General features: G+C 33.0%; 1 long non-coding RNA gene across 3 annotated transcripts; it reads left to right on the top strand.

Moving 5' to 3' along the window:
* The first annotated feature begins 32,086 nt into the window (after nucleotides 1-32,086).
* LOC112689199 lies at nucleotides 32,087-38,776 on the top strand. Of its 3 annotated transcripts, none has more exons than XR_003149108.1 (3): nucleotides 32,087-32,261; nucleotides 33,082-33,462; nucleotides 37,647-38,776. It is a non-coding gene; the product is annotated as an uncharacterized LOC112689199 (long non-coding RNA). The 3 variants fall into 3 exon arrangements; XR_003149106.1 differs by having other exon boundaries at nucleotides 37,644-38,776; XR_003149107.1 differs by having other exon boundaries at nucleotides 32,087-32,350; nucleotides 37,644-38,776.
* The last annotated feature ends 33,313 nt before the right edge of the window (nucleotides 38,777-72,089 follow it).

The following is a 72,089-nucleotide window of genomic DNA, read 5'->3' as shown; positions in this document are numbered from 1 at the left end:
GTATACGGCGTGTACCCGCGTATACGTACCAATACACATCTGGGTAGACTTGAATCATTTAACATAAACTCCGTACACAAACGAACAAGAAAAACCCTTTTATTTGACAATTAATTATATTTGATAGTTAATTTAATATTTAGTTACTTAGTTTTTAACTTAGTTCAATTGTAAATTTTTTTTAGAAACTAATTCAATTTTGCAATTTTTTTTTTTTTATCTGCGAATTCGCAGATGTGTGTACAGCGAGTAACGACGGCGTGGAAATTATTGTCGTGAACTCAGTCTCAACAGCGTCTGTAATACGCGGATTATTCTCTCCGGTCGGCTTAGCCGCGGCCCCGTCCGTCCAACAAGTCAAAACATTACGTGTTACGATTGAACCCATCGGAGGTCAGTCGAAAATTCTTAAACGGTGTTTTCCTCGAAATAACTATTTACAGGTTCAATATTTTGCAGCCTTAAATCTATAATAATAAATATAGAAAACGCTATAACATATTTTCAATAAAAATAAAAATATTTCTATACATTTTTAAACAGTATTTATTTACGAGTAGCGGTTTTTTTTTTTTTAAGGGGTCTCAAAGGCAGTCTCAAAGTCTCCCCTGTTGAGCCGTACCCATGCCGTGACCGGCCGAGAAGTTTCTAAACAGTGTTCCGCCCGCGTTCGCAGTACCGCGAAGAGTGTTTTTCTCGGGTCGATGAGACCGTTTCGCTGCGACGTGCAGTTGCCAACGCCGGCGACCGTCGGCCGTGTTTTCGTCGGACAAACGGTAACAACGATTATGCTGACAAATGATATGCAATGCTTTTGTATGGCGCTACGTCGTCTGCCGGGGCCACAGGCAGAAACGGCGCCAAGGGGGGGGGGGGTAAGGGAGGGCTTTGACTCTACCAGAAAACAGTTCGAAAGTAAAAGTTTCTGACCCATAACGTTCATAGTGCGATCGAAGTTGGTGAAAACGTCCGTTTTGGTAACCCATACGCGTGTACCTGCTGTAACCGGACGATTTCAGCTCTCCGCCGCGCGACGAAACGTTTTCGTCGGGATCGCCGCCAGTGATTTATACGGACTAATGAAAGAAGCCGTTTTTTGCGAGGACGCGTTTCAATGGAGCCGATTATAACGGGGTGGATAAAAACGAGCGGAGAAAAAAATACACTAGTTTTCCGAGTCTAATATATGTGTATTCCGTACACGAACACGACTTAATACGCATTCTTTTGAACTCTGATCTTGGCAAATCAAAATGTTTACAAAACCTAAAGAGTATAAAATATATACACATTATATACTGTCTCGAATAGTATAATCTCTAATGTCTTCGGTTACAGATGACGACAAGGCATCCCTCGCTCCTATGGATAATAATTTTGGTGGCAATTTTTGCATTTATTTGCATTTTATATAGCAGTCTTGGAGGGCGACAAGGCGACTAATAAGGTGATACAAAATCGTTCTTCAGTTTTCAATTCGGTATCATTTTCGGTATCATAATTCGGTTAATCATGGTTGTAGGTCCATATCATAGAGTAATCAATGGTCCATACACAATTGTGTTTTTCACTATCCCCCCCCCCCCACAATGAGAAAAATGTCTGCGGACGGCCTTTGATAACTATTACATGTATAAATATAATATGTGCACATAAAGGTATTTACCGATGGAGTGAATCAAGCGGATAAATCACAATGTTATCATAGCCTCAAGCGTAATACGTGGTAAATAATAAAATATTTATGTGTGCGTCTGTGCGTATTGCGTACGTAAAGAAATCTACTCAGACCCAAGCTCGTAGATTTAGAAAAGATGAATTTGGTGCTGTTCGTGGCATCAACCAATAGTTAATCATTTTGTCAAATAGAAAATAAAAAAAGAACGGAAGAAAAAAAAACCACGTGTACATGTAGTAGCTGTATTGAACAAACGTGTGTGTAAATATATATATATATATATATATGTGTGTGTGTGTGTTCGAATACAATCCAAACAAAGAGCGGTGGGCGCTTTAAGGGATTTCAAGACCAACATTATCATACCCCTTACTGGGTTTGAAGTATAATATTATACGTCGCTATAATATGAACGGTATATATATATATAAAAATATGTGTGTGTACATGTTTATGGTTGAAAACCATTATTGTTTTTTTTTTAGTTAACTGTTCTTACCCGCAACAGTAGCCTAGCAACCGTTTAAGGTATAAAATTATCGGAGACGATTATAACCAAATGATTACACGTACATAAATAATAATTGAACACGACTTTATGCACATAAAATCTATAGATACTAATATGCTTTGTAGACGTCGAGACGATACAACGTAAAATACTCTTTGACGCCATTGTTTTTTTTACAGAAATATAAAACTATATGTGTCGAAAATGTATACGATTTAATGAAACTACAACATTTCAATTGGATTAAGCCGAACGATCGAAATATTTTACCTTACAATCGGTGGTGGGCATAGGGATTATCAATAAATGGAAACAGTAATGATGCTTATCAAATTTACCGGATATCAAAAAGAACTTTTTCTCTTATGAAAATAAAAATATAATAACAATATATATGTATTATTGATATATATATATATATATATTACATTACATTATATGTAATATGTGTATACAATACATTATATCCATTAAATAAGCCTTATCAAATTTGAATATTTTCTAAAATCTATAACCAAACAAGTATAAGTTTCTTCTGCTGTTTCTGAATTAAAACGCTGACCTGTACCATGTTTTTGTGTAATAGAACCTAGTGTATTTAAATAAAATCTAACGTTATAACAACACGAATTTCATAATTTTTAGTACCAATGTTACATTTTTTTTTATCTCAATAAATCATAGAAACATTTTGTTTTTACTTAATGTAAAAGATGGCTTACTGTTATATCGAATCGCGTGGAATTATAATAGATAACGCATAAAAATCAACAACAATCGTAATATAGAACTGCAATGAAAAAGTTATACTTTTGGTTTGAAGATGTTTTCATCCGTCTTTATAACTGATATTTTCTTTATCATTGTTTTTTTTTTTTTTTTTTTACTGATCATAAGCTATACCCGTTCTGTATCTATAAAATAAAGCCTAAAGACATCTAAAAATATATAAAAAAAGTGTACGATAAACGACTCAATGTACTGCTGATTAAATAAGCAAAAAATGGTAAACATTTTTTAGAATGTTTGGAAAATTAGATTTTACCAATCAATATGCGTAATCATCATTTAGTTTTAATATTAAAGTTGTTTTAACTTTAAAATATCCGTTCTGGCGCGTTCGATATATTTTCAAATGCATTATTTAACATCGACAAAGAGCTATTCCGTTTAACATTACGGTACATCAACGATCAATAGTCCCATAGCCACTTGTGGGTTGTATATATTTGTATAAATAATAACATTACGGATTTTATGTGTACTCCGAAAAGTAATCGTATTGGGTTTTGTGTTCAAATTTTCTAATACTTCCCACGGGCGTGTGGTGTACCGGTTGCGAAGACAGACATTTCGCTTTCTTATTTACACAACATAATATTGTCGTTAAATAAAACGATGAAAAGGATCATCAATCAAAGTCGTTTTAAACGAATAAAGTAGGTGGGTGTTCGGTGAAAAGTCGCATTTCCGTCATTTCATCGTCAAACATGTGTTTTGTATGAGCCGTGCGTTGTACGGTTTTCCAATTGTTTGTATTTTAAACCGACTGCGACACGATAATGACGAGGTAAATAGAATTTCGCGAATTTCCATTCAACGTTCACCGTGATAGCGATTGAAATATTATTATTATAATAAATGATTTATGAGCCATAAATAAACGGCTGGTTTCGATGAATGTCATAAATATCTTTGTTAGCAACCTTAACAAGTGGACTCAAACAAATGATTCTATACGTACATTCAAATAACATATAAAAACGCTTTTTAACTTTTATTGTTTTCGTGTGGGATGTATACACGTAATCAACTATATTGTTTAGTTTGCGCTGAACATTTTTTCGAGTTTGGGAGCAATAAATTAACTGCACATCTTTGTACGCGGTGTGCAACTATTTATTGAAAATCCATGTAATAAAATGTATTGCGCGATGCTTAAATTTATATGAGCTAAATTCTACCTGTAATTCGCAGTACCTAGTCTATATTTTATCATGATGTAATAATTAAAATTATTGCGTTACATTGTTTATTTTATCGCAATTATTATTAGAGCCCAAGATTAGCGAATATTTAAAACAATTTAAGTACCGAGTTCAATCATGTGTAAAAAATGCTCAACAAATAAGACGATATTGAAACTTATTATTCAGAGAGAGAAAGAGAGAGAGAGAGGACGTTAAAAAGAAATATCTACGCATTAATTAAAGAAGTAGTTAAGATTAAGTGGAAATTCGATTTCTTCGAAAAAAAGATTAAAATATATCAAGGATAATTTCTAGACCGTTTTTCATTAAGATTTTGACGTCGAATGTGGGATGACCCGAGATGAAAAAATAAAAATAAAGACATTCGAACATGTAACATGGTTATAAATGTACAAGCATAACATGTCTTGTACCTTGGATTGTAATTAAGACGTATTCTGTATGCATGGCTAGGAATTAACAAGAGAAGCTTTTGAAAAAGTTTTAAGAAAATGCTATGGTTGTAAAACTATTTATCAGAAATGGAAGATGAAATCAATTTTGAAGAAGTTTGTTAACTTTGTTACAGAACACTTGTAACACACAGACACATGTAAAACGGTCCTTCTCAGGACCAACAAACAAGAACAAATATCGACCAATCACTGGCCGTTATTAGAAAAACACTAAAAAACAACACCAAAGTACAACTTTTGGTGAAGGGGTGATATCAATGGACAGGGGAGGAAAATACCTATCCAGGGATATACCAAATTCGCCGAAGGAGAAGGATATTGCGACCAACAAAAGACGGAGGATATGAGACGGACCGAGGGAGAGGAAAGGAGGAAAAGAACGACGAGAACATATAATAACGAGATCGGGGATAGCACAATTAGACAGGGGATGAAAATACCTTTCAGTAAACACCACCCACGATCTAATCGAAACAAGGGGAGAGAAGTTACCACCGGAAACGTAGACGCGACCAGACACCGGATGAACTGATTACGCGAACAGTTCACTAGCCGGTACGACAATATGTTTATATATCGGCGCCCCGCGGCCGACAAGTTATGGCTTTCGCTCGCAACACAGCACATCCGCTCAACTCTCCAATATCATCAAAAATATAACCAACAACCTAAACTCAAGACACTAAACAGTCACTGTATTTCTGAATATCGAGAAGGCATTCGAGAAAGTATTGCACGACAGCTTATTATACAAGCTAATAAAAATGGAAGTTCCACATCAATTGATAAACATAATCAAATCATTCTTAACTCGCCGTACCTTCAAAGTTGAAATTGACGAAAAAAGCTCAACATCTAGATCAATCCAAGCAGGCGTTCCCCAAGGATCCTACTTATCGCCATACTTATTTTCGGTTTATATCAACGATATGCCTCAACATCCGAACTGAAAAACAGTCTTATTTGCGAACGACACCATATTTTACGCTTCCAGTATCTCAAACAACACCACAATAGAAAAACTACAAGATTAAATTAATACAGTCACGCCTTGGTTCAAAAAATGGAAAATTAACATCAACCCGTCAAAAACCACAGCAATACTATTCTCAAATAAATCAACTAAATTCTCAAATAAAATACAAATTCATAACACATTCATAGATTGGACACACACAGCCAAATACAAACTACACACGCAATCAACAAAGCAAAATGTGTGTTAAAAACTTACTCTTCCACCTCATCAACAACAAAAGCCCACTCCCATTTAAAATGAAACTACACCTATATACGGCCTACATCAATCCAACACTACTTTACGCGACACCGTGCTGGACTAAAAATCTACCAAAAAAACAGCTGGACAAAAATTGATGCGATCCAATCCTCAACACTCAGAACTCAACGGACAGTTCTCATGGGTTCATCAACAACAGGGCAATAAGGAAAAAATTAGACTTGGACACACTAAAAAACACCATAGAACACGATAGAATAAAATTAAGAAACACCCTTCAAAACTCTCATTACACACATCTGACTAACATAGTCAAAAATAACCACATGCTTTTTAAAAAGACTAATATAACCAAGTCAGTCTAAACTAATCTCAATACACTTCACTTTAAAACTTCATACATCTTGTAAGTGGTTACGCTAGAAACATGAATAAACACAAACCAGCAAAGCAAAGCATAGCCGACAAATTCAACTTCTTCAACTTCCACATCAACTCTCAAGATATCAATCGAACCATACAAAAGGATTGAATTGAATTTTGAGAAAGAAGACTTATGAAGATATCAGCAACTGCGACTACCTTACAAGTGGTCCTGTACAGTCAATCAGAGGCCCGTTCCCGCCGCCGCAGATGAAAGCCGCCCAACACACCGTCGCTACGATTACAAGCATTGTCCGTAATGTAAGCAGACAGTGCCCACCGACCACACGTCGACTACAATGAACTTGCACGGCCTGCCGCCGCCGCCGCCTGACAACCCATAACTGTATATAACGCATGACACACCCGATATCGTAATATTAGGGCTCGGCTAACACTCACAAGCACCACCGATTGTTCCGATCCACTTTTCCAAGTCTGGTCGGAACACGCAGACGCTTTACTAAGCCCTTTATATTGTACGTTTATTTATGTATTATACCAAAATAGAGGAATATGATTACCTATTACAACGTGCATTCATATTCTTTCACGATCCGGAACGTCACCTAGGGACGTTCCGTTTCAACTTCTTTGTGTTATCAAGTTATTACCGAAAACGTTAAGATTTATTAAATTTGAATTAATCGACAAAGTACGTAGAGTTAAATTAAAGTTTTTATTTCATCATGTACTATTGACATTATTTGTAGGTAAATTAAATTATCGTTTATTATATTATAATTAATACATTTAAGTAAAATATAAACGAAAATCTATTTAAATTGAATGATTTTTTTTTTATTCATTATAGAACACAAAATATAACAAACTATAGTTTTCAACAGTAAGGTGTTTAAAATAATAATTATTATTAGTCACAATTTGACAGATAAAACTAAACTGTTTGAACACTACAATTTTTCTCAATTCATCTAGTAATCGTTTTAAAATCCTTTAAATTTTAATCATTTCTCAAACGGAATATTTTAATCAGGATTCCTCGTCAACTATCTTAATATGAGGTCCTATATAATAATATTATATTTAAAATAATATTATTATTATGTCTCGTATTTAATGAAAATTATTTTTTTACTCAATTTTTAATGTATGCCTAATCATAGTAAAACGAAAATATAATTTTACTATATGTGTAAATATTAATAAGTAATAATTAAATATCTTTAAAAAAAAAAAAAAAATCTGTGGAGTAGGTGGAAACCCCTTCCTCCTGTAGTTATGCCATTGGTCGTAACAAGTGCGGTGCACGACCGAAATAATATTTTCTGGCTGTTGTAACGTCTGAGGTGACCGTAATTCAACGAGACGTCGTAAGAGTGAGAATCGTTAAAATAACATTTATTCGAAAAGAGTAAAACGATCACACGGAACTCGTGTACATTGTTCCCCGTTACTCGTAGTAGCAATCGGTACAGTATAATATTATTGTGTTGAAATCTGTGTAGAACGCACATCGAATCGCGAGATTTTCTAAGTTTTCGCGGCAATGTCGAAAGTTTCACCAAAACTCAAACAAAAATGCCATATGTATATATATATATATAACTAAAATATATAAATTGAGTAGAAGGATCGCGATGAGCTTTGCCAATGTTATGGTGACGCGTTATTCGACAAAAAGTCTCCGGAGAATAGTTACTGTCTGCATGCTAACGAGATTTTTGTCACTCGCTCGCTATTGCATCCAATTTTCTACCACTCGTGGCGACCGTTAATATGATATTCCGTAAAGCTATATCGCTGTATTCTATCTACATGCACACAACGTATTATTTATCAAATCATCCTGTATTTTATAAAATACTCGTAGGTGGATACATTTAATAATGCTTAATTGCTCGCATCCAAAACAATTTTGTTTCGTTTAAATTCCAAAAAACACCGGAGCATCTCGTACCATTCCCCCCCCTCCACGAAACGTCGAGATTTCATACTTGAAACTCGCATACGTATACAACGGAAATTGTGTACGCAAGACGGAACGTCATCAAGCTTGAGAGTACGTGGGGCGGGGGACTCGGTAAGAGACAAGTTCCCGGTAAGATGTCCACGATTTGATTAGTGGCGGAATAATCGATTAAATGTCCATGATAGAATACGAAAAGTTTCACAGTAATGCATGTTTAAGACGTATCGGCGGTACTACGAACGAAATCAATGAAATAATAATAAAATTATATAACGATAATATTTATTCATGGTTGGTTTTCGTCTATAGTATAAATCGCCATAGCAATCACCGAAAGGATTATTCGGAGTTTCAGATTAGTTCCGTTTAATATATTATGACGAATATATACATATATATTTACTGCAACGAATCGCTATAAGATTAAAACATTAATTCATTAGTCAATTGCGTCGTCACTGTAACCGCAGATTTTCGCGCGTTTAATAATTATGATTGTTTTGCACGTTCCGTTTGCGCACGTGCTGGTCTTTGCCGAGACGACAAAACTCGTCATAATTTTTTTTATAACGGATATATATTACTTAGTGTGAGATGACAATTTTATCGGTGTTTAGAACATGGGCGCATTTCGAGAGGGGGACGAAGGGGCGATCGATTTTCTTTTGGTTAAATGTTGTTTGAACAAACGCTAATGGTACGTCGTATGATTAACATATTTTACACATCTTTTGTATTCAAACTTCCTACAATTTTTCTATTTATAAATATTGTGATGAAATCATTTTTATCAATTGGCCTATCACGACATTAAATACGTTCAATTTTCAAACTCCGAGTTATTTAATCCTTTGTCATCGCATCCATTAGTAATGTCATGTTACAAGGCGTTATTTTTTATTTTATTTTAAAAATAGAAGATAGACGCATTAAATTAAAAACAAAAAATCTAAGTAATTTTATTTAACCATAATTACAGCAGCCCACCGGGGCATGCCCCGGTGTCCCGGTAGCCTAGTCCAATCCTGTCCGTGGCTAAATGTTGCTTTACTACCTACATATTACTATACAAAATTATTTATTTTCTAACATTATGTTAGATAAGCGAAAATTAAAAATTAAATTAAAAAAAAATTATATAGTAATAGTTATAACCATCTGTTTTGTACTTATTTTAAAACAAAGTGTGTTAAATATCAGAGGGGGTACTGCTACTCCTTATTTATTTCAGGAGGCAATTTCCCCTTCTTGCCCCCCCAGATTACGCCTATGCATGTAAGCTTTGAGCTTATTCATATAATTTTAAAGAGTGCTCACAATGAGTATACGCATTACATCGCGTATACGTTGAGAACGTGTATATACGTTACTGTTAAAACCCGAAATCCGTCAAAGCTAGTCTTAACTAGTCAAAACAAGTTGCCACAAATACTTTTAGTCGATTCCGGTTTTGACTAGTTAAAACTAGAATTAACCCCTGGTTTTAATAAATCAGTATAAACTAGTTCTAACTGAAACGAATGTATTTGATCTTGTACTACCTAAAACGCACGTGACCACAGACGATTTAGATATATTTCTTGATAAATTTTACCGGCCGACTATTAAATCACTTAAATACGATAACTCTGACAGAATATACCTAATAATCAAGATGTGCATTTATAGCAAGTGAAGAAAAATTTCTCAAAGATAATTAAGTTCCAAACAATCGTATTTACTTCCGTGCAGTTGCACTTTAAAAAATCCTGCGGAGAAAAATGCTGTTTACCTACAAACGCAATTCCAAACGGCTCGACAGTTTGTCCTGTCAATACAAATAACTAAATAAACGTATATAATGATTATCCTAATACGTATTTATATTTTTAGTTTTCCCTATAAAAAACTAGTTCAACATATCAACACAAACGTATAACAGATTATCACTAGACAATCCCAGTTGTCACCGATATATTTCAGACACAAAGTAGTTCTAACTAAGCAAAAATGATTGGGAACCGGTCTTGACGGCGAGGGTCTTGGTCGATTCTAGTTCCAACGAGTCAAAAACAGAATAGACCGAAGGGATTTGCGGAAACTAGTTTAGACGGATTTCGGGTTTTAACCGTAACGTATAGACGCGTATACACGGAAAGAGTGTGAACGTTTCCACCATTAAAAGAATGCGTCGACATCACGGCTGATCGAGGCAATAAAAATAATACCGCCGCCCGTCTGCCGAGCGCGTGTCTAGGATAGACGCGACAGATGCGTCACACCACGTACCGCGGGCAGCATTCGCGCCGGTCGATGAGTCACCGCGCGCGAGAGGACCTACAACAATAGCCGAGGGGTTGAGTCGTCCACCCACCCTCGTCGGCCTTGTGCGTTGTGACTAATCGGGCGCGCGCTCATCAGATCACCGGCCGTACGCGACCCGTACGTGTTTCGCGTCGAAACGGATCGCCCAAGCGTCCTTTGTGCTGCGGTCCCTGGAGAGAGCCGATCGAGGGATGGAAAAATCTCCCGAAATCGATCTAACGTGTCTCGCACGGGCGTGTATGCGTGCGCGCGCACGCTCGTTCGGTGTATTTTCTCTCGGTCACGCCTGGCTATCCGTGATTCTCGACAGGGGTGACTAGGACCGTCCTAAGGGGGTCATGTTATACTCCCCCCCATGAGTTTTTCAGTCAGCACATTGACACTGAGCATTACCGGCTCGGCACATCTGCCAAATCGACAATATTTAACATATTTATTGTTTGATTTTATAATTCCAGCCAATTATTAATATTTTTCATATTAATGTACAAAGAAAAACGAATGAAACACCATAAAAGAATAATATTGTAGTTGGTAGTTTTCTAAAATTACACCTTCAGCATATTTCACCTTCACCTTCAGCAGTCATAAGTCATAACTTATAATGCAAGATAAATTAGGTATAATAATAAATTACTTAACATCATAAGAATAATAACAATCAGTCTCATTCGTCCCGCGATAACGGAGCCGAATAGCTGTGCAAAAACGGTGCTGCACGTCAAAACGAGAGAAAATCAATGGATGTCTTTAAGTTGTGTGTTTCCCGAATGAAGTTTCTTACGCATAGAGTTCCTTTGCGAGATGTCATTCCACGTAAATGGTTTTGCTCCGCAGAGAAAAACGTAGACTGGTCCTGGGTGCAGCCTTGGCATATCCCTTAGCATTAGTCTTGTCTGGACCACGTCGCGCCGTAGTGCAATCGGGAACCACTGAACGGTGCGGCTCGCAGGGCAATAAGAGGTGTACGGTTTTGTCGGAGACCGCGTGCACGCGTGTACCACTGCCGGTACGTACCGGATTCGATCTGGGGCCAGTAGCGGTTTAACAGGGGGAGCGATAAGGTTCCTCCTTGAGCCATGTAGAAACTAAAAATACGATTGAGCAAACAGTTTACTAAAAAAAAAAAAAAAATCGTTTTAGCGATAGTTTTAAGTCGAAACTGTTTACTGTTCACAAAAACGTTTGCTCCTACAGAAGTTTGACACCGTTAATTTGTTTTATGTTTGAATAAAAAATGATTTTCGTTTTAATTTTTTTATTGATACCCATATTTTTATGCTATGACATGTGGTGTATAAAGTTTATAAAACATAAAATCACTTCTCGTATATCGAGCAATAGGAAAAATAAACGGGACGTGTATGCAAATTGTAAGTGTGTGCAAAATATTTTAACCTCCCCCCTTCCCCCTTATAGCTTCTAAAAAACCGCCACTGCCTGGGGCCAACGGTTTATAGGGGAAATACGCGTTCGCGAACAGGGGGCGGGCTCGACGTTTCGCACCGGAACATCACGTGCTTTTCTCCGCCCGATTCGAGGATGCCACACCCGCATGTATTGTCTCCGTCTGATATACGTAAAACATGGTAAGTTTGCGTTCAGTAGTTCAATTGTAATGAAGTTAACTTTAATATTAGAATAAACCAACTTATTATTAAACTTTAACGGAAGAACATTATCATTGTTTTATTGGTCGGTTTTTTCCGACGTCTGAATTTTGTCAGCGGGTTACGATATTTTTTTAATTGTTATATTTTACATACTTTTACATTTTTTACACACACCCTTGAAAATTAAAACATTGGAAAAACCGACCAACAAAATACAGACATTGTTCTTCCCTTAATATTAAATTAATATTAAAGGTACGAGATCACAACATTCGAATCGTTAAACGCAAATTTGCTGTATTGTACGGTATGTCAGACGGAGAAAACACATGCGGGTGTGATGTCTTCTTAATGTCCACAAGGACGTAAAGCTCCCCCGCCGGTAGTCTTTGTTGCCATGCGCCCGTGGAAACGACAATGGTTTCACAATCGGTCCACCCGACATCCGTCGTCTCTTGACCGTCTCACCCACCGTTCGGTGATGGAGAAAACGTTTCGCTTTTCCCACGACGCACCCCGCACGCACGTCCATTACGCGGAATACAGTGCGCGAGCGGCTGGGGCTGCACATCCCTAACGGAGTAACAGCAGTGACGCCGCAATGAATCACAAGTATAAGTGATGTAGTTGGTACGTCATTCCGGTGTTCCTAAATAGACGATTAGCCGGAATATGACGCACAAGAAACGAAGGTTAATAAAAGAGTAAATTTCGCATAAACATGTTTTCGCTATCGATAAGATAAACTGAATAATGAGCATGTTGCTAATGTCAACCGCACGATGACACCGGGGCTGGATTGTAGGCTATCCGTAGGCCCTAGGCATTGAAAAATAATTGAATTTCATAACGTTGGCACTTTTGAAAATATTGTTTAACTCTTGTACTATATAAATTACTATTTACTCATAAATACTAATTATTCAATTTTTTTTTAATTTGTTTCTGTAGCATATCACTTACAGTCATGCCTGGTTCATAAAAATTTAAAGAAGTTTTGGTACGAAAACAAGTTTGAACGCCAGAATAAATACCACTAATATTGCTGCTTGCAATATCGTATGATTGTGAAACGACAATTCATCATATCAATACCATTGTCTTTTAAAATGTTTCTTAAATATCAGAAAGGTATTGACCATCATGTTATTCAATAGGAATAAAGCCGAGGAACCCTTCTACAACTTTTCCTTTACTAAATACAGAATAAAGAATAACTATCGTCAGCTGGTCAATGTGACTTATATCAGGAATGGAATCGATACTGACTTCAAAATATTTTGCTTCTTTAATTTTTGTAACGATGTTTATAAATAAAAATGTCGATAAAAGTTCTAATAATTCATCACAAATTATTGATGATAAGTATGAAACATTTTTTCTATCCGTATTTCCATATGTTCGAGTATGCTCTGAAAGAAATGTATCATATTTAGCAAGAAGTTCTAAACACCCTAAGTAATTTTCATTATGTGGACATAGTCCACTGGATTGTCAAATTTTTCTATATTTCCCCTAAACATTAATCCTCTTTCTGATAAAAATGTTACAACTGAGATCATTCTTTGTAAAACTTGTGCCCAATAATATTTTTCTTTATTGAGTTGTTCAATTGATTCTCGATCCACTCTTGAACACTTTTGAATATCTAATATAGCCTTAATTGCATATAAAAGATTAACCGATCTTTCATGAATTCTAACGTTAGCATTTTTTCAATCATCATATCCGCTTTGAAATTGATTTTCAGTAAGTGATTGATTGATTATTGGATGAAAAAGTTTACAAACATAACCAAATAGTTTCTTTATAGAAATTGAAATTATTATTATTAAATTATAATTATCCAATCTCTTGACTTCACCATTTTCTAAAATTCTTAAAAAATATTCTTTACGTGCTTTGTTTCCCGCCAAAGTCTCTTTCAGAGCGTATAAAACCTTGGTTAATGTTTTGGTTGGAATTATTTTCAGATATATATTTCATGATTTCTGCATTAATTTCCCATAATGCAGAATCATTATTAAACAAGAACATGGATTTAATTCTACTATTTTCTGGTGGTGAGATAGGTGCATTAGTGTTTAAGAGCTCCAATTCTTTTATTTTTGAAATTTCATGAATATTTTCAATTGTAACGGAATAAATGGAATCTTTGAAATTTTTAGTTTGAGTAATATCCGTAGTTTTTGAAGACGATTGTTTTGGTGTGAAGTTATTTGAAATTTGTTTATTTGATGGCTTTACAAATATTAGCAATGAACCGGATAATCGATTTAAATATTAAACTTGGTTGCTACTTTCTCTTATGTTTTTCAGAACCGCTTTCATGTATTCTTTTATATCCATCAGACATTTAAGATAATATATTCAATAAATCTTATACTAAAAAAAAATAAATAAATAAAAAAATAATTCTAAAAAAATAAACTGTGCTTATGAGAGAGGTAAGCCCGCGTGGATGAAGTGAAACTTTTTTTGGATAACGTCAATTTTATTACGCGTTGACGTACATTCGTACACCGTTTCCTTTATATTTATATCATATTTAGAATATAATTTTGTTCCATCATTATGGGAGTATAATTAATTATGATTGACGATAGTGACAGAAAAATAATAGTCTCATAGATGATCTCGGAAAATATTGGTTACGGTATCGTGAGCATCAGAAATTCTAAATGTGTAATAATTATTGGTAAATTATAGGTTTCTCATATAAATGCAGCTCTTTGTTTTATGTACGAATGTAACTATGGATTAAACTTGAACCTTTTACAGTTATTGGCATATAATTAGCAATTAATTTTTTCAAATAATTGTTATCAAAGAAAATTGATATCATTTGTTATGATAAACAATATTATGAATATTAATTGTTAGCAAAAAAACATTTATAATAAAAATCACTAACGTATTTATACATTACATGCATTTATATGCATTTATAAATATTTTAAACATATTACATCGTACTAGCCTTATAACCATAATTGCACGGTGAAACGTAATTGTTTAAACTAAAAACTTTAAACCGAGAGCACGTTTTATCGGTATTATTTCGTTAAATAGAAAATATATTGAAAATCAGATCAGGTGTTGGCCAACTTTTATTGAATAAAAGTTCTTTAAATATTAAATATAATGGTAATAAAATTTATCTCTAAATATTCCATACAAAGTTAACCAAAAATCTTATGAATAATAATGATATACTTATTTAAATTTGATTAAATTTCACCGTAGAAAAGATGTATTTGTTAAATTATTAAGTTTAAGTGTTTTTTGAAGTATTAAAAAGTTTATCTTTTTTCGATTACATTTTAATGTTTCTTGCCAAGAATTTTAGTTTGAAGAATATTTCTAAAAAATAAATTAATAATTTTTCCTGCGATGAGCGGTTAAATAATGTTTTTTTTTTTTAGGATATAAAAAGTATAACAACCATTTAATTTTGAATATTCAAACATACACATTAAAATTTTAAAAAATTGACGATTTACAATTCATTAGTTATTGTGAGTTATGAATAATGAAATGCAAATGTCTTATAAACCCATAATTGTGAAGATTAAAATGTTCTCGGGAATTACTTATTTCACTATTACGATGTTTGATAATTTTTAGTATTTTTAATAAAGTTAACTGTATAACCTACAAATTACGAGTATGGGTGCGGTCTAACAATAGTATCATGTCTATTTTTAAAATAACACTCAGTATTGTTTCGCGATGTGTGAAGTCAATTGGACTGAAACCTTTGATTAACGATATTTATGTTAAAATGAATGAAATTGTGTAATTATCAATGTATTCTTGTATTAATTTTGAACATAGAATAACCTTTATAGAATAGTTTACCAAGATAATGTGTGTTTGAAGTTTTGAAAATTAATATTCAACTTCAATGTTATAAATAATATTAGATATTTGTTTGGAGAAACGATAAAATTTTGAAATGAGAAATAACCAATATATATAATTTGGCAATTTAATAATCAGTTTGATTAAATTAAATTACAACATTAAAATGTATAAATATTCAATTCCAAACAATAAACAACAAAATTAAATTTATACATTTTATTGATCATTATTTTTACACCGTGGAATTTTCAACAATATTCTATGTTTTATTGTATTTATCAAAATCACTGTTCATATATTATTATTTATATAAACACTTCTAATTTAATAAAACATGTAATTTTACAATAATTAAACTTAAACAAACTAAAATGAACGGAATAAATAAATAAAATACTAAAACAATAATAACTCAGTCTAATTTAGTACCCTTTAAAGAAACTAGGTTGATAAACATTATTTATAATGAGATCTTAATTTTAATTATATTAAAGGAATTAGAAAATGGAAGAAAATGACTATAGTATAACTTTTTTCGTGATTATTCAAGTAATACTATTCCAAGGAAAGAAGGAGTTTTTTTAATATTTTTCTTAACCACGGGACAGTGTAAAGGTCATTTTAATTTATTTTGGAATGGTAATTTTATTTATTCATTAAAAATACCATCAACATTTTTTCCTTTTTTATTATTTATCAGAATTGTTTATATTGAATATTCTATCATTAAATTTTGGAAAAGTAATAACATATTATGATGCTCGTAGACTTCTCAATATTATTGGCGAATCGAAAAAAAATTTTTTTCCCCTCGTATTTTTCTCCCTCACACAACGAAGTCGGCCATTTTGATTTTCAGTCCCTACATCAAAAGCGTTCTATACATACCCAATAACTTAGAACCATCTCTCGGGCGAGCACTACGTCAGAACCTTACCTCCTGCAGCAAAGGTTTTTCTCCTCCTCTAATCTATTTTATATATTTTCGACACTTTCGTCAGTGCCGTTTGTTCTTTTCCCGTTTTTCTAGCTGGTATATAAGTTCTGATTATTTTTTTATTTTTTCTTTTCCAACTATACTATTGTAAGTATTTTTATTTGATTTATGTTATATTGTGCCTTTTGATGTACAATCATACAATAGCTCAACCATAATTATAGTTATGTAACAATAACAAATAATAATAAATAATAATAATAATAAACAATAACAAACAACACAGGTATACATTTATATATAATTTAAAAACAGTTTGTCCGCAATAACTTCTATAAATTCAAATGAGGAGATCAGCCTCCGATATTTTTTTAATAAATTATTTTTTTTTTTTTTTTTAATAACGAGTTCTGAATTGGAGTCAAGAGTAGAAAAGAGATTGGTGGAAATGTTCAGGAATTGTTCAAGACAGACCATTCAAAAATAATGTGTGAGAGGTCACAGGGATTTTCTGTGAAATATTGAATGCAGAGAGTGGAGCGTTGTCCAGTTTTTAATTGTGGTAATGTAAAATTGCGTGTCCTATGGGCAATCTATTGAACTGGACTGCAGTAGAATCTGCGCGGAATTGAATAATAAGACATTATTGTTAACAATACTGTGTATTGATCATCCGACGTTTAAATATTTAATTTTTTGAAAACTTTTGATTGTCACTCTATAGAATAAAACAACTCACCAGACGGGTGCGTTACGATTGCGTATGATACAATTCCGTATGGACCTTTTTCAATATTACGATTGCGTACATTTTACCTACCAATACTTAGTGCAATGTTGCCGTTGTTCAAAATCGTTAAAATTTGTAATATAACTTATTTTAGAAAACGATTGCTTATATTTTATACATAGGCGCAATTTTAGTTTTTAACTTGGAGGAGCTTAACATATTTAAATGAAATAAACCCGTGGGGGGGCTCTGCCCTCCAGCCCCCCACTACAATCACTACCGATATAGCGTTATTATATTTTTCTCACCCACTTTCCTACATTTAATATATTATAATGCATTTATTAATAAAACTAAAAATATTTGTATGAAAAAAATAACAAAATTTAGGTAAATAAATGTAATATATTATATTTTTTTATTAAGTATATTATTATAATTGGAACCTTCGGATAGAAATTGCAAATTTATTTAATATTTTTTCGTTAGAAAATTCATTCGATAAATCTCGTTCTATAAAAATTATTGACAAATCTGTAAATCTATCTTGATTCATAGATGTTCGAAGCCAATTTTTAATCTTTTTCATTGCTGAAAATAATCTTTTACATGTTGCAGAGCTAATTGGAATTTTTTAAATATAATAATAACAGTTTATATAAATTAGGATAAAGCTCTCCATCCATGATTGATTTGATATCTTCTAAAGTGAAACTAGGGTTTCTATGGGTCACACAGTTTTTTACCACAAGTATTTCTGATTGAAGTGTATTTACATCCACATTTAATAGGTCCTAAAAAATGAAATCATAAAAATTGATTGATCTCGTTTGATGTATTATATAGATTAGATAACTAATGAAGGATTTAATACTTTAATTTAAATATAAATTTTTGGAGGGGCTAAGCCCCTCCAAGTCCCCCCCCCCCAAATTGCGCCTATAATTTTATACAACTTTTATAAACAATATATACAATATAAACAATATAATTTATACATTTTTATATAACAATTATATACAACCAAATTGTATATTTCCAACTAATATATGGGCTGAAGAACCTTCAATAAATAAAAGGTATCATAGTTTTATAAATTATAAGAAAAATTTGGAAGTATTCTTTTACAATATAACTTTAAAGTTTATGTTCTGATACATAAAAATAAAGTGTCATAAAATATTTAGATCAATATTAATTCCGTTATTTTTACTTATTTTAATGTCAGAACAACAAATGGTCCAGAGAGTTTCCACAGAACTTTTAACGTTCAATTCTATTACGTACATTCACAAATATACTTTGTGCTTGAGGTATTGAAAGAAATGCAGGCTAAAATCAATATAAAAATATCCAAAAAAAAATATGTCCAAAGCTATTCCATCTAAAGATATGCAAACAATTAATCATGTAATAAAACTATGCGACCAATTTAAAATAGATGGTAATGTATTATATTTTTTATCAGGGACTGATTATCGATTCCAAGGTTTTGATTTATAACTTATGTGTATTTTTATTGTACTTTTTATACCTAAATATCTTATATTGTTTTTAATTGACTATAATATTATAATAATGATTTTTTTAAATTATATTACTATTATTTTTAATTTAATTTAATTTAACAGTACATGTTGGCAACGTCGCATTCATTTTCGTACGCAAACGTAATGTTTTTAAGGCCTAAGTAGAGAAATCGTACGCAATCGTTTTATTAAAAGGGACAATCGTACGCAATCGTATATCACCGCACCAGATGACTCATCTACTTGTCGGCTTGACGTAGTCGCCGCCGATAAATATTATAAATTTATTTATTCGTTCGACGACGACCAGATATTAACTTAAAGCAAATTTCTCGGAGAATACTTACCGAACATTAATCAACAAACTTTACTCGGAAGCCTACCAGTGAGAACCCTTTGTCTCCGACCGTTCGGCACTGCAGTACAGTACAGTATACAGCTCGGGAATTTCAACGGTTTTCTGAACACAACAATACGGGACTGATTCGGTCCGCTTGTTACACCATGTGTTTTATCACCGTCCGGTATTACGTATAATTATCGCGGTGCGGCAGAGACTATTAGTGACGTTCTATAAATGGATTTAGCCGGATAGTGTAGCTGCTGCAATGACGTCCGTGCCGTGGCGGTTCGTAATGTTTCTTTGACACGATAACGAAAATTGTTGGAGAACGCGCTTTCGTCCAACAGTTTTTTTTTTTTAGTCGTGTTACTATAGAAGTTCTCGAACGATTTTGGAAACGACGAAAAATTATTTGTCGAACCGCGTAAACGATGACATTGTGTGATCGAGAACGGTCCATTCGTTTTGCAAAACGTATTGGAGCGATTTGCGCAGAGAAAAAAAATAATTAAAAATAATTATGGTAACGCGGGAACAGTCTGATTGCGCAACGATCGGCCGTTTGCAAATATTATGTTTAAACGTGTTCGTATTGTGTAGATTTATGTTGGACTAATTATTTCATCAGCGACCGTGCGTGGTGTACACATCGAAGGCTTAAGCACACCGTGGAAATAATTGGACAGCAAATTTTATCAGGACTTGCATTGTTCCGTTGTTATTTTTCAGAATTTATTATTACATAAATATGTATAATATTAAATTTTTATAATACATTGTTTTCGCGATGATTACCATGTACCAGGTTACGTGTGTACGTTGTTGTAACTTAGCGAATCATGATGACGTCTGTTAACATTTGATCAGTGAAACACAACAGAATAATCATTTATGATTTACTTCGTTTTCTTAAAGTGTATTCCATTGTTTTATTTTTCGATTTTACACGTAAACATTACAACACTGCGGTGCCGATCCCTACATGCAAGTATTGCGAATGAAATACTTGATTTATGTGGATGGACAGTAGAGCACTGGTACTACGGGATGTATACCAACTGTACCACAGTGTAAGTTTGTTGTTATTATGGTAGTCTGCGTAATAACGAGAGTTGAAGATCTCAGTCTGTGATAATACCGTCTGATCTGTTACCAAATGAAAATACCGTTGGGTGTACATGGAAAAAAATGTGATAGTTCTCACCTATCTCAGACTCCATTTTTATGCAATACCGTATAGAATTGACATCGGGGTCCCACTGTCATAATAAAGTAGGCATGATTATCGACAGATGATTCGTGAACGCGGTATCTAAAAATCGATTTATCGTTCGTAACTGTTCGCTGTTTGCAACGTACAACGCGGATAATCGTCGGCGGAACAATAAAATAAGAGGAACTATTTAATAATACGCGCGATGTGACGATTTCACGACGTATTTTAATAATATATTCATCGTTGGATTAATCGACCGGAGTTTGAACTTAACATAAATATTTAATTAAGATCCGGTCGTCGACGGGGCGATATTCATAAATTATTTTTTATGGACCCGTAAAAAACGAAAATATTCGTGGAACCCTCGCTAGTTGACCGATAACAAAGCCAAAAATGAAGTGATTAAAATATCTGTATTTTTTTTCTTTCTTTTTACACGGGGGCTCAGCACGTCGAATACAAATGCGCACGCATACTTATTTACGTGCGTATGTATATAACTTGAATGCGCAGCTAGTTAAACAAGACGTTTGCTAGTGGTGCACAGAACGCGCACTCGTTTTACGAGTCCCCTACGGGCGCGCACGCACGAACGATAATAGCTTTTGATTTTTTCCAATGGGAACGTTTATTTTTCAACACTCGAATTTGAATGGATTCGTTTGTATTGCGTTTTCGAGGCTGTGTGCTTAACGTACGTTTTTTTTTTTTTTTTATATACATTACCGTTAAAAAATTATTATTATTTTTTCGTGAAACAAAAACGCATAATATTTCATGATATTAAAAACACGTCGTCTGTACGCGCGATCTTGGAATTCACGCACGTGACGGTCGAAAAAGTGAACGCAAAATAATTTCCATTCCGATAACAAAAAAAAAAAAAAAAACCAAATCAAATATTTTCATTCGGTCTTCTAAAGTCTTATTAACTAATAATGTTTTAACAAGAGTCTCTTTTTTTTCACTCTTCTTCTCTTATTCCCGACAAATCAGCCGTCAAGTGGACATCCGCTCGAAACCCGGCTAGCGGTCGTATGTGTAACAACTGGTTCGGTACCACCGCGCGGTGTAATATAATATTACAAAATTACGCGGTGCGCGCGTAATTGAACACGACACGTCCGCAGGAACAAGGACAACAATAAGCTCGTCCGTCGCCGCCGCGTCCCGAAAAAAAGTACCGCACAGCAGAACGCGTTCCGTCCGACGCAAAGCGGACATCGGATACTCCGAGCGCTTTGCATTCGGTGTGCGTTAGAGAAAAATTGGTTTTAAAAGACCTTTCTAACGGAACCCGGGCGCTACCTAGAAACGAATCCTCGACGTGTCCTGGCACTGCAATAAACTACTCGTCGAACGCTCGTGAAAGAGTCTACATCTAAACACCGCAAGGCCAAAGCGTATATTGTACCCCCCCCCCCCCCCTAGTACCGCATCACTATGGGCGCGCGTGTATACAGCCTGTGATAAACCCGAGGTGAGGTTTTCTACGGTATAATATTTTTGTACACTTATTATTATTATTATTACTATTTTTAAACGTAAACCTATACCTACACACGCATATGGTCTGGATTTTAAACGATGCTCTTTGTGCCAGTGTTTTATCCCTATAATGACAGACATTACACACATACACACACACACACACACACACACACGCACACGCACACACATACTAACACACACACACACACGCGTGCGCGCGTGCAAGCACTGCATTCCGGTCTCTTATTATTATATACGATTATTAGTAACAACGGTATAATAACAGGAGTGAGTTTTCAATGCTCTGCGCGCGTACCATTTATCGTATTATGTTGGAGGAACCGATTGCGTTTAATCGACCTGTATACATCGGGGAAAAACGATCGGAGACGGAGAAAGAACAAAGAGAGTGAAACGGTCCTTTTTTGCCGTGGTTATAAACCAGAAGACAACATAATATTTTTAAAACTCTGGCTGTAATAAAATATACTTATAAGTAAAAATTATTGTATTTTATCGTAAAACGAAATTCAGTGTAATAGACCGAACAACATTTGATACTTTTGCGTCATATTACGTTACATCGAAATACCCTAAGTATAATTACTCGGAAACTGAATACACTTTTGAGAATGCAGCTATGGTCTCGGAAAGTTTTTCAATTATATCTGTCTTAATTTGTGTTTATAAAGTGTGCATAAAATAATTGGGTGATTTATTGTACTCGTGTGGAAAGTAAAAAGAAAAAAAAAACAAGTGCTTGGATCTCTGAATAATTTGTATTATTGATAAAATCTGACTAGGAACTAGTTGAAAGAAAAAAAGTTTTACGTATAAACTAATTTCAAGCTCAATGATTGAAATTCATTCTAAAAGTTTTTTTTAAATCTGGTCACTATTTATTTACTTTTTACTTTTATAACTACTTATAAATACTCCCATCCATAGATTTATAGCCAGACATCGCGTTTCAAATATTAATATAATTTTTATATTTGTTTAAAAACATCTAATACGATGCTTTGATATTCCAATAGGTTACGTTTACCGTGATCGAAAATTACATGTAAATAACTATTTATTATTCACAGTTCAATATCGAGTGTGTGTGTGTGTGTGTGTGTAGCTATAGGTTCAAGCGTGAGCGCATAAATAATTTATCGGTTCAAAAAATAATTGTATTTGTTTAACAATATAGTTAAAATATGTTTTTGATTCAATTAATACTAAACGTATCTTAAACTATACCATTTATATGTTACACTAATAAATCTTAAATACACAAAATTTTAAAACAGTTTCGTTCTAATACATGCATATCATTATACCGTGCTGAGCCCGTAACGAAGCAAACGTTAGAACGACGTTCGTCCACGTTGATTTTGCTTTTCGTTTTATTCGATCAGAGCCGATGTTCACGAAAGCGAAACAAGAATGTAATGCGTCGATAAAAAATCAGACGCTGCAGTTTCCCGTACCTTCGTCCATAAACAAATAGCCGAATGATCCGGAAGAATGATATAATTCTACACGGGCCACGCGTATGTAATGATATATAGAACTTCATATAGTTTTAGGGGTGGTTGAGGGCAAAACAAAAATTATCAGTGTCTCAGTGCGCGATAAGTTTGTGTCGAAAACTTTTAGAAATACCAAAGGCGACGTATCCGTGACGGAAACTCGAGGTATTTATATATATATATATATATATACATGAGTGATTAATCTCCGAAAAGTTTTTGGTGGGGTGCCCCGAGAGGATTCTCCGTCGGGGCAAGGTCGATTACGATCGTTGATGGACGTCGTCGTCGCCGTCGTCAGAAACGGAATTCGCACCACAAAATATACATCCACAATGGTAAACCGATGACGTACGGCAGCTGTATAACCCATTTTGTTTGTTCGTTTTACACGCATTACCGTACAAAGACGCTCATATTCATTATTGACTCTCTCGGCTAAATGTTTCCCATTGTGTTTTATACCTTGTCCCATTATCGTAAAATTGTCTCACCCCTTTGGCATCACCGCCGCGGCGGCGATGACTGTTTGACTTAATAAACATTTACCTCTCGCAATGTTACGGAATAATAACGAAAAAAAAAATCTATTAAACGGCCGACGACTCCCCGATATTTATTGGCCGTTTTCTTTATACGCAGCCATCGTTGCTGTAGCATTCGCGTGTATTGTAATAATTCTCGGGGCTGTCTCTCTCGCTCACTAGGAGGTGATTTTCTCAGGCTCTTCGAGAACGCGCGTTGAACTAAACCTACAACTATTATTATTATTATTATTATTATTATTGTAAACATAACAACGATAATGATGGGGCTTGATGTATTGTTAAAGTCTCCGTCAACGAAAACGTGTTGACGGATCATTAAAAAAAAAAAAAAATAATAATAAAAAAAAAATGGCGGGAAAAATATTCGCATACAATCGTTGTATTTTCTGTTTCATTATTTTCAAATGTTTCTAAATGGATTTCCCTCGTTTGTCACACCATGTGTACATCCGATGTAACTAACTAAACTAACTGTATAAAATGTATTATATATACATGTGTATGCGTGCGTGTGCGCGCGCGTGTGTGTACTGCCGACACGTTTCCAAAGTATCTCACCGCGTCTAAAGCGGATATATAAAAGACGGAAAAAATAGAGAAAGAGAAAGACGGAGAGCAAGAGTGCTCGAGGGCTAAAGTCATTTGTCTGCCGTAGCAACGACGTGTCGTTTCTTTATTTGGGAAATTTGATCCTAATCCCCGCCGTCGCTCTGTAACGCACTGTTACCGTTCCCGAGGGGTCGTGTTCTTTTTGAGTAATTTTCGAAATTATTCCCGAATCCTGGAACAAATACCGCTGCCATGGTCACCGCGCACGCGTACACTGCGGATGTTCGGTCCCCTCTCGACAACCGCACGACAATAACGTCGGGCGAAAACCATACACTCGCACGACGCACTCGAACGATGGTCAAATCGCACGACTACATCCTCATTCGAGTGTGAATAATATCATACAGGGTGATTCTCGTGGTACACAACTCGAACGATCGATCAGTTTTTCACCGACACAGGAGATCACGTGTTATTTAAAACGTAGACTTTTTATTGGAAATTATTTACGCGGCCAAACGAAAATCTCCGAGTAAAATGCGAGTATAACGTAAAGTACTTATATTTTTTTTTTTTTGAAACGCAGCTCGATCATTAGCTATTAGGAAACGAAACACTCTTCGTGGTCTGTTATCATGCGTATCATAATATATTATATTATACGATACTGTTGGATTCTGATTCTTACGTTTAACACGCAAACAAAGATATACCACCGCTTGCATTGCGCACAAACAGGAAATCGAAATATACGCACGGAAACGTTTTTCGGGTGCGACGTTTCCCACGGGAGCAGGTACACGAGACATCCGAAATGATTATCAGTGTTCAACTATAATGTACCGTACCACAACCGATGCCGTGTTATAAAATACAGCTGCAGCTATTATTATTCGTAAGTATTCGTGTAACTTGTTCAAGTTTTCAGTTTTCAACTCGGTCCCAAATAGAAAAGTGAACACTACCGTATGGTATCATTCATTATTCACTAGACATGTATTAATAATATGCAGAAGAACTTTATGTTCTCTTTTTTTTTTCTTTTGTTCTTCAAACAATTCATTGGACTTGTACACTATTTTGATCCATCCCAAGAGGACGTTGTAACTAATATGTATATATATTTTAAACAGTGCTAGGTTATATTATTGTGTTGCACATACAGCGCTCTTCGTAGCCATGAGCACTTCATATTATATTAAACGTATCAGATAACATTAAAATAAAAAAAAAGTTTTATTCCATACGAATGCATAACGATAAAGTATTCGTACGTATAGAGTTCCGAAGTTTTTACCATTGTTTTGTCAGAATCTCCGTCTATTTCTCTCTATAACCCAGGCGAATTGAAGTTTATTAATACGGACATTATACCGACACGGAAAAATACCAAAGAAATCAATGTTTCCTATTTTTTTTGTTTGAAAATAAAATATAATTTAATAAGAGTATGACGCATACACAATCGCATTATTTCTGATTTTAATACAATAATACGCAAAAGGTTCTGAAATTAAAGTATTAAAAATATATATTTCACTAGTACCTACATATGATTGAAAAAATAAAATAATAATAACTATAATAAAAATAATCTTTTTCCGTATCAAACGGTTTTTATTTATTATTATTTAGCCATACATTTTGTTTGTGAGTGCATAATTTATTCTTTTAGAGATATTATTAATAGAAACATTAATGCGTATATTTCGTCAACATTATGTACTTACCAATTTTTTTTTTTATCTGTCATCTGAAACAATAAGCAAATTGTAAGTACAAGAAATATAGTTCACATGAATATCTTATAGAGGAAGCAGTTCACTAATGATACCCAGAAATTAATTTAACTGTTCGTATTTGCTAGTTTTTTTAAATTAATGTTTTAATTTATTTCTAATGTGAGTAGATCTCTAGATAAAATACGTTTGAGAAGACGTTGGACACTTCCAAGGAGATAAACGGAAAACATATTATTGATGAGAAGATTTCGATGGCTTGATAATTTGATGAGGAATCTTTTAGAATTATTTTCGGTGAGTTCAGTGAGTGTCGGAAGTTGAAGGTCTTTGTTAGTAATATACCAGGGAGTTACCGTTATGATTTTGAGATTAATGGACTGAGAGGTCTGCAGTAAACGTAAGTTGAAATATTTAGCAGGACATCAGATTTGGATTTTATTGGACCAAACTGATCTTATGATATATCTTTAAATAAGCATTTTGAAGTTTAGATGTGTTTAGATTTTATGACTGTTTTTAGGTGATAAAGTTGAGTATTGGTCTGTTTATGTTAAACCTTATCCAAAAAAAAAAAAAGAAAAACACCTTCATTGTGTATAAATTATTTTATAATACAAACAATTTTCTAATAAAAGACCTGAATCCAAGTGTTCATTTTTTGGACAAGATGATTATATTATATATAAATAGATAATGCAGACATATAAGGTTGGAATACTTTTATACGTTAAACATTGTATTGGTTAAGAAATAAACTACTCAAATGATATTAGAGTAAATATGAAAAGTAATGATAAATCATCATTTCACTCGAAATATCATGCTAATTAAATATATGTAATTCGCAGTTATCTATTTTTCCTTGCAATATATATAAACGATAAGTTATCATAAAAAAGAAAAAAAAACTGTGAGACCTAATCGAAAAATATTTTTTATGTATTTGAAATATCATAGAAATAATCTATCGATGAAATTTAAAGTATAATACTTATTTTATTAAAAAAAAATAAATACATGTATAATAAAGACATAAAATACATTTTAAAATGATTTATATGATAAAAATGGAAAAAAACTTCAATTTTTAAAATCTTCTTTTAAACTAGCAATTTAATGAAATTTCCCAATAACAGATAACAAACGGGTCTAACATTTCTAGGTAAATTATACTATTATAGCGTTATTCGGCAAATATTTCTTTAAGAACTTCAGGATTGCGAGAAATAAGGGATGCACTATTATAAAGTCAATGCATTTCGAATCTAAAGAATTTTGTATAGTACGATTATTATGTATAAATCACGTGGGGTGGTGTGCATTGAACCACGTTTACAGCATGTACGCGTGTCCGACGGAGATCGCAATGATTGCAGAAACATTTAATTGCATGAGGTTTTATTTTTCCTTTCAAAATCACCATACGTCTTGGAAATTTCAAAAATTTTAACACCAAAACGTTTCACACACACAAAATACAGCTGCGCTGATTGTGTTTTACATAAATATACGTATCTTGCACTGTACGCGCGCGCGATTATATATTTTCTCTTGTATACGCTGCCGTTCTACTATCCTCACAAAACATTTAAACACCTGTTTATTTGTTAAGAAAAAAAAAATTAAATGAATGCGTTTGGACTCGCGAACGGGTCTTTGAAACGAATGTCCTTCGCTCGTTCCGTCGTGCACACGTATGTGTTTGATTTCTTGTTTCCAATGCAATAATAATAATAATCGTTTACACACATGTCATACGTACGCGTTACCCGGTACACATTTCTGAGGTCATAGTTACACGTACGGATATATTTTATAGTAGGATAAAGACAAAAAAACAATATGAATACACAGTGCTGTCGTACTGCTTCGGTTCGTCCATAGAAGAATAGCTAACGACCGCGTGCAATAGGTTACGGATACGAGTTTTTCGTTTTCCGAATTCGACCATGGTTTCGTCTGACGGAAACGCGATAATCACTCCCCGACGGCTCCTGCACAATCAATTCTTTGACTGTCGGACAAGAAAAGGTTGTGCACACGCGTCATGCAATGTAGTTTAATATATAATATTATGTGTAATGTTTAATGCTCATTGGAAACCGCGTCGTTATCGACGCGAAAACGATACGGACTCGGAAACGTATTCGGAAATAATTTCATACACGTGCGAGATTAGATTTTTTTCATGACGCCGTTACCGTAACGCTGTTAACGAATAAAACGTCGTGGTAAACCACCAACGGCAGCGTTTTCGGGCAATAAGTGTTCCTCCGTTTCGGTTTAGGTTATGTTTTTCATACAGAACACCGTTTCACGGTTAACATGTGATCGTCACTTTGCGTCTACCGTTCGTCTAGTCTCGCAACGGGGAAAAAGTACACGGTCAGCTGTTGAGCACGTATTGACGATAATAATATTTTAGGTTGGAAATAAAAATAACGTACGGGCCCCTGACGGTGTGCGAAAACAAACGCGCGCGTACGCTGCATAACAGAAACTCAGAAGCATATATGGCCGTATTATTATTTCACGAGTAGCTAATTTACATATGGTAGTGCTCCCAAATCTATGATTTGGACGATCCTGCCGGTATGTTCGCTTATTCATTATGCTAAGTGACGGATAATAAGAGAGATAATTATCTGAGGTACGACTGTTTAAGTGGACGTATGGGTTAACGGAATGAAATTGTACCCGGAGAACGGAGAATGTGGATCTCGTAAAACTACAAATTGTCGAAAAAAGGGAAAAAGGTCAATTTAAGGTGGTGTAGACGATGAAAAAAAAAGGTAGTGCAAACCCGGTTTGTACAATGTAGCCGTAGCAGGTACTGAGCTTGAATGTAAATTAAAATCGTGATTATATGAGATCACAGCAAAAGAGCAGAATATAAATTGTGGTGGTGAAAATATAGGATAAGAAGATAATTTGTGTGGATAATTATATTTTGTGTATATAAAGAAAAAAAAAACTGTATTTGATGACCAACGAGATTATGAGTAGTAATTAAAAATAATAATGTGGAGGAACAATTTTTTTTTATATTTATAGCCAAGTTGCTAAGTAATTTTACTTTTTTATAATCTGTTATACATATATCTCGTTTAATCCTAATTTTTATCATTAGTATAATATTATGCTAGAAGCTTTTTTTTTTTCAATTTTTATTATTCTATGGTATATTTAAACTTTTTACTCATGATTAAAACGATATATATATATTTATAATTTTGTCACAGAGGGGTCTTAGGTGCTAATACAAATATCGTTGTGGGACCGATGAAATAAATAATTTTATATTTTCAAAATATTCACATTTTACGTAATCAAACGGATATAAATATATTTATAATACACGTAACAATTAGAAACAAATGATTCATCATCATGTATTGAGTATAAATAAAAGTTTAGAAGAACTTTAAGAAAAACATTGCATAAATTAAAGTAATGCATTATTTTATCGGAGTATTTTCCAGCATATACGTTTAATCACTTAACGATTTATCAAATGTTAGCGCGTTCGTACGCGTTCTGACCTGGTTGTGGTAAATTTCGAAACACGCATACGAGAATCCGTAAAAATAATAATAATGAATTAAAAACAACGTTTTTTCCGTTTTTTTGAAGTTACACGAAAATGCGCAGAAAATGTGTAACGCGAACGAAATGCGAATGAACGTTTCACGGAAATGAACAAAGAATAGTAGTAGACACGACTGCATATTAATTAACAGTGAACGAATAAATTGGTAAAAAAAAAAGAAGAAAAAACGGCGTACGCGGGAAACCCTTTGTACGCAAAGGCGATGGACCGTATCGAAACGTTGGCAAGGGAAGGAAAACCAATTCGTTCGCGCGACGGCGTGCACACGGTTCACCGGGACGGAGTGCACGCGTTCGCGTTTATTGTAATCGCATTAATTATTCAGTACTGTTATCGTATGCGTGTCGTCAGCTTCGTTGCAATGCGTTCGGATATCGAGTCGCATGTACGCCAACACTATAAGTCAAACCTCCTCTCAAAATTAGGAAAATATGTATAAAAAATCAATAATTTTATGGATTAAGAAAAAAAATTTTTTTTTTTTTTTAAGTATGAGGGAAAGTATATAATTTGTATTTATATTCATACAAGAAATTAGTAGTCTTAGATTTAAATTAATGTATTACATTACTTACTATTATCTTAATTCATTATCAATCACTGACTGCGATGTTATAAAAAATATCTCAGGGGAAAACGTTTCGCAAAACCTCACTCAAAAAAAAATCCTGGAAACTGTCACTGGCTACATATATTTACACGCGTACGCTTGCACGTACATCGTTATGTGTATGTGTATTACGTTTTATAATAAATTAATGTATAAATAAATATCTGGATCGTTCAAAATATACTTTCCAACAAACAGTATTGTACAATCGACGGAAAAGACGTGTGAAAACATTCGTTTTCTACGTGCGATCGATCTATTAACAACCAGCGTCAAGATAGACGAATCGAAAATATGTCGACCTGTGCGCGTAGCATTACGTTCTTTCCAGTTGCTAAGTACCTATTAGCGATGTGAAATAAAACCTAATTAACCGTAAATCCGGATTTTTGGATTTTGAAATCCAAATTTTAGATCGTTAGACTTCAGAATCCCGATTTCGAGTTATATAATTCTAATGAGAGAATTACATTTTTTATTTAAAACCTAAACTATTTTACTATATACTAACTAATCTAGTTGACTTATTTTAGTTACATATTTTATTATATTTTATTTAAATACATATAATATTATCCTAATTTTAAAATTCGTCATCAAAATTTAAATAATTACACAAAGTTAATAAAATATATTATATATGACGTGATTAAGATATTTATTATTAATTGTTGTCAGTTTATTTATTATTATTTTGTCATTAGTTTAGGATTTTCGGATTTCAGAATCCGGAATCCGAGTTTACAATGAAATCCGGATATCGGCGAATCCGAATTTTTCCCATTACCTATACCGTCGGCGTACACATCAGAAATTCGGGCCGTGAGCCGAATCTCACGTTCAACACCGTCGAGCGCAGCTTTCGGGAGGGTTGTTGCTGCTGTGCTTCGTGCGCATCGCAAGCGAGTGGGTTTTTGTCGTGCGTAATACGTGGGGGGGAAAAAAAAGAAGAAAAAAAAGACTGCCGTAAAATCGAAAATCAAAGGGGCGGGTGGACGAGTCTTTTTGTTAAACGCGTACCGCAGTGATAACGAAATCGATGAAGCTCGGCGGAACGGGGGAAAAAAACGAAAACACCCGAAGCGCGCGGTGCGGTACGAGGGGTGGACCGAGAGGGGGACCGGTCCGGAATCGAACGGTGAAGGGGCGGCGCACCGTTGCCGAAAACCGGAAAGCCTAGGCCGCAGCTTCGGCGGGCGGGCGGGGTGCGCGCGTGCACCGCAGTCGAGCAGATGCCGAGCGCGCGGGCGCGCGTACGCGTACGGACTCTCCGGCGGACAGCTGATCACCAGCTGCCGTCGCGTGCCGATTACGTTTGCAGCTGCCGCGTCCCCTCACCAACGGCACAACTTGTGAGCTTCTCCTCGTCGACGCCCAAACGCGGTTCGGTAATAACGGTGAAAAAATTGTTGACGGTAAAAAAAGAAACGAAACGGAACGCGCGAAACTGGTTCCGGTGCTGACGGGCGCTGAACAAACGGACAAGCGGTTGTTTCTAACATCCGTACGTATTATCTCGTGCGAGGGTGTACGCACAGTGGCGTGGCAATGTGGTTGATATCGGTTTTTTGGGTAGGGGCGGTCGGGTATCGACAGTACCCTCTGGATCCAGGAAATTTGATGCCCGGGGCTAATAAAAATGCAGCGTCCTCGCCAAGATATGTGTGTTCGTGATTATTTTTTTGATTTTTCGTCAACTTAAGAGCGCTCTAATTGCGCCTAGCGTACCTACTTGCTGCCCCCTAGATCCGACATCGGGTGTATCGACAAAACGTACTTGCCCCTGGAAATCACCGAGTTCGCCACGCCACTGCGTGCGCTTTGCACATCCGGTGCGCGTACGAAACAATAGCGCTGCCGTGTGTCGCGCGTGCGATAATTTCCCCGGAACAACACAAAAGGTCGCGCAGGATTAAAAGCCCCACGTAAACAAACGCGTCGAACGCACGGGACAACGAGGGGGACACGTGTTTAGATAACGCACACTCGCGCGCGCCGCGTTCATACATTGTTTTGTGTGCACGCTCGTATTGATCGCGGTGAACACTTCAAAGGAGAAATCCATTAACGGTAGAAATCGAAACGACCGTCGCGGTGGTGGTTCCCTTTCGGATGTACGTGTGTACATATAACGTTATACGTGTACACGCCATCTGTCTGTCGCGCCGGGACGAGGACGTTGAAACGAGAGAAACCGCTAATTAGATTTTTTCGATTTTTTTTTTTTGTTTCCAGACCCCTCAAGCACGGTTATATGTGTACAGCTGTGAACAGACTTGCTCGGAACACACGCGCACGTACGAGTATCTCGTATGTATATGCACTGCAATGTAATTTTTGGTTTCGTACAAATCATGCGTAATCGCGCGTGAAAAATTGAAAAAAAATCTACTAGCAAACACTTCCCGCAACGTTCGCGACCAGGTACAAATCGGAAAATGTAAACGCGAATTAACGAACGAAAAACGGTCCCACACGAAATCTGATCGGGAACGATATAAATTGCTCCGTCGCGGTTTCTGGTCTCAGGTTCATCCGGCGCAACAGCGGAATCCCCGTGCCGCCGTACCCAAGAGACACATGGGTACTCCACTGCCCGCTGCATAAGTGCAAAGCGTAAGATTTCATGTGTTTATAATTTGGATTATTTGTACACGGCACGGTATTTGTCTCGTTTCCGTGCTTCTGTCTGCGTCGCAGTACGATAATGGCAGTACCGTACACTGAAATAATAAATGTAATCGTGTAAGAAAAATTAAAAACATTTTCGGCTTGATTTGTTCGGACAACGTTTCTTCTAGTATTGCCTAGAGAGGTATAAATCACAAAGTTTACTAACCATCCTGCAGTATATGAAATATTTGGTACAACGAAATCATAATTTATCACAAGAATAAATAGAATTTTCCTCCGATACAGGTTTCTCTGCACGACTCAGTGTCTGTTTTGCACAGGTTTCGCAGTGAACGGTTATGGGCGGAAATCATTCGCGTATGGAATTGTACACACGTGGTGTATCATTCATATGTGTCGTCATAAGATGCACTATGTAGGAAAAAGCAAAATATTAATTTTAGAGTACCAAATCTTGACATTTGTCTTAATTCAAGAAAACATTTTTTTTTTGCAAATGTGTCTGAACAATGTACTCGATTTATATTATTCCTTCACAAGTTCAATACAAGTTAAAATGATTAATTATTGATAAAAATATTGACCTATTCTTTATTCGCTAACGATAAAATCTAGTGTACATGGATAAATACAGCGACACAAATTTCAACTTTTTCAGTGGCTTTTAAAGACCTATCGATTCCTCAAAACGTCATCGGAACGTTCTGTGTTGTCGATTTATGTATAACATAACATAACATAACATAATATAACATGTTGTAAACATCATCATAAATCGAATGTGATTTTTCTGCATATTCTAATTTTTGGCATTAGACGTGACCCCGTAGTATGATCGTAGTTTCATCCACGAAGACGCATTATATTGTTTACATAAACGAGTATATATGACAATACGCAACAGTATTGCGCTACTTACGGTAAGAATAATATTATTATGTATCACCTGATGATATGTTGAGTGTTATATTTGTACATCGAGTTAATTTTATTAAGCACTATGTGATTACTCTACCTTTCGACCGTCAGTAAATGTGTTTGAATATTCATAAATCGAGTAATCGTTGGTGTTCATAATATCGGGTTCATACCACATGAAATGCATAGGTACAGCTATAGTTTATAGTGGTCTTATTGCAGCTTTATCACGTTTTTAGTTGTGAAATCTCTATATTGAAAAATATATTTTATTATTATTAACCAAATCTTCGGCCAAACCTTCAGGGCACGTGTATTTTACCAATAGCGTAACCAGGGGGTCTCCGGATCCGGACCTCCCCCCTCAAACCACGTGTATCTTTCTAAAATAATAAAAAAAAATTGCCAAAGTTGAATAATTGATTCGAAGACTGATTTGAGAAATTTCACATCAGAAAGAAGACTCAATGGATTGGCTGCTCTCAATGTCTACTACGAAGTGGTTGTTAGTACTCAGCATGTTTACAACTGTACAACATTTAAGCTATACAAAACATTGCTTAGATTTCAATTTATACTTTATGTGCATACCTTTTACCTTTGTTTTTTACATAATACATTTAAATATCATTCAATTTTACATTATAATTACAATATTTACATTAATCAAACAATAAAATAATAATTAAATTTGCTAGCTACTTTAAAATAATTATATTTTTGGACCCTCCCCCCCTTTAAAAAAAATCCTGGTTGCGCCACCGCCATACCGTACAGTACTATTTAAAATGAGTGTTACTAATGCATACCACAAAAGTGAGCGCTATCATTGCTACCCAAATCAAATCCCGATCACATCCTATATGATATTTATCGTAGAGTCTATTACGAACAGTAACCAAATAATGTACGTTCAAAGCTCTGTACGAAATCAATCATATTATAATATGACGCAATAAAATATGATTTTTATACAGTTAAAAATCAAACGCGTGAACTTCCATAATTACAATCGGGATTATCGAGTATTCTTCTTGTTAACCGTATGGACCACGCGTTACTCGCATTCCCTGCATTGCAACAGTAATATAATTGCTTACGTAATGCTCGAATGGAAACAACGCTGTGCACAAACGAATACTACTCTTATACTAAGAGTCAGGGCCGTATTGAGGTCTGGTGACATCCCTGGTGAATCATTGTATTTGCGATATCATTGTATCCACCCTAATGGGAAATTTGCATTTTTTTTACAAAAAATCATTTGAGATATATAAAGTATGTATACAAACATAGTACCTATACAAGGTAATAATTACCAATAAACTTTAATAACTATTTGTATTACTTTAAAATATAAACAATCAATACCTTATAAAAACATGTCATTTTCTTCAAATGTTTTTGTTTTACAATCGTGTCGGATTTATTTTAATACAATATTACAATGGTACTTTTTTTTGCTTTTATAGAGGCAAATTTATCAATATTATCAAATGAATATGTTTTTACCACATTTTTTTCATATTTCGTGAAAAATATTACATAAGTAGTGTTGAAATATGCACCCCTCTTAAAATTGCGCCCCTGGCCCATGCCCTTTTTCCCTGCACTGAATACGATCCTGCAAGAGTATACAGTACCTACGCGAAACACGTGTACCTGTACGCAAACTTAGTTATACGGCAAAGCTGTAACGCGCATTAATGTTATAACGTTCAAATAGCTGATGAACTACTTTTAACAGTACAGGTAATAGTTACACGCTAGTGCTCTGCATGGTCCGGTCTAGTACGGTCTTAACGTATAAAAATTATTAAATCGTCGGTTTGGTCCGGTTCAATAATTTTTAGGAGTAGTTCGATCCAGTTCTCAGATCAAATGCATTATTTTCAGTCCGGTCCGGTTTCAAAAAAATAAGAAATGAAAATCAGTCCAGTCAGGTCACAATCATGGTACTTAAAATGTAAATACAGATATTGTTATGTAAACAAATAAAACGAAAAAAAACCTACAACTTTAGTTATATATTTAATTATAAAGTCGGGAAGTCCGATACAGTGTAATACTAAGCGCATCATATAGTACGGTCTGGGCTAATACAGACTGAACTTTACGAACCGGTCCATAAACGATCCAAAATGTTTTAAGATCGGATCGGCAGTCCGGTCTACAGTTTACTTTATTAAATGTTATTTAATCACTGGTCCGGTCCGGTCTAAAAATAATATGAATCCGTCGGTTTGGTCCAATTTTGGTCTTTGATTAACTTTTAAGTGTGGTCCGGTCCGACTTCGGTCCCCTGGTAAATTTCATAGTTCGATCTGGTCTTTAAAATAACGAACCGCGCAAAGCACTAGTACACGCGTTTAATGCGTGACATGTTCGCTTGCAGTACGGGAGAAATTGTACAACTCAAGCGCTATCTGGTTCAATTGATCAAATTCATCTATAAAAATCATAGTTTGTTATCAATAGGTATGCAGTTAAGATGTTATGAAAATGTTTTCAACGGAAATTACTTCACACCCTTTTCGTCGTATACATAATAAAAACATTTTGTTGTAATGTTTCACAACAACAAACAATAACTTGACCGAACACATAAATCTTTAGGGTTTCGCTTTCTTATTTAAAATATGATTTTCATTTGATATTATCTGGTTTGGACATCAACGATAAAAAGAAAAAAAAAATGTAAATTTTATACCGCTCTTATAGCATAAATTAATTCCTCGATCACGAATGCGTTTCTATTTAATTTTTTAAATTTGTTAATGAGCCATTATTGACACATATTTTTATTATTTTTTTATTTTAAACTTATATATATAGAACACGTATACAGTTATTTTCATCCGAAAAGAAAAAAGGAACATTTTTAACATCACAATAATAATTTATTGATGTATGCATTCACGTGTTATATTAAAGTAAGTAGCTTTCAGTATTATGAATTAGAAATTGTTCTTGGATAGAAAAATAAAATAATTTAAGAACGTACATATAATACCTGAACATATCACGCGTGTGCTGTATACTGAATACAGTGTAGAAGTGTTGTCAAGGTTTTGAGTAAATAATGTATACATATTTTTAACTACACATAAATAATAAAAGGACTTGTAAATAATAAAACATGAAAAATCCAAAACAAATACAAATTTTTTTAGCAATTTTGTATAGAATATTTAAATATATTATTTAGGTCAAACATTTCCATTTTTTTTTTTTTTTTTTATTAGCAGATACTGTTCAATGTTTCAAGGATATACAAATCTGAACTCCATAATCGTAATACGACATAATACTTATCGTGATAATATCGTTAATATAAATATTAACTCGAATCCGTTTGGTTCGCAATGAATAGTTAGTGTTATTATATACATATTTATATAATATATAGTAATACTATATACATAGTATCTTCGCGAGTATCACCTAACTATTCAAACGATTTGAACAGTGCATAGACCGTAGTACCAGGCTTCTGGACGCAAGATCAATTCAGAATGGTCGTTTCAAGAAGTATTTTTTGTTGGGAAAATGAGGATTTTCTAGGAAAAATATGTAGGTATGATCAGACGGCATAATAAATGAATAAAAATTATGTGGATTTCATTGTCGTTTTATTTTGCGGTTACTAAAATCCATCTGGCTTTGAAGCTAAATTACAATAATACAAATGAATACGGTTACCTTGACAGACTACAGCAAATGGCTTAGCAAAATGTGTGACTGATATAATTATAAATAAAATATGACATCATAAAATCCTTGAACGCACATAGTGTCGAAGTCGAAAAGATACATACGATTCGTGCGCGAAATACTCTAATGTACTTACATCATGAACGTCTCGTTTACATTTCTAAGTTTGAGATTTTTTTAGCGGTTCCAAATTAACATTAGTGTATTACACAATTGATGGTGATATTATACACCAGTCGACGATGAGAGTATTTCGAACAAGTGTCATGTGCATACATATTATAATGTCACGGGCATACATTATATCACATAATGTTAAAAACATATATAAATACTGTATCGATTGCGTTACAATAACACAATGATTCCACTATGGCGGGCATGTATAGTAATTACACACTGTGGTATACAGTTAGGAATATAATAATCAGAATGCACTCTTAACCATAACATAAGGGTGTTACAATCAATGCATTTATTTTCAATACTTGGATACACATGAGTAACAAGGAATGAGAAACACAGGAGTGGACAATAGTAAATATATTAATATAATGACTAACCGAATGGACCAGTTAATGATGAGTATAAATCACGTATGATTATTATTTTATACATATTATATGCGACAAATAATCAGTAGTTACACGTATGAATTATTAAACATAGGCCACATCCTTATCTATCAAAGAAAACTCCATATATGGAATTCACATATCAGTAACCACATCCGGTGATGCACACGGGTAAGATGACCAAATGATTAGAGATTCCCATGAAATCGGGGTATAAAGGGGGTCCCGAATAGGCCCTAATTCAGATATGTTTTAGTCTTGTAAATGCACGCACCTTCAGGCCAGTTTTATAAATTAATTATTTGGACTTAGAATAATTTTACACATTAAATAAATTAGACTTAGAAATATTTCAATAAAGTTAATATTTTAAAGTCTTGAGTTATTTATTTCAACATCATTACCAGCACGCAACACAAGAATTGAAATTGAAATCGAAAAGAGAATGAAATGTGTACACATCATCATGTGAGCTGTCGATGCGTTTATTACTTTTTTTTTTTACAACAAATATACATGCTTTCTGGACGTTTGCAAATTTATCGTTAGTCGCAGCTGTGAATCTCACGCGTTACGTTGAACCCCCAAAACACCTTCAATGAGGCTACATTAAGGATAACTGCATTAAGAATTTCGTTTTCTAGTACCATATAGTAATAAAAAAAGAAAAATTATTATTTTTATTTCGAAAGCTTTGCACAACATTCTGACACATCACGCAGTCGGCATTCAATTGGTCTCGGCACTGGTTATTTTAATAGCACGAAACCAAAGGAAACAAACTTTTGGAATCACATCTGCACACATTTAAAACGATGATCACCTGACGATACGTCCGTCTGCCGGATGTATGACATAAGCTCCAAAGGTACAAAAATGACCTAACATTTGCGCCAAGATCTGTAGAACATAAGCGTCAAAATTAATATTTTATATAAGTAGATAGTTATTTAAAAATTACAATATCTTATAAAAATTATATTATATATTACATTAATATTATTAATATATACATGCAAATCAATATAAATATAATAAATTAATAAATCGATTTCTATTTTATAAAAAAAAATGTCGATAGTAAATTATAATATTATAATATATAAATTGGTTGATTTTTTAATGCCACTCTTTTCACGTATTCTGTACAATTTATTTCACCATTCTCGTATTTCTTCCATTGAACAATTATTTTTTCGTGAGATATCCTTAATTTATTAATAGGAGGAGAGTTCATAAATAATTATGTTTCGCTTTGTAATTTTAATAATACATCAATTACTATATGAACGGAACAACGAGCAACATGAAATTGGTCTTTTAAATGTCGATGAAATGATTCAGCTGCATTTGTAGTTCGTATAACCTCATTATCCAGATTTTCAGCCCAAATTAATATCTGTTATTTAACCGTGGCTCACAGGTACCTACGATTTTGGCGCCTTCGTACGATACGAATTTTTTTTTCTTATCTCATTTTGACGCTTATGTCTTTCACCGCGTCGGCCAATAGCAAGATCTTGTTTTCTGACCCGTCTTGGTAAAAATGTCCTGCGTTTGCGCACGCTCTACCGCAAGAACAATAGCGCGTCGTGCGTTCGTCATCGCAGTCATAGCAACGATATTCGTATGCTTCACGAAATATATTCTAGACGCGTTTAAAATCCGTTCCTAAACAGACGATATATTGTAGCAGAGTTGTTATACGTCACGTTGGTTGTATCATTTAAGGTGCGATGAGAGCGATTTGCGTTTTTGCGATTTTAACAAAAGTATACGTAGTAGTAGTAGTAGTAGCCCCACTGAGCGCGTGTAGATTTACACGTGCGATAATCGCTGAAGGAACAAAATAGTTTGATGTTGCAATGTCTTCCGCGTCGGTTGTGTCCGAACAAATAGCTGCCGTTTCGTACAGGAAACTATTTGGAATCCTAGACACCCAAACCACAGTAACAGGACCGAATTATATAAAAAGTAGTTTCACTCGTGCGACAGCACTCAAAAAACTTGACTGGATGATTTTTTGATTTACTGAAAAGCGTATAGAACTTCCCTTCAGATGCTTATTTATTTCGTGAACCCGTAAACGGTTTTTAACCAAATTTACTTTCATATCAAATAAAGCAGCACTTTCAGCCCGCTACTCTTTTCGGGACGTCGTTTTGGTCGACGATCGAACAAGCAAACGAAAAAATAAAACGAACACACGCGACCCAGAAAACGCGTATAAAACTAATGGACATTGCAGCCGTAAAATCACGTGAAACGCTCAAAATTCAGAAACGTAAAATATCGCTGCCGGCTTTACCGTTGAAAAACCGACCCCCGCGTGAAACGTTACGATGCGGTTTCGTCGTGCCGCACAGTGGTCGGAAACGTAATCTAGCTTGCCTAAATTAATATCTCTGAAGAAAATCAATATTTTTAAATGCTGTTTTTTTTTTTTTTTTTTTGTAATAATCTGTATACAGAGGTTAGGTAAATTTGAAAATAAAAAAACATCTTTATGGAATTTAACTTTTGGAAAATTTTGAATAATTTGTTCTTTTATTATTTATTTATTTTTTTTTATTTTTGTTGTCCAGATACTAGAACCGGGATTGTCAAGAGATGTCTCATTACCAATTCTCTACACCTTTTCAAACTATTTTATTACCTTATTTTTTTATTTAATTAAAAAATATATATTCAAATTATGGGAAATTTTCTAAGATATTCTATAGGATTTTAATAAAGGCTGTAGCTTTTTTTTTCTTCGTTCTTTCAGAACATTCACTAAATATTAATAGGACGATCAAACATTATCAGTTTTTATTTTAGACGAAAAATTAAAAACAGTTTTAAGCCATTGGTCTTCTTTTTGAACAAATTTGCTATAATTTCTGTAATATTTATTCCACTATTTATTTAAAATTATAGTGAAATTTAATAATTTATTTTTTATTTCTATTTCGTTATCTGTATTATGTCCCTTTACGTTGCATTGCTTGTTAATAAACTCATATAAATAAAGCCTGAACTCAACATTAGTAGGATTTGATAATCCTTTTTTTCCGCAACAATTCAAATAGATGGCTAAATTTCAAATTTATTATGCTACTCTCTCCATTACTAGTCCCTAGAAAGAAATACATTTAAGGTATAAATGCAAATAGACGCAATTTTTTTTTTTTTTGATCTGTGTAGCTCATTAAATAAACTATAATTTGTATATATTGTTAAATTGTAAAAACGAATACATTTTTAAAACTACCCTTTTAAATTTAAAAAATATTGAAAAATCGGAATTTTTCAAAGTTGTAAAATAAAAAATAATATAAAAACATTTTTAAAACTTCTAAAAATGTACTTACCTTGTTCAGCAGTATTCATAATGTATATCAAAAGAAAAAAAAAATGAAATCTAAAACGTGTGCACTTAGTACCACGTGATACAATAAAGAGAACACAATGATAACACTATACCTTCAAATTTATATATTTTATACGCTTATCTGGGAATTCAAAAAGGTTAGAAATATCTAAATTTATCATAAGCTTCATTTTATCTCTAATAAATATAAAGTCGATAATGATTTTATGTCGTAAATGGTATATGACATAATCTTAAATTTTCATTTAGACAAGCTAGATTACGTTTCCGACCACTGTGTGCCGCGTCGATCGTCGATCGTAACGCATTCGCAAGTTAAATAGATCACTGCTTCTCAACCTTTTTTATTATAGGGCTCCTTAAATTTAATGTAAAACTGTCAAGGCCCCTCTCAATCAATATCATTAATTATTTATAGTTAATGATATACTAAATTTACAAGCACTATTTCACATAAATAAATGATTAAAATGTAAAGAAATTAAATGTTTTTTAGTATATTTGTGAAATATAATCTTATAATTTTACAAAACTTAAAACGTATATAAACAAAAAGTAATTGGTAATAACTATAAAGCAATTAAAAAATATTCAGTAATAACGTTGATTTAGTTTCAAACAAAGACTAGGTTAATAATAATAATAATAAAATATTATAATTACGAGTATTAATGTGACGGTTGGGCTTGCATATTTTCGCATAACACATTTATGTCAGGTGTGATGTTTGAAACTGAAATATGCGAATTTGCTTCTAGAGACTGTTGTGAAATGCATGATCTACGTTTGTTTTTTATAATTTGAAGTTGTGAAAATGCAGTTTCACAAAGACACGTCGATGGAAAAGGTATTTGTATATATACAAATCACTACAAATTATTATACTACAAATTATTAAAAATTACTTATAAGTAAAGCAGCTTTCGAAATTACAGGATACTCTTGCTATCGTCTTTACCAATATTCAGTAAGTTCTTTTTCATCAGATTCGGTTTCAAGAGTTTTAAATGAAATAAATATTTCACGGTCCCCGGTTGTACTACCATGGTAATCCGGGTCGAGATGCATTGAAATAGATCACAGCATGCTGTACGTACGTTTGAATTTTGTGCTAGTGCAATGCGCATCTCACGTACTAAAGTCGATCGATCGGAATATTAACGATCAATTGTCTGATTGCGTTTCACGTGTAAACTTGTCGAGAACTTCGGTGTAAGTTACTCCGCGTGCACAAAATCCCCGTGGTCGGAAGAATAGTCGATTATGGTTATGTCAAAAATCACTAATCGCGTCCGAATTCATCGACGCGCCTACAAAACGCGTGTGATTTTCAAACCGATATCTGTTACGAATCGGTTTACCGTTCGGGTATTTCGCCCAGGTCTGTTCGAGTGACACGACGGCCGCGCAAACACATTTCCCGGCCGAACGATGTGTTCGGTCAGCAACAGGTGTTTATCGTCGCGCGCCAATAGAAGAAGTTGTGCTTGTCCACGGTTTCCGTCGACTATCCGCCTTAAACCGGTCGCCGATTTGGAACGGTACGGTAATGGTTTAGCTGGTTTTTGCTACCATGTGTTTTCCGTTGAGTTTCTAACCACGTCTTAAAAACAACATGGAAACGATACTTCGAAAATTTGCTGGTTCGATTTTTCGGACGGTATTTATTCGGGTTCAAATACGTTACAATTCGAAATCGTGATCAACGGTTTATCACGTTTAACAATTGTTCACGTTTATAATATTTATACGGAAACGTTGATTGGCTGCGAGATGAGTTTATTGTGAACGAAATGAAATAACGAGTAATCGACATTCGCGTATCGATCAATTTGTAAGATTTCTCGTTCGGAAAGTTACAAAATTAGCGATATTGTTTTGATCAAATATTCTTTCGGAACTCAAAACCATCGCAAAAAGATAGTCGAAAAACTTCTACGAATACAAACTGATGTCATGTTCTCTATCCGATGACCATCGACGCAATTACTAACTGATACATCATATACTACTAAGACATTTAATTGTTTTTATGTAATTTCACAAGGTGATTTTTTATAGAATATCAACTATAAATATCAATAAGTATTCACATTATTTTTATTTTTCTAATAATTTTGGAAACACAATATTATGTAATAACTTAGTATTTTTGTGTATGACTTAAAAATTAAAATAGTATCAAGTTTTGATTTTAAAAATTGTACATTAATTTGAATTGTTAATTTGCAAGCAAATTTGTTTTTTTTTCTAAAAATGTTTTTACATACATTTGCAATTATAGGTTTATAATTAAGAATATAACGATTAAAAAAATATCGTGATTATTAAAAAATCCAAAAACTAGAGTTAAAATATGACTGTATAAATGAGCAAAATAGATAAATAACTAAATTTACAAGCAGAAAAAGAGAATGTTTGAAATTTTCGAATTTCAGGTATCAAATGTGAAAATATTGAATAATTTAAAAATTACATCTTTTAAAGTTAAGAGTTTTATTAAGTAAATTAATACGATTTTCGCAGATAAATAAACGAAATGTTCATAATTTGTTTAATTTTTAAAGTTTCGGTGTATATGATGACAAATATTCTCAGAAATTATATGGTAAAATATTAACAACAACTCGAAGTAAAATAAAATACTAATTTATCAACTGAACTTGCACTACAATAAGTTATGTTTCTTTCCATAAGTACTCAAAAGAAAGACACGAACAAGTAAAATACAACAAAATAATTATTTAGAGTTTTCAACGAAACGACCATTATTATCTTCGAGTGTTCCCAAAAAAATGGACGCTTAAGTATAATTTTGAACATTGACAATAACATTGTTATCAAATGTTCAAAATTGGTTTTCTTTTGAAAAAAAAAAATAAAAAATAATGGAGAATTGCTTCAATAAATAAGGTAGTTTAGTCATTGAAGCCAAAGAAATTGAAGAAATGAAATCATAAAACATTTGCTTGATAATTGGAATGTACAAAAACAATTTTAAATAAAAATATTGTGCGACTCAATACGTACGTCTACGCAGGGTTCTAAGTGGTGGGAGACGCGAGGGGACTTAGTCCCCTTAACTCTCACAGCGCTTATAAAGTGTCCTCTTGAAACATTTCACCGAAAAAATCACTGAAACGGTGACTGTTTGTTAAAAATAAACACAATAAAACAGTTGAAAAATTGGCTTTGGAATTTTTTTGATGTCACTAGGTGATTAAATAGTGTTCTACAAACAAAACTAACTAATATTAAATATTAATTATAACTTATATAATAATATATACGTTTTTTTCAATTTATTTTATTTTATTAAAAAATATTATTTACAATCTGTTAATTAAAATAATAATTAATTAATTTACAAGCTTATATATTTTTACAGCTCATGAATAGTTTATGGAGCAAAATATTCAATAATAACTTCTCTAATATATGAACCTATTTATAATTAATTGCTTGATCATTTTATGAGACTATATGGGACGCTGAAAATAATAAACAGATTTGAGTCCCCTCTGCACAATTTTTGTCATTTCAAATATTGCGTACACGTTAAACTAACATAAGAAAAATGTTTTCTTTGGATAAATTTACTTCGTACTGTGGTTTTTAATTTCTTATTGAAATAAGAGGGAAGAATCAACTAGGTACTATAAAATATATAAATTATTAAGAGTTTGCTTTGAATAATTATAATATTTATTATATTTATATTATATTTGAAAATAATATGTCGCACAGAATTATGCCTATATGTTGAGAGATAAATCAAATGAATGAAATTAATAATAGCTGGTCATACACAATCGGATTTTTTTGATAAATTTGGCCCTTAGTGGATTAAATTCTCTAAAGAGTCCACTTGTGTATGGTGATCGAAAGATTCAGTTCCTGTAAAGAAAAAATTCAGCAGAGTTAGTCGAACGGATCAAGTCTCTTGGTTATCCACTAATTAGAGGTCTTGATTATTTATTATAATAAATCATTTGTTCGCATATCAATATTGTTATATCAATTTTTATATCAATGTTCGCATTATTTTACCGTCATTCAGGTTATTATTTATCATTTAAATATTTTTATTTTTTTGAATATTTGAATGTCCAGTTGTTCAATGTTCTTTGTTTTAATTTTATAAGTTTTAAAACTGTTATTTTATTAACTGTTAGATTCATTTTTCTTTCATACAATACACTAGGTATAGAATATCTATTATATATATAAAATTACTTCATTATTTTTTCGACAATTTTTTTTATTTCGAATAAAATTTAATTTTAACGATTAATTTTAACAAGGAATATTTCATAATCAAAAATATGTATTTATTAAAAATTGAATAATAGATTTATGCACTAGATTATCCGCGTTTCAAATAGATATCAGGTACTATTTGTGATAGTTCAACCAAATTAACTTAATCACCTACACTCAACTAATTAATGAACGTATCGCTGAAATAGACGTTGCAAATGTCTGTATCGCTTTAGTGTTTGATTATAACAATAGTGATTTTTAGACGAATTTATTGCTAAACACAATTATTAGACTGGAATAATTAAGTCGAGTACGATGTATTAACCGACTTTAAACAAATTCTTTTCAGAATAGAAAAAGTAACCGAATAATTCTTGTAAAAAATCTTGACATTATAGACTATTAATAGATGCAAATTATTTATCTCGAAATAGTGTTCGGTAATTCAATATTTTAACGTAAAATGTACTAAATGATACTTCAAAGATAATTTGTAATGCTGGATGAGTCACATAGATCTATATAATTTTACACTTTTATATTTTAAAGTGAGATGTTTTATTAATAAATTTGTTTTTTTTTTCGTTTTGGCCGTCCAAAATTAATATCATTAGTATTCTTAGTTGACCAGCCGAGGAAGAAATCTCGTAAATTTGCACTTAAGATAATAGTCCTATTTTTACTGCGTTTGGAATAGTATTATACCTAATTTTAAAACAATATCATTGTACAACATTCATATACTCGTAGGCTTAAACCACACTAAAAACGTACTCTAGTTATGATTTATGGTGTACAAAATAAAATAGTTACCACACGAATACTTGAAAATCATAAGAGTATAGTGTTTAGAAATTTTAAATATGTTTAAAAGTTGATTTAAAATAAAATATATTAAAAAAAACCATTTAACTTTAGAAATACAATATTTTTGTTTAAAAATATTTGCATTAGAAATATAGAACGAAATTTCAACCAACTATTCCAATATATGCCATTGATCTTTAATTTTTAATAAATTATTAATTTCGCGTAAGATAACGTACATTCTATAGGTGATAGTACAAAACTGTATTTTGATAAGTTTACCATTGTCATGGACTTGCTTGATGACTATAGTTTAGCAGTGTGCTCACAAATAATTAGTTATCTATTTGTACTACAATGAATTTAATTTAGTCAAGTAGGTGTTTAACTAACTATCGTGTACATGTACATATTTCAATAAATGTAACCGAAAGGTATTGAATAGTAAAACCGTCAGAAACCAATTGTATTACATCCCATAATACGATACACGATTCAAACAGCTAACATGTGTACGAGACGTGTATACTTTTTTGACTAATCGTTCAACACCACTTATACCATAGACGTGCGCAAACCTGTATTTTATGGGGTACCAACAATACTTTTGGATCCCATCTTAGAAAACGAGTAGGTGTGTTAATAAATTATAAATAATTCCATAAAAATTATTTAAATTTTTAAATTTCATATTGTGGTATATTAATCCCAATAAATATGTATTCCTTGTATCTCATAAATTTTTCTCGAATGGTTTCAATTGTTTATGATTTTTACTTTTGTAAACAATTGATCAATTGTAGCTATTATATTATCATAAGATATTTTTACATGAACATTTAGAAAAATTAGTTTTATTTTTTCAATTACATTAAATATTTTATATTAAACGTAATTTATTTTTACCAAATATTTTAGAATATATAATATTAAATTTGAACAACATCAGTTAAAATACGGGTACTTCACTCTAGGAACTCTAACCTAAGCCTTAAAACGTAGTATCCTATTTACAACATTTCTGGAGGTATTCGAACACGCACGAAAACACCCGTGCGCACTCCTATGACCCAGACCTTGACCTATCTTCAGGAAAATATATAGTCACATCGACAATACTTTTGTTTTCTCGTTATATAATTATCTATTACATATTTGTAGTGCAGTATATTGAAAGTTAAATTTGGTCGACATATTTGTGAATGATTTTAAAAGGTGTTACTTATATATTATATAGTATTAAAAATAATTATTATTCCTACGTCGTGCCGATCTTCATGCTTAAAATACTTAACTAATTAAAACAGAAAATATCATACCGGTTATATAAGGTCGTGTTACGATACTCTAAATTATTCCATTCTTGTGGTTTTATTTGTTCGATTACTTAGTTCGACGATCTGAGATAAACTTTACGATACATACCGGAAGATAGAATAGGAGTTGAATATAATTTGAATTTTTCTCAGTGTTATAAAAATACTTTTTTAGTTGAATGAATATACTTCTCATTTATTTACTATTGTATTTTTTTTTATTGTCTATTATTCTATTTGATTATATTAAAAAAATAAAATAAAATATATTGCCAAAGAATATAATAATACGCTTTTTTAAAATAGAATGATTATAAATGTATCTAATTTATATGCTATACATCGAATGTATGTTCCCGACTCAAAGAAATTACATAAAGCAAACAGAACCCAAGGCAAGTCGATGATTTATATTCTACTATTACAATGTACCCGTGTACGCATCGGTAGATATACATATAATATATGTTATATGGTCACATAATTATCCAAACAACTAAGACAGGGAATTATTATTGGAAATAACTGGTATACATTTTCAATTCTGACAATGAAAATATTTGATTAGTTCGCCATGACATCAACAGATGCATACATATTTTTAAATTTTAAACTTTGACCATATAACAGATACTATCGTTCATCCTATCCGCATTATCATTCAAAATCTATTGCACGTGTGTGTGTGTGTGTGTGTTTTATTACTACATGTTTCGTAAATATTATGATTCTAAAAAGCGAATTTTCAATTTTTTGCAAAAAAAAATTGTGTTTATTGAACTACAGTTTTGAGTTATGCAAATAAAAATTAGAGTTTGATTATTTTTTTTTAGTTTATACTACAGACATCACAGTTAGCGAATCCCCGTGGAATACTTTTATACTTTTTTTAATACAACTATGCATATTAGTAATTCTTAATTCAAAGCACGTGTAGCATGTGATTATATCAATTCACCAAAAAATTAATTTTTAATTATTTACTAAAAAACATAGTGGGAAATTTTTGTGAATATGTGGTACTACCATGCGGCATAAAAACGGTATAAAAAAACGTACACTTCATAGTTAGTCATTCTCATTGGCGTAAGATACGAGTATTCTTAAATGTATTAAATGTTAAGGTAGGAAGTAACTTCACGGACGATCAATTTTTAACATGCGATATTATAAAACTATTCTTTATAAAATCAAATATTTATTTTTACTAATTACTACGTTTTCAATATTTAGTTAGGTCCTTTACCAATAATGTTATCCATGTTCGTTGACACAACAAACGTGACACTTAATTTTAAAAATATTATTTATTATTAAAAAAATTAAGATCTAGGAATTTCTATATCACTAGCTATGCCTGTGTAGTCGTTCTACATCATTATTTTGTTTATACGACGTGCCTGCATCCCCGTTAGAGAACTTTACCATCATACTTTATATATCTCTCTGCTATGGGTTTACTAACATAATTATAATACGAGTAGCATTTAACGTGTAAATATAAGCTTATTGCGTAAATTGGTTTTAAATTATCATCTACAGCGTGATTTCTCAGAGAAAAGCGGACGAAACATGCTTTTGATATATATTTTTATCATGGAACGTTGGAATTACTTTTTATCGACCACAAAGATTATCATAAATTCGATACCAAAAATTAAATAGCCGAAAATGCTAATAAAAACGCTTGTTTTGCTATAGATTTTACTTTAGGCTTGCATATAAGTAGTACGTCTTCGAGTCCCATCATCCGTGAACGTTTATTTTCTACAACGAGATCGTTAGAAATTTGTTGACATTTTACTTACGTTCCAAAACGCTTACTCTAATATTTACATTGGCTTATTTTGAGAAGCGCTGAATAATGTTGAAAATGTTTCGGAAGTTTAAAGTTATACGCAAGACATGAAATCCGTATTAAAATAAATAAGTGTACTCAGAGTCTATACGTTTATGTTGTCATATCCACCAACGGTGCAAAATTTGAAATTTAATTTTAGGAAAACATCCCACGGGATTATGTGAAATATTTAAACTTCCTATCCAATAAAGTTCTAGTGCCACAATATGTCGCGTTCTTTTGTTTTCAAGCGAAATTTTATTATTTTATTGTAACGACTTACACTGACGGTATATAATAATAAAACCATCGCACATACAACCGTGTACCTAATTATATGCGTCCAATATTAATCGCTATATATTCATGCTGAAGTACCTCCGATGGGAGGTCTCTTCCCTCGGTCTCTTCTGTCTGTTTTGTTATTATTTATCACTTAAGCTTATTGTTCATTAATTGTAACAGATGGCGTAATATAGAATTTTGTTAAAAAAAAAAAAAAAAAATATTAATCGCACATCGGAATACTAGTAAGACACGTTTTTGTACTTGTCGATTATCACTTAAGGTTTACGCCTACGTTTCAAGTCTAAAGACGGTTTTTTCGATTTCATTTATACATTAAGAAAATTAAATCAATATCCTTGGAGAATAATAAATTTCAAAATATCGGTTTAATATACAAACATACAATAAAGGCTCGTGAACACGCAATAGACATAACTAGACGTATTTGAATTTAATATATTTTACAAATTCCCGTATATTACAAGTTTATTTTCCCTCATGTGATATAGTGTTAATGTTGATTATTTTAGTTTTCGTAACACTCGTTTACATAATTACTATGATCCAACACGTAAAATTATGTTATTGATGGCTGACAGAGATTGAAAACCAATATTTTAAATTTAAAAGCAATATATTACTAAAGATTTTCAAACCATAATAATACAAAAATATTGGTGACATTTTTACCTTTGTAAATATTACAAATTCATATGTTATTTATTCCAACCAATATTTAAAGTATTTTTTATCACTCCACTTCGTTATTTTAAACATTAACTCGTTCTTATTTTTCTGTTACATACGATATGTATTGCTTGAACATTTCAATAGAAAGAAAAAAAAATGTAATAATACAACTTAATGATACCTTTAAAATGCCCAGACTTTTCAAGTTTAATACTCGTCAAAACGTTATTAAAAATGATTTAATGAAATATCAGTCAAAAAATAATATAAAAATACTTTCACCATATTATACGTTATCATTCCTCGTTTGAGATATATTTTTTTTTTTTAATAATAAATAATTGAAATATATTACTATTTAAATTAAATTTTATTACAAATATTATACTTTATTAAGGTACAATATGTGTAATAAATATTTTCGTCGAAGCAGTCGTAGATATTTAATGTAACTTACAAGATTGATATTTTTATTCCAAATATATAGAAAAATGTTAAACAGAGCGTATTATGTAAATATGTTAGGTTTTACCTTGAAATTGCACGGAAAAATGTCAAATCTTCGTAATACACTCGGTATGAAGGAATAAACGTTACTCCAGTGCAGTTCGTAGATATTATAAAAATATATATCGATGTGTTATTCATAGATCAAAACTTGGTTAAGTAAGCAATTCATCATTGTAAAGAGATTTTTAATACAGGTTTCATCAGTCTGCAGATTAAAGTTAAACAAAAACATTTGTTTTTAATTATTTTAAATTATATTGTAAAAGACAAAAGTGCGAGAGAATAAATGAGGGTTCGGTGGTGACGTGAAAACGTTCATCATCGAATAACTTGTTAAAAATAAAGTATTTACAATTTCATTTGTGTGTTGGGTTGTCTGAGTTGGTCGTGTGAGGCGATCGCTAGAGGACACTGTGTTATATCGAATTTTTATTTTTATTTCGTTTTGTGTGTTACGTACATTCGTACGTCGGAGGATATCAGTATATACGACAGTGGTTACGATAAATCATTTTATTTCAAATTTTGTTTTCGATCCCGCACTGTTATGTGCACACGTTTTGTATTATTATTAAATTTTTAACGTATAGATATTCCGGATTGCGTGCATAAGTAATATCAATGACAAAGAAGACGTGTGACTGAACCTTTTGGTCAATAGGTATATTAAAACTCGTTAGTAACGCATAGCGCAGTTATATTTTATAGATATGCTATTTAATATAGAACTTTAACCATAATTTATTTAAATACGTGTCTAACCCCTTTGTCAGTCGAATTCGGTATCAGTCTGGTCCACCCGAATAGCCTAACCTAACACGGAGATCACCAGAGGCCCGTGACTACGAGGGAAAATAAAAAAACGTGTATGTAGGTATTTGAAATTCTATCAATGAAAATATTACGAGGAAATGATCGTCTCATTCCAATGTTCTGTACAAAATATTTTGTTCGATTTTTACACAGTGTTTTCAACATGTGACGATTAATTCATAATTTTTTTCTTTAGTAGAAATTATAATTATCGCGTTCCGTTGAAAATCACGAGCCACACGGACACCGATGGCGTGATGATGTATAAGAATATACCTACACTTCGATCTACACGACCGATAATATTTTTACAACCGACGGGCAACGATGATGAACGTTTCGATTATGGTGACATAAACATAATCGACGTGCTAGTGAGTGCGCGGACTGCGCGGAGACAATAAAATACTATATTTACATTTAGTACCGTAGATGACAATATTTACGTCGTCACGAACGTGGTATTATCAATTTTCTGACATCGAAGAACGGTAAATATAAGGAAAATATTTAGATTTGATTATCGATTATTATGTACACTCGAATGTACAAAAGTCGTTGTACTGCTGTTGTTACAAGAGCGACAAATGACCCGAAAATAATATCACCATAAGTATTTTACATTTGTTTCTGTTTTATTTTGTTGTTCTACTCTCGCTGGATAAATTAAATTCGATAAGGGATCCGCGTTATTTTGCCATTGGTTAACACTGTGTCGCGTGAATTGAACGATGGCATTGTCGAATGTGCTTCCGACGGTATAAGTCTACAAGTTTTTTCAATATTTCTTCGGTGTCGACTTATTATTTTTGAACACTAACTTATACACGTTCTTTTATCTTGGATACTTTTCAAGAGTGCTGTAAGCTGATTATATTTAAATACTCTTAAAATATCAGTACTCAACAAGAATATTGATTCTTACGTATAATTGTTAACTAAACATTTTAAAATGCAATAAAATTCAGTATAAAATAGATTAAAAAAAAATAGTCGTTGTTGATAATTATCAACAACGACTATTACAGATTATAATTTGTAAATCACTATGTGAATTCGTTATTCACACAATATAATGGATGATATTAACATAGTTTCTGTGTCTGATGACGGAAGATAAATGAAAAAACTATCTACGTTAAATTTTATACAAAGAATAAATACGTGAAAAAAAAAAGCACGATAAGTGTGGGGTCCTATGGATTAATCGGGTATTTGCATATTAACAATGTAAATATTCGTACGTCAAGGATATGTGATAAACACGTATCGATTCAACCGAATCCGTTTGACTTAACGGGATCTATATCGAACGACAGGCAGTTGTTTCACGCGAACGGGCTCAAACGTTAGAGTCTCCTTGAACACTTCCGAATACCGGATACCGCGTATGCTACGATACCGCACGAACGGCGTACATTACACACGTAACTTTTGTACATTAATAACGTCTGTAGAACACATCGTGTAGGCGCGCGCATGTGTTTACAAACGTGACGTGCGTTCGTGCGCGCGTGGAACCGGAAGAGGAGGCCGGGCCTACCCCGGACGGAACGTCTCGATGCGGTGCGAGGCAGTTACCGGGTGTGCCGTCGGCGGTCTCGCGTTATTGGGGTAGAGGGTGTGAAGTATACTCCACCGCCTACGAACGATCCATCTGTACAAGGCCGTCGACGGATCAAGTGATCTTAGACGGCACATGATTTCGTTTTAGACAGTGGCCGGCGAATCGGTATATTTACGACGCCCCCCCCCCCCTCTCCGGATATATCGATATCGGCTAGCGGGGGTCGTCACGGGCGAGCCGGACAAGGGAACGCGAAGGGGTCACCGTTGCTTGCAGCGAAAAAGTGGACTCCGTTAAAAGATGACCCGGGGAGAGGGAGTAACAAAAAAAAAATATAACATACAGGCACCGACGAAAATCGGATCACTTTGTACGGCGCGCGATTTGGCGCACGCACGACGGAACCGACACCTGCTAGTCAACTTTCTAGAACGTTCCGCACAAGCCACCGCCACGATTTTCAATTATTCAAGAAGTGTACGTGCACACAATACGCTATGTACAGCGCGGGAACGAGACGCGTAAAGGGTCGTTTTTTTACTCCCGACTTTGTTCGAATTACGCTTACGATTCTTGCGCAGCTCAACCGACCAATGTCCCGTCGTTAGATCTGGAATTGAATTACTGCTACGCGCGTTCAGTCCGAAAACCGCAGCTAAACCCTGCGCGCACGTTTTTCACGTACGTCTCTAGCGGTACGTCGGTGGACCGAAAACGGTATCTACCGTCTCGGTCGGTCACGCCTGGTTTACACAGATCGATCCGTCGACGCGGCAGTAGTGTTTAGAGCCGCTTTGAATATGGTTAATCGATACCATCGAATTAAACATAATATGTATTAGACACCACACCGAAATCAATTAACAATAATTTGAATTCCAAAAATTGACATACTCAACATGTAGATCTAAAAAAAAAGCGGAGAACTTTTTACGGGTAGATTTCAACGACCAATTAAAATTCTTATTCAAATTCTTATCGCATCAATAGATCGAATCGTTGAAAACAAAACGTCCGAGTTCTTTGTTACGCGAGCGATAGACAAAAAATGATCGCTCCCGGACCCCTCAAGAGTTTCATTATTATTTCCTATAATATTGTTTTCATTAACGTTAAAAATTGCAATAGCAATTAAATTCATATTTTTTTTTTTACTCGCGCGATAAAATCTTAAAATGAGATGCATGGCAAACATTTTTATCGAATTTGAATAGCTTTTTAATTTCATGATAAACATTTGAGATTTCTTATAATTGCGTCGAAAATCTTAATCTCTGTCTTCCTAGTTACAAATCGTGTAATAACTTTTTTTTGTCCTTTGAACTTTTGCTTATTAGTTAAAAGCAAAAGTTTTTTTTTTTTTGTTATTATTATAGAAATACAATATAAATATTCATAATACAGATAAGCAATTAAACAATGATATAATATAGATATTGATAAAGTGCAAATAGTATAGAGATAATAATATTAATATTAGAAATAATAAAAAAAAAAAGACGTCGAGATATTAAACAGAAATAAGGAGTGAAATTTGTGGACTAATGAAGAACACCAATTTAAAGAGAAGATATAGAAGACGGAAACAGTTTTATTAAAACTGTTGTTAATATAAATAATAACTCATTGATAATAGCTATAAGATTTTGAGAACTTTGGAAAAACAAATTTTTGGGTGCGATTGAAAGTGCTGTTGGCAGTAATATTGGTATATGATTAATGTTTTTGTTTCTGATTAGAATAAAGACTGGGAGCAGTATTATTTGATTTGTCAGAATTGAATAATGATGAGTTTATTATTTTAAGATTTCCTGTGATTTATGTCGATATTTTTGTACACAAGACATCCTTATACGATGTTGTGCTCTGTGCATAGAGCACATTTGGCGGATTCTGTTAGAGATTTTGTGTGGTCCAAAAAGAAATTATTATTTCTATGCTTGTAAAAAACGTCCCCGTTTGAAATTCCTTTTCGTCGCACATTCTATGGTATTAATAATCCATTTCACTGTATAGCCAGAAAGTGGAATAAGTTGAACAATTTTTATTTGAAAAATTGATATCCATCCAACCCTTGTTTTTCAGCCATTTAACGTAATTAAAATATAACTATAATCATCTAAGTTCTTTTTATATATATATTTAATATTTCGTATTTACATAAATATATATTTATTTAATTATAATAAGAGATATTGTCTACTTTACTCAAAGCCCACATGGGCGTTTATACTAATAAATAAACAAATATATAAAATTATTTCCGCGTTTGGCACAGTAAGGGGGCTGATGGTTGTATGGACTTATGTAAAAGTAAGCCTAGTAGTCAAGGCACTGTGGTGGAGTGAGTGTTTTCTTTGCAACTTTATTTTAATTTTAGCGCGGAGTAGCAAATTTATTTTGAGAATTTCATTAATATATATTATCAGCAAATACTAAACCATTTCAAAATAAAGGAAATGTAAATTTCGTGATACGATGTACAATATTTGTGGCCCGAATAACTTTGTAACCCATACCCGTTAAACAAACTTGAACATCATATTCGGTAGTGAACAGATGAAGTTATCAAATAAATACCGAGTGCGGTTTCAATGGTATAGCCATGAATGCGCGGAATTCGATATGTTCCTTATCTCATAGGTATTCGTTACCTAACTAAATTATAATTAGTTGCGCTATTGGTGCGAATGTTTCAAAGTGTTTGTACGACATACGCTTTGTAGGTTCACAATGTCGAGCAATTATAATATAATATTTTGAGCGTGGAAAACTCGTAGTCTCTAATCGTATAAAAAAAAGTGCGATTGAACTAAAATATTATTACGGCAAAACGTATCACGCATATTATACAATATATAATTGATATTAAACCGTTGATGTGCATATATTACATATGACAGGAATTGGGTCGGCTCTGGGAACATAAAACTTACTGCATTAATCAAAACTTTAGAAAGAACAACTTCTTGCGGATGAAACGTTAAGCTCACTTACCGAGTAAAGGTATAAAGGTAAACAAATTGTCTCGGTTTTACGCGCTTATTTATGGTCAATAACCACCGTTTCGCGTTACTTTATGAGCGTATTGTTTTTAATGTGTACAGGTATGCTGCTGTAAAATCAACAAAGCGTATTCGCTTTATTCACTACTGTGCGTGAAAATCCGAAGACGGAAAATTGTCACCGTCGCAGTAAGATTACGATTTAATGTTTTCGAATAAATTATTCACCGGCCACTAGCCGGAAAACTTGTAATCCGCTAACAGCAAACAAAACGCAACGTATTGTAATCGAGTATAAACCGTTTCCTAGTTAAACCAGCTTGTTCCTGTTAGTTCATCGTGGTATATTACACAGACGGTACATAACTAGGTTTGTCCAATGGCGCCGAACCCTATATCCCGGCAGGATAGATGCCCTACCTCATAACACTTCAGTGGCGGTTGGGTGGTTCAGTCTACTGTGGTGGGGTCAGCGATTTATTGCTTCTTGTAGATTATAAACTAACCGTTAATGATAAACTTATCAGTATTTACTATCCCGTCGATCAGTTGATATTTCTTATTTGTTTAACAATATTTTTCGCATAAGGCAAATATTGTTAGACTCTAAACTCAGTCATGGGATGGGAGGTGTCTTGTAATTTTATAAGTACACCCCAGCTGAATTATTCGGTTTCGGCGCCACCGGGCTTGTCAACAACAATACGCAGTTATTAGATATATAATTAGTCGTTTATTGGCTGTCGTTATGTAAGGTTTTCGTTATTCGCGGAAACTTGTTCGGCTTCACTTTTTTCTTGTGCATTTTTGATGATCATTGTAAAAGCGAGTCATTGGGAAGCGTGGTAACAGTAAATACTCGTATTTAAATTGTCTGTTTAAAATTTTAGCTTCGTTGATGTTGTTCATCGACTTTTTCACCTAAAATGTTGTACCATTGCAGAGTCGTGGTGGATTAATATTTCATAGAAGTGTGATGAGTAGGCTAATGAAGTGAATATAAGAATTCAATTAAATTGTTTTCTAAATGTAATACATCGGTGCCTCAACGTACAATAAAGTTAGTGCAGTTTAATCTATTATACAGTGATCAAAAAAAAGTTGTGAGTGTCGTTTTCGGAGGAGAAATTATTTTTAGTAAAATAGACTCGTTCGCCATTTTCCAGATGCAAACCTCAATGTGAAAATGAGGTTCACTTCTGTTTTTTTGATTGTTATATCAACAAACAAACAAAAACTGCTCGTTCGGGCCTTATCATGTGTACTGATGCTTCCCTTTTCTTTCTTTCGCAACAAAGTATATCCTATGTCCTTCTCCATGGTATAGACTGTATCTATACCTAATTTAATAAAAATAGATTATGTAATATAGGAATGCATAATAGACATATAGGCAAACATTCATTTTTATAGGTATAGATATAAATATATGATTTATACGTAATTACGTAATACGTGTAAATATAAAAATAAAAGCAAAAATATGCTGTTAGGGATATAATAAAAATAATATGATTTTATTTTTTAGTCGGCCAAGTGCCTCGCACTACACATCGCTCTCCGTCGAATGACACACGGGAAAATGTATTCTGATTACGAATTCGTGTTTCACGTAGAAAAGACAGGAAAACGTTTTTAAATTAAACAGTTTTCACATTATCCACGTATGTGTAATGATATTTTAATAATTTGATGATGAATCGAGATTTGTTTGAAGGAACACCGAAACGGAACGAAAGATAATTTCGTCATATTATTGTACACGGCGATTTAGACGCTTCTTGTTCCTATTCGCTATTTGACTTTGATTGCGAGTAACTAAATATTGTTATAACCAGGGTATGGGACTTGCTTAGTTTGCATATTCTTTAATAATGACTGTAGAATAATCTGATTAAGATATAAATTCGTTTTAAGAAATTACAAACTGAAATATAACAATTTTAATTGTATATTTTTGCATATTTGGCCGATTTTTAGGCAAAATGCATATTATACAGATATTTTTAATTTAATTGTTAATTAAAGAATATTGACTAATTTTTTATATTTTATGTGAAGCAAATTTATTCTAAAGGTTAACATTTCTTTATTTTTCTTACTATTTTACGTCAGTTAATACTTAATACTCAATATAACAAACTATAGAACGAGTAATTGTGTCATCGGACGTAGCAACAAAGTAAATACCTAATTATTTCTGCGTATAGCTCTGTTTTCTTGAAATTTAACACTGTATAGCTGGGGTGGCCACTAACCTTAACTTAGGGAGCCGCAAATTTATGAAGCTAATTCGATGCGAGCCACATTTTAAAGCGATGTTTATAAAATTAAGACATATTTTGACTACACATACTAAAAGAATCGCCGAAGTGCCAATCTATACCTAATAACGACTGTAATGATAATGAAACCGACGACAGTAAAATCAATATCTAATGTTTCTAACGATTCTAACAAAATTTTATACTTATTAATTTTAGTCTAAATTTGGTCCAAGAGCCGCACGAAACTAATTTTAGAGCCGTATGCGGCTCGCAAGACTCGTTGTGGCCACCCCTGCTGTATAGTATATGTATACAATAGGAATATTTAATGTACTAAATGATCAAGGCAATCAGCTACTGAGAAAAGTATTGTGGCGTCCTAGGAAAAAAGGTAAAAACAAAAATTTAAACTATGTTGAAGAAAAATGAGGGTTACAAATCAATGGTTAAAATTTCCAAAGTGTTATCTGAACACCAAAAAATTTCGAAGATTTACCTGAAGATTTCAAATTAAATGATTTGGTATGTTTTAAATATGCGCCGATAATGTCAGTGGACGCGGAACGTTCGTTTTCAATTTATAAAAATATGCTGACCAACAATCGCCGTGCATTTAAATCAGGTAACATTAGAAAACATTTATTTCTATAGTCCATATTTACAGGTAAACATGCAAGTATTTTTAAATTTTTTATAACACTAATCATCGTAAAAGAACAAGACGAAAAAAATCAAATCGACGGAACAGAGTAATATTATGGTATTACTCCTACAGAGTTGTTGATGCCAAACAATTTACTAAATAAAAAAATTGTTCACGTTTAAAATTTAATAGACCAAATTAAGAATAAAAAATTTCACTGCTGTAATAAAAAAATTTAATTGGATATTTCGGTTATTTTAAGAGTATATGCGCATGCATTTTTCCTAAAATTCGTGTGCAATAAGCCACGAACCATAGTTATAATGATACTCAGTACCTCTATAATATGGGGTATCCTATTTCTGATCGATGAGACTATTCCATTTATTGACGTTCGTTATTTGTGAATTCATATAATAACAATAACCCCGTGGAAAAGCACACTGCAATACAACGGTATTGTATCATGAGTATACGATCGTCAAGTCCAGATTAAGACGGAGGGGTACAAGGAGGGCCATGATTTCAAGGCCTCGGTATTTTGAATTTATTTAGGGGGCTCGGATTTGTTTATAACTTTCTTTATTTTAGGCTATGATATTGTATAAATCACCTAAAAAATATCGTTGATAATGATTATTGCTGACGACAATACAACATTTGTCAGTTAAATCGTATAAACTATTATAATAGTTCATAATAATACAGATACTATTAAAGTGTATAGTACCTACCCGTATAATGTTACTCAACTTATCAATAATTACTAATTGTTTACAGTCACCCATCAATTAAACAGGAATATCTTTTTTTTGTACACCAACCCACAAGTATACAACAAGTTAACACCAAATTTGTTTTGTCTTCTGTTATCGTTTTATTTAAATTTTGTTTTGGATTTTACATTTTTCTTCATATTTTAAAATTGAAAAGACATTTCGAAGGTGGTTTTTCAAAAATAAAAAAAAAATAAAAAGAACAAATGTAAGTGAATAAGTACACAGGATTAATGAGCAATTAAGTTTTAAACTCGGGTAAATACTTTTATTGTTTTATATTTCTCTGAATAATCATAAATCATCATATAATTTAATCATATTATACAAGAATACAATAACATTACGAAAAAAACAAAATAATTTATTTTAAGTCAAAAATAAAAATTAATGTTTAGCATAAACACAGATTTTTAAATTATATTTTCGTTTTGAGGATTATTATTTACTACATTAATGGATGGAAATAATAATATAATGAACTATGTATAAAAATACATTGCAATTTTCATGGTTTATATATTATTTTTGTTTTGTCAATTTTTAAAAAAGTATTTTTCTTACTTGGTAATTTATAAATAAAGTGATACGCTATTCAATATTTATTGCTATCTATCTATACATTATGTATAAATATCTATTATAATAAGTATATAATACTTAATTTTATTTTTTCGTTCAAGGGCCTTGTTTAAAGCATTGGCTCCCGAAAAGTCTTAATCCGGGCTCGACTGTCGCGACGCGTGTGCGTGGTAAAACGGTTTAAGAATATACGTTCTTTGAGCACATATGTGCCGTATATTTTGGAGGAGGTGCTGCGTAGGATATTATAATAATTCACTCCAGAACGGATATTAATATTATTGTTGTACAGTAATCGCAAATTTTGATTTCAAACGTTTTCACGAGAACACAATTGTTCAACGTCTGCCATTAATACAGTAATATTTATAGATACACATGTGGTAAACGTTGTGTGTGGTTAAATGTGCTTATTTTGAATACACTCGATTGGGGTTGCGGGATTCACGTTAAGTTGTTAATCCATCCGCCGGATATTAAAATCGAATTATACATTATGTTGTTCTGTAGCGTTAGACATATTATAATACTAATAATTTGCAATTTATATTGTACTCGCAGGCACGGTATGAATATTTGTAATGACTGCGTGGTTAATAGAAATGGAAGATCGGAGCAAGTGCGACCGACATCACGCGGTACCGGCAGCAATCAAAACAATATTACTCTTGACACGTAAGAAAAAAAAAAACGGCTTTTTTGTAACATATCGTAAGAATATAAAATGGTACGTTTTTTATTGGTCTCACCGACGTCGTTACAAACTGTTTGTACCGTATGTGATTTAATCAATTTCGAAGGAAGAGATGGGTCCGTGTTTTTTAATAACAGAACTTGTAAGCCGGTTACACGGACTTTAAATCATGCTTTCGCGTATACGTATGCATGGCAAAGCGATTAATATCGACCGCAGATGATAAATTTTGTTTCGGAAAAAACTACCGAAATAGATGAACAAATCGACGCTATCGAGATATTGCTTTCGTCACCAACAACATAACTTGTTGTTGATCTTTTTTCTCGCGGAAAATGATTTTCGCGCACAAGAAAATAATTCTCTTGAAGCCTTTTGGTGCGCCGAAACATGTCACGAATATATGGAACTCGTAATCGTGTTGGAGTCTTCTAAACGAATTGTTTTCACCCTAAAATCGTCCTCAGCGATGTTCGTAAACTATAAAGAAACACCTTGTAACAAAGGAACACCGGGACGTTATTCCGTTGCCATCGACTATGACGTGTAATGTACTCCGGGCGGGTTGCAACGTTTTAAATATACGTGTATGCGATCTTTGGTCTTCGTTTTCCCAGCGTGTTTACCCTCGACGACGATGACTGCTCGGCGGTTAACTAATTTCTCCCTCTCGGTCGACCGTACAGTAATTGTACGTGCACTCAGTGAGCTCTCACACGCGCGCGCACACACACGCACAGACTCCTCGTGGGTGGCCCATTATCCAACCCTTTTATTTGGTTCCGAAGCATACCTCCGTGTTCATAACCGTCCGTATTCCATTCGTTTGTCATAACCGATTCCGATATAATATATTAATCCTAGGAACGTACGATGTTTCTACAATATGCCTACTGCAGTGCACGCACCACGCATCTACACGGAGTTACGTAGTTTTTTTCCCTCGTAAATCAATCGATCGGATGTCTTACACGTGTCGCGGTACAGGTTAATATATTTAATATATTTACCGTACTAATAGGTATGCACTCCGTGCGCCTGTACAGTAGATGCCGTACACGCACAGGGAGTGGAACACGAAAATAAAGACCGTTTCACGCGGTCGCGTACACGAAAGATATTTGAATAAAATAATAGTCGTGGGCGCTTACACGGTCCGCGTACAGAAGATAATACGGATATCGTTTTTTTTTCTCTCTCCCGAATTCCTACCGATCGCATGACCCGCGTGGTTGACGAGTGCGTACGACGTATGGATAACGTATAATATTATTTATTATAATATACAATGGTTGACGAGGTGGTCCGCCAAGAGTTTTGTAAGTCCACATGTGTTCAATTACATGTAGTTTACGTTTATTTATTTATTTATTTATTTTTTTTTTGTTTTATCGCCTTTTGGTCTTTGAATTTTTTCGTTCTTTAATTTTGTTTATAAAACAACGGTATAAAAAACGTTTAGCGAGTAAATCTATTGAAAACCATGGTGCAGTACGGACGCCGACACATACCAACCCGTGAAGGACTGTTCGACTGTTCTTTCGCTCATAAATATCATCATACAGATTGTAGCGCGTTTACCTGTATTATTCGATTTGAATGTTTTAAAATAGTGCATTTTTCAAGGAATTTTCTCTCGGTGACAAAACAATATTCCCGTATGTATTGGCTGATCCGAAAAACTTTGTTATTAGCCATTAATATTTTTTCATAAACTATCGTTACACGGTGATGCCCGTGTAAATAATTGTGAGTTATTATCCTCCAAATTTAAAATGTTTTTTTTGTTTGAAAATAATATTATTAATTTAACGGCACAATTTTACGTAGGTCGATTGAAAAACGCATAAACAATTGCTAATTTTTATATTTTATGATTAAGAATCCTTAATCAAATAAAATCAAACGAAACAACAGTTTTGAGTGTGTAGCGCAGTCGAACCGTTGTTGCTCTGGTTAGACTTGCAATGCAGCCGAACTAGACCTATAATAAACACTAACATCGATTTTCGTACAGCAACGTTTGTAGTATTTTTATTTATTATTATTATTATTTTTTTTTTTTTTGAATCCAACACGAACGCTTTCGATTCAGTATAAGGTGTACAGTATCGTGTTAATATTGTTCCCGTGGCCCGAACACTCATCGGTACAAAAGTCTCTTAAGGATATATCGAGGTGTTCCGGTCGATACGGCACGCTCTGGAGTGGAAAAAAAAAAGTTATTGTAAAATATGTGATGAAACGCGCACCATATCGGCAACGGCCGAATGGGAGAGTGGTGAGGGTTTAGTACACGTAATATACCGATACACATCGCATTTACGGCTAATACGTATCTGTCCATTCGTGTATACACACGTATATCCGTAGAGTCGTACATCATTATACATTACACTGTACGCACTATAAGAATATAAATCGATGGCCGTTCGGTCTGCATCTCTCCAACGGCTTTGACGTTACCGACGAACGGCTCCGTTTAACATTCGTTACCGAGTGGTTTTCTCGTGTTTTCCTACAAACCGCCCGCCGGGACGAGGATCGTGCACATCGAACGAAAGTTATCGTCGAAAATATACCGTGTCCGTTCGCTGTTGAAAAACCAACGATAAAACTTGAATATCCTTCTACTACTAACCTTTTCTGTATCTGCAGATGACGCTTCAAATAAAGGAAATGGAACATTTTCTCCATTAGCAGTTAGATTATTTCATTTTTAAGATGGACCGAAAGATTACATTTTAGACTTAACTAACGAAGAACCGAGCGAATCTTCACAATCAATTTTTAACAAAATTACTTCTACAATTGAATCTCTTGGCTTAGATATACAAAATATCACAGCTTTTGGTGCTGCCTCTGTAAATTATGGAAAAAATTTTTCGGTCTTCGAAATATTAAAAAATAAAAAATATAATATAATTAAAGCTAATTGTAACTGTCACGTGGTTCATAACGCAGTAATGCATTCCATGAAATTTATAAAATACGATGTAGAAACGTTAGTATTAAAAGTATTTAATGATTTTCTATGAGCTCAAATAGAATAGATGAACTTAAAGAATGTTTCGAATTTGTGCAACAGGACTTTCATAATGTATTGTGACATATTCCTGTGAAATGGCTCAGTTTGTTTAATGCTGTGGACCGATTAATTTTAAATTAAAATGCAATTAAAACTTATTTTATAAAAATTGGAAAAAATAAATGTGATAAAATCACATAGTAATTTATTGAATATCAGAAAAATGAACATTCTGAACAGTTAACTTCAAGTGAATGTTACATTTGGTTTGTTCGTCATGTGGTTGTCTATTTTTCAAAAACATAGTTTAATATTAGAAAAGAAATAATTTAAACGCTCCTGAAGTTTATGACTTAACCTGTAATGTTAAGCTTAAGTTCTCAAATTTTAAATCGTAAAAATGATAATTTCTTTGCAATTGCAGTAACTACACAATAACCCAATCTTACTAGTAAAGAAAACGGTACATTTAAATATGATGCTCTAAATACTTACAAACCGGAATTAAAATACCTCGAAAAATGATTTAATTATATTATTCTCAATTTAAATTGTTTTTGTGTTTGAAATCATATGAATCACCTAAATTAACAGATTTACTCGACCTGGCAAAATTAATTAAGGTTCATGTCAATGGAGATGAACTGTATGAAGAGCTTAATTTGATAAAGTTATTACTAAATGACAGTGGTGTATTGTAGCGTATACGGGGGTATACGGTGTGTACCTAATACGCTATTTTTATCCATGGCGTATAGCTTATAAGAAATTGATGATACGCGGGTATACGGACGTATATAGCGTATTGCTTGTAATTTGACAAATAACTACATAATACCTTGACTAACCTAACTTATGGTTATATTTATGACGTGATTCGGTATCGAATTTATTATTATTATTTTTTTTTTTAATGAAAAATTGAAATTTGTTATCATTTAATAATAAGTTTCTGTTATCAAACATTCATAATTAAGGATGTGTAGTTCATGAATGAGTATTTTTGGTTCCTATCATATGATAGTTACTACATGAAATGAGGCGTATACCCTTGATTTATTTTAGCAATACATCACTACCAAATGATATCCTGAATAACACAGAATTCATTAGTTAATTATTTTAATTTAAGAAAAATTTTACCCATTTTGAAGAAATACAAAACGAAAAACATTTATTAAACGCTGTGAGAAATGCTCCTAAATATAAATTTAAAAGTTTATAATTTACCTTACTTTATTTAATTATTTTAACACGATGCAATTTTAATAATATTAATAATATTAAATAAAAATTCACTGAAAATTATGACCTTTTTTTTGGGTACACTTGGGCCGGTATTTTCCTAAAGTTAGCAACCCTAATAGTGACTCTGGGCAGTGCCTGCAGTCAGTGCCGGATTACCCATTAGGGAGAGTAGGCGCCCGCCATAGGGCTTCACTCATATAAGAGGCTCTGTGAAAACGGAAAATAATATTTTTTTTATTTAATAATACCTGTATTTTATTTACGAATCTACGAGACAAAAGTCATCATGAAATATAATATACATTAAGTTGTAGGTGTTGTACTCAGCAATAATAATAAAATTATTTTGAGAAAAATAGAAATAATTTAATAATTAATTATTAATAATTATTATTAATAATAATTAATTATTAAAATAATTTTTATTAACAGATTATATGCAATTTGAGATTTCAGTACCATAATTTTGCTAATTTTCTATGTTTTATGATTTTCCGTTACCTGGCCTAATAAACATGTAAAAAAGTTCGGTGTAGTCGATAACGCCTTACAAATAATTTCCAAAAATACTATGATTTCGGTGAAATCGATAAACATCTGGCTGTCATAGTACTATTACCAATCTAAGAAAACCCATGATCAATAATTAGATACCAAACATTTATAACACACGTATACACGATAATATACTGATCAATGGTTCGTATTTGTTGGCCCGATCGAGTCGGCTAGACTATTGTATGTGTTGCGACTATTGTGACAATATAAAATCTATATTTTTGTTTCCGTCTATGTTACGTGGAAGACATAAGCGCCAAAATGAGATGATAAAAATTAAAGTCTATCGTACAAAAGCGCCAAAATGAAATAACCAAAAATGAAGACCCTCTCCATATGAGAGGTAATTATGTATAAATGTATGTACGTATCAAACAATGTTGATAAGAATGATAATAATAACTATGCTATATAGTGCTATATAGTTCAGGGGTGGGTAACTCAAAGTTACTATCGGGTCAATTTTTAGAAAATTAAAATCTAGAAGGTCAGAGGACTTTATGACATAAGTGCCAACGGTACAAAAATTACCTATCATTTGCGCCAAAATATGTAGTACATAAGCACCAATCTAATATTGTTTACCTGTTATACCTAACATCTAATATAAGCGGCAAAATTAATGTTTTATATAAGTAGTTATTTAAAAATTGCGATTTTATAAAAAAAATACCAATAATAAATTATTATATACATTATACATGCAAATAGATATAAATTTAATAAATTAGTTGATTTTTTAATCCCACTTTTTTCACATACCTGTACTTTTATATATTTGCACTACATTTATTATACACTGTGCATACCTAGGAAAATCATACCCCCCTCGAGGTACAATATTCCTAGTAAATTCTTACCGGGAGGTAGGATTATCCTAGGATATTCTTATCGGGGGGGGGGGTAGGGGGGTAAGACTTTCCTAGGATAAACGTACACACTGAAGGGGGTATAATTAACCTAGAATAATCTTACCGGAGGTAACGATAACCTAGAATAATTGTACCGGGGGTAAAATAAGCCTAGGAAAATCTTACCCCCCCTCCGGTAATATTTTCAGAGGTATGGTTTGCCTGTTACACCGGCCGTATCGTATTGTACAACGGCTGTTCACGCATACGATACGATGCATTACGAGCGTGATACGGGCGCGTTTAAAAGCGGAACGGCGTCTGCACGTCCATTGTTTACATCTCCGCGTACAATGACGGTGGTTAAAGGCCAGCTGTCCGATAATAAAGTACAATATCACATAACCCGTTCCGTTATGATTTCAGATGTGCGCCTACCGTGTGACGAGAGGCTTGCGTTTGCTCTTACATCGCATATGTACGTGCGGCGATTACGTGTGTTCGAAACATAACGAAAAATACAAAAATTGTCTCTCCCATCGTTTGTGTGCGTTTTGCGCTGTTTCGTGTTATCAGCGAACCGCAGATCTTATCCACGTTGGCGCGTTGTCGTCCGCGAAACCAATCGCATGTCACGTAACAATGTGTTCGCACCACAGAAATCGTTATGACCCCGAGCGCGTGGGCAATTTCGTTTATCTCCTTCGACCTCGGGATCGCGTACAACAACGGCCACCGGGGCGACATTGATCGGTCGCGTAGCGCCAAGGGTATACGGCGTATTCTCGTCAGGGACCGCGAGTTGTGCGGGGACACGACGTTAGCTGATGAACGGAATCACGTGTTCCGAAGACTGCGGAGTCGATTAAGAAGTGTCAACTCAATTATGACGTAGCTTGCGCAGGGTTCTACAAATATTATGTTAAAGAGAACAAAGAATTATTGGATAAGGCAAAATCTTCTGAAAAGTATGGCCATCCGAGTGCTCTGTAAAAAAATAAAAATATTATTTTTTTACGTAATGCAAAGAAATAAAAAATATTTGATCTCAAACAAAGAATTATAATTTTTATTTCGAAATTGAATATTTTTATACATTCTATACTAGAATTCAAATATGGTAACTCTAACCATACTGGTATAATGAGATAATTTTTTCAAATTTCCCCAAGAATGTTAAGCACTACAGTTATAAGCTTCCTACAACACTGAGTCAATAATACGTACATTATAATGTAGACTTTGAAATTGAAACAGTCCAAGAAGTAACCAAAAAGCGCTGTATAACGTTTTATCCTGAACTAAAAACTCATAATAAGCGACTAATATCACAATTCTCATTCAATACGCTACCCATTGATTCTAACCATCGTATTAAAAGAAAACATTCCAGAGACTTATTAAGCTAGAATAATACACCACGCTGGATAGGTTCCATTTAATATTATTCACAACCAAGAGTTATAATGTATTTTAGATAATTATTGTGATTTTTTATCGTGTAACCATAACACACGTATTGTAAAAATGCTTTAAATAAAAAGATAAAAATAAATATATTATATTGTACGAAATTTATTTATAAGGAGTTAGTCGTGTGTGTAATTTCACAAACTTGTCCGGGGCATACATTTGTTTTCGAGAAAGATAATAATAATAAAAAAAAAAAAAAAAATGATGAGGAGAAAAGAGAGAAAACTATTTTCTTTATACAAATAATATTCATTGGATTTCCACCCTTAGGTCATATTTTTCTCTAGTTGTACCAGAAGTTTTTATATTATTATGTATTTAATATGTGGTATACCGTAGACGTATAAGTTTTGTCATCGGCTTTCATGCCGGTCTCTGAGCTCCTTATACACCACGTACACACAGGACGAAAATAATGTAACTATATACATTTATACTTATATGCAAGTGTGTGTAACTTTATTTTCGTTTTTGTACAGTCAGCACAATATTATAACAATATAAATGGTAAGCTGCACAAGCCAGATCCTTCAAGATGTATTTTCAACGATTATTATGCAATGGTGTAAACGTTATTTTTGTCACTTGACGTTATCTCGTTCGTATAATTATACTACACCTTCGCCTAAATCCTATGTACTGTATATTTACAGTTTGATAACTGCTAAGTGACTTTGTCTCCCATACCTAAAGATAGTAGTGACCTAATATTCTGAAACGTACGCAACACAATGAATAGTGTCTATCATGATAACTTATTTCTTTATTACTTATTCTTAGTAACTTATGCAGATAAAAATATTAATCACCTAAAACTTAATTTAAATAGAAATATTTACTTTATATATTTTCTATCTTAGACGATCTTAGTTATCTACATTTTTTCATTTTTTTATATATAATATTTAATTACTCTTTTGAAGGGTTCGAGGACTCAGGAATTTACCGCGCATCACCTGTGTAGCTGCGGCAATAATATTCAATAATGAAAATGTGTAGTTAAAATTAATATGGTTGAAAAAGTACCCTTACGTTTTCAACTTAATTTCGATGAAAATACACCGATGAGCATTGATTAAATGTAGCTATTACTTATATACAGAGGTGTATATTATGTTATACATTTTATATTTATTATATACATTGGATAAACTATGTATATAAATTTAATTGAGCTTATTTTTATCTGTGTCTAAATAGATTTTTAGTATACTATTTTTATCTTTGATCAGTAAAAAAAAAAGGATTTAACACTGATAATTAATAATGATAATATATAAAATATCAAGAATTAATGCGTTTCATTCTTCATCTAATTTGAAATTATGTTTTTTTTCTTCTTCGGAATATCAATAATAAACACAAACCTATGAGCTATGGTTCAAATATTTTTGTTCATCATCTTGTTAAGATTAACGAAAATTTATCAAAATGAAGCATAATTACATATTTATCTAAATGTTGAATTACATCAAATAATATAATTATTTTAAACTATGTGGTAAAATAACCATGTACTTTTTTCTATAATTTCTATAGGCACTAAAAATTTTAAGATTATGAATATTATATCCCTTTATGGCCTCGTAGATCCAATACATTCGGTTAAGAACTTCCGGGAATCACTTTTACAATACAACCATTCAGATATCAATGTCATATATACAATGCTCAAACATAAATACTGCTCAAACCACTGTATGAGTACAATGATTTCCGCTGCTTTTTTTATTGTAAACGAAAAAATAGCGCTCCGATATTCTTATTAACAACATATTCCAAAAATATATTCATATTTTACAAGAGATTCCGACCTCGCTTAGCCAACCATTTAAACTCCCTTATCAGAGAACTGAATTAAAATTTTACTTCCGGAAATCCTCCAAGATGGATAGCCCACCAATGGTGCAGAGACCTCATAAATCAAAAATTAAATCTTAATATTAGTTAATGAAGTTAAAGTGTCACCGCTGGGTGGCTTTTTTTATCTGTTAATACATGTTCATCAACACATTCTATCCGCTTGTACGTTTATTGTAAAAATAAAAAAATAAAATATCGATTGAGTATTTCCAATAAAAATAAAAATGAATAAAAATTATTTTCAACTTTTCATAAATAATTATTTATACGTATTTATTACTAAAATTAATTGGGGAAATAAATATTATCATTGTTAAAAATTATACATCACGTTTATACAGTAAAACCGCAAATCGAATTTTAATAGAATTCAACACAAATAAAATGTATAAGTAAATAATGAAAACTTATAAGAGATATTTGTAATCGAGATAATTATTCTGAAACTAAACTTAGGAAACAATTAAATTATTAAAAAAGTGTTGTAGTTGTTTTAATTAAACATATAATTTCATATTTCAACTGTAGTTTTTTACACAAAATGTTTTTTATTTTGAAGTTTAACTATATAGTTTCCAATTGTTATAAATTACGAGTCGGAACAGCCTCTAATTAATAACATTTGACTTTATCACTTTGAAAATAATTCTAACAAAATTAAAACAATAAGAACAAATAATTATGAAGTTAATTGAATTTGAATTTATGAATGTACATGAATTATTATTATATAATAATGTGTTTTATACAATTTATTACAATATTTGAACAAGTCACTAAAAAAATTCGAGTTATTTCTTTTTCAAATTCTAAACATTCTAAACAATCTTATTACTCTTTGAGACAGTTAAAAATCATTCAAGAGATAAAATTATGAATTTATCTGTTACGGTTCTATCTGAGTGAATGAAAATACACGATTGGACATTCAACTAGTATGTTATCAA

Source organism: Sipha flava, unplaced genomic scaffold, assembly GCF_003268045.1.
Source record: "Sipha flava isolate LNK unplaced genomic scaffold, YSA_version1 111_pilon_pilon, whole genome shotgun sequence".
NCBI classification, from domain to species: Eukaryota; Metazoa; Arthropoda; class Insecta; order Hemiptera; family Aphididae; genus Sipha; species Sipha flava.
Note: the sequence above shows the minus strand (reverse complement) of the source record. Positions and strands in the feature narration are given on the sequence as shown.